We start from the raw sequence: 72089 nt of genomic DNA, 5'->3' as shown, positions 1-72089 counted from the left end.
TAGTTATTAAGTCATTGCCATTACAATAATTGCATAATAATTGGTCTGGGTAATAAGTATACTGAGGTTCACAATTTAATGTATTGACTGTTTGAAAAATGGTACAGTATATCCTTTTTTCAGGATTCTAACAGTAATTATTAAAGAATTTGCATGACAATAGTTATTATATGGTTTAGTTTATCTTGCTAACAACTACAATGAAGTTTATATTTGAATTTAATCCAATCTTCCCTCGTACCTATACCGTAATATAAAAATCCATTTTATTTCCAATCAACACACCTACAAAAGAATCCATTATTTCTGATGCAACACGCAATGTTAAAAATATGACTTTTGCTCATTTGAATGATCTGTGTAATCCCTGCCTTATTAATTTAGAAAAACCTAATTACTTTTCCCTGCACCAATTCCTGTTTATTTTTGCATATAGCACAGTCAAATAGCAAGATGAAATTTATCATTATTCTTAAGTATGCTAATACAATTTTGAAAATCTATATGTTGCTAATATATAAATGTTCATTTCCGTCCATAGAATATAGAACAGTACAGCACAGTACATGTCCTTTGGCCACGATGTTGTTCCGACCTTTTATCCTACTCTAAGATCAAACTAACCAACATGCCCTTCATTTACTATCATTCATGTGCCTATCCAAGAGTCGCTTAGATGTCCCTGATGGATCTGAATCTACTACCACCACTGGCAGTGCATTCCACGCACCCACCACTATCTATAAAGAAACTATCTCTGACATCTCCCCACAACTTCCCCCATTCACCTTAAAATTATGCAATTTTGCGGGGAAAAGTCTTTCATTATCCACTCTATCTATGCCTCTCATCATCTCTACACAAAGCTATCAAGTAAACTCTCATTCTCTTTCACTGCAATGACCAAAGCCTCAGCTCCCTCAACCTTTCTTCATAAGACATGCCTCCAGTCCAGGCAACATCTTGATAAATCTCATCTACACCTTCACTAAAGCATCCGTATCCAATGTGTAATGAGGTGATCAGAACCGTACACAATATTCCAAGTGTAGTTTCACCAGGGATCCATAGAGGTGCAGCATAACCTCGTGGCTCTTAAACTCAATCTCCCTGCTGATGAAAGCCAACACACAATGCACCGTTTTAATAACCCTATCATCTTGGATGTCAGGTATGAGGGATCTATGGATGTGGACCCCACGATCCCACTGTTCCTCCACATTGTCAAGAATCCTGCATTTAATCTGAAAATATGCATTCAAATTTGAAATTCAAAAATGAATAACTTTGCATTTTCCCCGGTTGAACTCCATCTGCCACTTCTCAGCCCAGCTCTGCATCCTGTCAGTGTCCTATAGCAACCTACAAATGCCCTCCACACTGTCCACAAATTCACCAACCCTCGTGTCATTGGCAAACCTCCTAACTCACCCTTCCACTTCATCATTCAAGTCATTTGTAAAAATCACAAAGAGCAGAGGTCCCAGAACTAATCCCTTCAGAACACCATTGGTCACCGTGCTCCAAACTGAAAACTATCTCTATAATCTCACCCTGTCTTCTATGGGCCAGCAAATTTATTATCTAACCAGGCAGGTTTCCCTGTATCCCATGCCTCATTACTTTCTCAATGAGCCTACCATGGAGAACCTTATCAAACACCTTGCTAAAATCCATATACACCACATCCACTACTCTGTCCTCACCAATGTGCTTGTCACAACCTCAAATAATTCAATAAGGCTTGTGAGGCATAACCTGCCGCTCACAAAGCCATGCTGACCATCTCTAATCAATCTATACTTTTCCAAATAATCATAAATCCTGTCTCTCAGAATATTCTCCAATAATTTGCCCACAACTGTTATAAGACTGACTCATCGATGATTCCCAGGATTATCTCAATTGCCTTTCTTGAATAAGCGAATAACGTTTGCCACCCTCCAATCATCTGGTATGACTCCAGTGGACAGTGAGGATGCAAAGATCATTGCCAAAACACAGTAATCTCTTGCCTCCCTTCTCATAACAACCTAAGTTATATCCTTTCTGGACCAAGGGACTTATCTATCCCTATGACTTTTCAATATTTTCAGCACATTCTCAGAATAAACATCGACCTGTTCGACCATATCAGCCTGTTTCACGCTGTCCTCACAAAGAACAACGTCCCACTCACTCGTGAATACTGAAGCAAAGTACTCATTAAGGACCTCCCCTACCCCCTCTGACTCCTGGCACAAGCTTGCTTCACTATAAGGGGTATAAATGTGGAATTACGCCTCAGCAATGAATTAATGTAAAGATATTGCAGTGTACAATCACTCGAATACTTTGAATATTGAACTGTATTTTAACTGAGAAAACACAGTTGAATTGATTTGATTATATTTCACATCATGCTAATGTTTATTGTATTTTGAACCTCAATAAGAGTTTCATTTTTACATATATAAAACTTAAAATTCATCGCATGTTTATGTACAGAAAATAGAATTACCATCTGCTTGTTCCTTCCTTTTTCAATGACTGTTCATTTTGAATTTGTGGAAGTTGTACATTGTTGAAAGGAAGGGAAATTGTCTTCAGCTGAATATTCACATTGAATGACTGATGCATTTTTAAATCAAAGTACAATGATCACTCAGTTTTGTCAATTTGTCTTTCAAAGAATTGTCATGAGATTCCTGTTTATTTAAGAGTATCATTAATTTATTCTATTGTTATTGTAAAATATTGTTTAATTTCCAGTCCATTACACACAGAAACTACCTAATTAATTCCCATTCAAATTACAACAATAAACGGCTGATTAGTTTTCATTTGAGAAACTACATGAAACACAATATTGCAGTCCTGCCCGTCCTGAGTGGGAACATTATGAAAGGAGCTTGTGGATCTGTGGTAGTGTCTCTATTACTAGACCCGAGGGAAGGTTTCAAATCACACCTTCAACAGAAATATATCAAGAGCTATCTGGATGTTGATGAGAGAGTACCTGAGCACAGACTGAATTGCTATTCAATCCCACATTAGATCTGCTTTTATCGATTATATCAATAATCACAAAATCTGATACTTATCAGATTACCAGGTTACCAAGAAATATGTGTTGGAAAATTTGCTTTAGCCACTTTGCTTTTACAAAAGACTTTCATCTGTCCCTGTTTTCTCTAACTGAAAGAAATATGAAGAGGATTTTCACTTTTACGAAAAAAGGGGACATGTTTCCATCCATTGGTTTGCTTCTTGAGACGTGCTTTTAATTTATATACTTTTGTTCATGACCAATGTTTAGACATTCCTGTCAGAAGTAGGAAGTTAATAAGTAGATAGTGAAAGTGTGCATGACAGTGAACTTAAGATAAAGGGAACTTCCATAATTTTGTGATGATTGTACATTGATAAATAACTTTGGAGTAAAAAAAGTAAATCAGCATGTTCAAAGTAGTATTTTTGCTCATAACAAATTGAAAATTAAAAAATCCTTCTGCAGTGCACATGATTTGAAAACACATCAGTCACTAGTCAAAAAATATACCAGTCACAGAAAACATCGGTTCGAGACAAGGCCCTTATGAAGAGTATTCTATTCAACAGTAATTCGACCTTGAACATCTTCATGTCGTTCTTGCAAAGAACACTTATTATTCCTGAAGTTTTATTATTGTAAATATTTCGACATTTGGATCAGAACTAGGAAGATAATGAGAAACGATTCACATGAGTATTTTCGTGAGTGAAAGTCAAAACAAATTTACAGTGCCAAGTTTCACTATTTTGTCTGAATAAGCAGATAAAGATTTTTCATGTGCGAGCTCAAAATGTTTTCAACTACAGTTGTACTAAGTCAAAATACATTATTTTATTTTGCGATACTTCAAGGGGATTGGAAATCTATGTATACTGATGTTAGCGTCCTCGCTCATTTGGAATAAAGCATTGTTATTGGGTTTAGCGAAATATGACGTGTGCAATTACTGAAGTGAAATTTAAGAAATCAAGTGCATTTATTGGATGGAACTGCTCCCAAATGTTTACTGTGATTCTTCTTCTCAGAAACAATAAAATATTTACTCAGGTTTTTCTCTTGAGCAGTAATTAGATGACCAGGAAGACATTTGTGTGGTTGTGTGTGCCGTGTTCAGTGAGCATTTTTTTTTCAATTACAGTTATATTATATTAATCTAGGAAGGGATTAATCATCGTGTGTTAAAGATCTTAATTAAAGTCACATTTTCTTTTAAAAATTACAACAATTCCTTTGTGCAACAATAATTTGGAGATGTCAGTGTTGGACTAGGGTGCATCCAAGGAACAGGAGAATCGACGTTTCGGGCATAAGCCCTTCTTCGCTGTTCCATCAACACATTTTCAGCTCTGATCTCCAGCATCTGCAGTCCTCACTTTCTCCCTGTTGGACTCGGGTGGACAAAGTTAAAAATCACATGACACCAGGTTATAGTCCAACATGTTTATTTGGAAGGTCTAGCTTTCAAGGCTATGGCTCTGCATCTGGTTATCTGGTCTCTTAGGAGAGACACTACTAGAGATTCACAAGTGCCTTTCATTATCTTCCCAACGAGAAAGGGTGGGATTAGAATCCATTGGGATTACTCAAATGAAAACTAACCAGTGTTCATTCTGATAATTGGGCTGGGAATTAATTAGACTGTTTCTGTGTCATGGACTGAGAATGAACTAGTAATTCACTATAATAATGGTACTAAGCACATATGCTCTTACTTACAAATTAATATCAGGATAATTGGAAGAAAGATAAATTGATATATCATGAGCTTATTGTAAATTCATTAAAAAATACAACTGCTGAATAAGTTTAAAGCAGTTTTTCTTATAAAGAAAAAGATAATGAGAATGTTTAGCAGTCGGACGGAATCGGAAGAAAAGGTCATTAGGTCATTCACTGTGACTATTCAGCTGCAGACATCTTCTCTTCCTTCCACAAATATATAACTTGCAACAATTCCAAATGTATTCTGATTGATAAAGGAAAGAGCAAACACCTGTAAATTCTATTTTTTTGTTTACAAAAAATGTCACAAATTTAAATTTTTTTTAGCTTTAAAATATTTAAATCTTACTGTGATCAGAATTACAATAAATCTTTGTGTTGAAGAAAAATATAATCAAATCAAAATAAACATTGATATTCACAATAATTGGGAGAGTGAACACTGCAATATCTTTCCATCACTTGATGTACTGAGCCATAATTCCACTTTTCTATCCCTTTCTTGATTGATCAGTGGTTAGATATTAGCAATAACTAAATTATAAATATGCTGTCAGTGAACTGAAGGTAATTGAGAAACTTCCCATTGCTTTTTGTTCGAAATAAACAGTAATTATTGGTGAAATGTCATTAGATATCTCTTAATCGATGAGGCTGTGATTACTTTGATTGTTGAAATGAGTAGTATTCCAATATTTCCAATGAGCATTGGATGGAAAATCGATGCTTTTTGATGTAGACCTGATTTTTTTTATTGTAGTGTTGACAGTAAAAATCAATGGATGAAATTATCATGTGCATCACACCTTACTGAATATTTTCACGTTTTCTAACAGGTTTCTAATCCAATCTTCAGTTTAAAAAGGGTAATTTTGGCTCAGCACATCAGTAATAGCAAAAGCTTTCAACACATCTCCAAAGTTTTTAATTTTATAATTTTAAAAAATCAAAAAAATACCTCTGTAAATGTCATTGACTGTATCTTTAGATTATAGTCAAGTTCGTTCTCTACTTATTTTCTTCCTATTTCTGACACCAGTGGCTAAATATTGATTAGATTAAATGTCATATGAGCGAGATATTAGTTTTCTCTCAAAAATCTGTGCAGCACAGGAATGGGTCCTTTGGCCCATAACGTTATGCTGAACATAATGCAAAAGAAACTCATCCCTTTTGCCGACCCTTGATTCATATCCATCCAAATTATCTAAATGAACATTAAATAGCCTTAATGTATCTGTCTCCACCCCCAACCCTTGAAGTTCATTCCAGACACCTGCCACTCCCTGTGTAAAACATAATTGCCCCTCACATGCCCCTTGAACTCCCCCCACCCCCCAAACCTTAAATGCATGCCTCATAGTTTTGACGTTTCAACTCTGGGAAGAAACTTCTTGACTGACAATTCTACCTATGTATCTCATGATTGTATAGACTTCAATCAATTATTCCTCTCAGCCACCGCCACTCCACAAAAAAGCAGCATCTCCAAATCCAGGCAACATCCTGGTAAATGCCCTCTGTACCCTTTCTAAAGCCTCCATACCCTTCCTGTAATGTGGCAAACAGAAGTGAATACAATACTTTAAGTATGCCTTAGCCAAAGTCTTATGAAGTTGCAACATGATATCCTGACTCTTGTAACCAGTTCCCTAACCAATAAAGGCCAGCATGCCATTTGCCTTCCTTACCATCCTATCTACTTGCATGGACACTTTCAGGGACCCATGGTCTTGAATGCCAAGATCCCTTTGAACAACAAAGCTGTTCAGGATCCTGCCAATAACTATCTACTTTTCCTTAACATTTGAGCTCCCAAAGTGAGACACCTCACACTTGTATGGATTAAGCTTTACCTTTAATTTCTCTGGCCATAGCTGCAGTTTATCTTTTTTTCCTGCTGCATTCTTCGACAACCTTCTACATTTTTCGCAACTGCACTGAACTTTGAATCATCTGCAAGCTTATTAACTCACCCAATTAGATTTTAATTCATGTCACTTCTATATATTTGTATCATAACCAGAAGGTTTCCAGTACAGATCCCTGTGGAAAAAAGACAGAAAATGAGGGAAATGCAGAATTCTTGAATAGATGAAGTTTTTTCAATGACAAAACAATTCTGATGAATAATCTCTGAAGGTTTAATTTTTGTTTTAAATTAACCCAATGTTTTAATTCTCAGTTTACTGATCTTAATGAATATCCAGTACAAACTGCTTTGAATATATTGAATCATTTTACGTGTTGAGTTCTGACATTAATTATTATTTAATTGTCATTTCAATTCTCACACCATCATGAGATTCACAGTTTTGTTGAATCCATTATTTCTTAGTGCCCGTATCACAATGAAATATTAACATTCTTTTCAGGTCAACACACCTGTAATCAACCAAAGTTTTCTCACCCAACACTCATAGTAACTATCTCATTCTCTTTCATTTGAATTCTCATATTAATGGAACAATTATTAATTAGCCTTATAAATTAAGAGATGGCTAATTATTTTTCACTTCAATGTTTCAGTTTTTTCCGATATACTGCACAATTACATTGCAATAAGGATTTTCTTATCAACCTTAAATTTGGTTTCAGCCATTTAAAAACTAATTATTGCTAATGTCTAACTGGTAATCATTGTTTAAATGTAATATATCCAGCTGTCGATGTGGAACAATGGCTCAATACATCAACTGACAAACAATATTGCACTCTTCAATCTCTTAATCTGAACAAAATAATTTTCAGTGTGGAAGTTTAGTTAGAGTGAATTGGCTGTGAGCAAAAATACATTCCGAGGAAGGGTCACTGGACCCAAAGTATTAACACTGAATGCTTCCCACAGATGCTGCCAGACCTGCGGTGTTGTTTTCCAGCAATTACTGATTTTGTTTCTGAGTTCCAGCATCTACAGTTTTTTGCGTTCTTGTACTGATTGTATTTCACTTCAATGCTAACATTTCTATATTTCTGATTATTATAAAAGAGCTAACTATTTTTCACATTAAACATTATTTAAATTTCACGTGTTTCTTGTGTACACAAACCTGAATTATCAAATTTTTGATCAATTCTTTTACAATAAATCTTGAATTCTTAGAAATCACAATTTTGTGAAACTGAGGAAAGTTGTCTTTCGCTGTGTAGTCACGTTGAATGGCGAATGCTTTATTTCCAATTCATGTGCATTACAAAGCAGGTCAATGTTAATTTATGTATATGAGTAACTGCTTCAAACATATTGACTTATTTGATTATCTTGAGACTTATATTTATTTAAGATCATTGTCGCTTCATTCCATCATTATTAGAAATTAGGAATTCTTTTTATCCATTACACACTGGAAGTGTCTAATATAATCCTAGTCCAAATATCACGATAAATATCTGAGCAGTTTTCCCTGTAAGCAACCACAGTAAGTATGTGATTATAGTCCTGCCCTTCCCACATGGGAACATTTTGGAGGGCTCTGGTAATGTCTGTACTAATAGACCAGGAGGCAGGCGTTCAATTCCTACCTTAAACAGAGATGTGTCAAAGCACCTCAGAGTTGATTAGAAAATATCTAAGTGTCAATTGAATTACTTTTTAATCCAACATTTTCTCAACTTGTATCTGTTGTTGATTATAATGGTCACAATATCTTGAATTTATTTGCTTCAGGTCACTGATTAAAGTATGAATGTTATTAAGGTGAGGGGGAAAGTTTTAAAAGGGATCTGAGGGGCAACTCTTTTCACAATGCGTGTTTGGCATATTAAGATGAGCTGTGAGAGGAAAGGCAGCGGCTGGTACAATTACAACATCTAAAAGACATTTGGAGAGTTACATGGAGAGAAAACATCCAGAGGGATATGGGACAAACACAAGAAAATGGGACTAGTTTAGTTTCGGAAACCTGGCCGGAATGCCAAGTTGGGCTGAATGGCCTGTTTCCGTACTGTATCAGTCTAACTTTCTACAATTCAAACTTGACTGTGATAGGTAAAGGAAAGCAAACAACGGGTATTATTTCTATTTTGTGTCAGTGAAAAAGTGACATGAATTTTAATTAATTGTGTCACATGAAATAGTTCACTCTTATTGTGATTAGAAATACAATGAATGCGAGCACTAAAGTGAAATATAATTGAATTAATTCAACTGTGTTTCCATGGTTAAATAAAAATTGATATTCACAATGATTGAGATTTGTACACCGTAATATATTCACATCAGTTCACGTACTGAGCTATTATTGCACATTTATATCCCTTACTGAACTGAACAATAATTACATATTAGCAACACATAGATTTTTGAAAATATATCAGTGCACTTCAAAGAAGGAGATATTTAATGTTGCTATGTGACTGTGCAATGTGTAGACATGAACAGCAATCATTGCAGTGAAAAGTAATTACAGTTCTCTGAATTTAAAAGGCTGAGATTACTGTGATTATTCAAATGAGCAAAAGTCAGTTTTCAAAGCATGTTGGATGCAAAATCATTGGTTCCATTGTGGGATACTTGAGCTGAAATCAATAGTATTGTTACAATGGATTAAATGAAACAATGGATTAAATTAAAATATGGATCTGACTATACATGTTAGAAAGACAAACAAATTATTTTGTAATTATTATAAGGATAATGAATTCATAATAAATGTTGTAATCTGAACAAATAAGTTGACTCAACATTTTAAAAGCACTTTGCTCTGATGTTGATTAGACATCATTAAGCTCGGTAAACTGAAGACTAAAATCTAACAGCTGGATTGATGGATTGAGGACAATAAAGGAACCAATCAGTAATTATTGAAAAGAAATGACTTTTGCTCAAAATGCAGACAATACAGAAGGAATGTATTTCATTTAATTAGTTTACAGGTAGAAACGTATGTATTTAATTTACTTAATTTTATCCTGATCGATGTTCAAACATCTGTGTCTGAATTAGGAAGAAAATAAGGAGATAATGAAAGTTAATATCAGAGTGACCACAAGATACAGTCCATGACATTTGATAGAAAAAGGAATTTGCATAATTTTGTAATTATTGAACATTGATAAACAATTAACTCCTCAGGTACTGAAGCAGTCCAACCCCAAGAACAAGAAGATCTGGACAATATCCAGGTTTGGGCTGACAAGGGGCAAGTAACATACATTCCACACAAATGCAGGCTGTGACCATCACGTATAAGAAATGACCTAACCACCATCACTTGACATTCAATGCTGTTACCATCACTGAATTGGTCTCACCACACAAACACAGTGGCTACAAGAGCAATTCAACTCCTGGCTCCTGAAAGCCTGCCCAACAGCTACCAGGAACAAGTCAGGAGTGTGAAGGAATACTCCCCACTTGCCTGGATTAGTGCAGCCCTAACAACACTCAAGGAACACATGGCCACTTCCATCTCGATGGACAAAGGCAGCAGCTAGATGGAAATACAACTACCTTCAAGTTCCCCTCCAAGATACTAACCCACCCTGACTTGGGAATATATCGCCATTCCTTCACTGTCCATGGGTGAATGTCCTGGAAATCCCCACCCCAATGGTATTGTGGGTCGACCCACAGCAGGTAGACTGCAGCGGTTCAAGAAGACAGCTCAGCACCACTTTCTCAAGGGTAACTAGGGACGGGCAATAAATGCTGGGCCCAGCCAGTGACACCCACATCACATCAAATAAATATTAAAATAATGTCTGCAAGATCAAAACAGCTCCAACATTGCCCTCGTTGCAATCTCTGCCTCTTCTTTTTGACAAAGATAAAAGGTTACCTTGCTCAACTTTCTCCTCAGTACAGTATTCAACCCAGCCCTCTCTTATACCAACCAGCAGCATTTCCATCACCAGCAGCAACTCCACTTAAAATATTTTGTCAGTAACTTTTCATTAACTGGTTACTTCAATTACAATGCAATCTCTACAAACAGACCAAGTACCTTTTCGGCGACAACAAATTTTCTAACAACTTTTCTTGATCTCTCTCTGCCATTCTTTTTGGTTATATGAGGTAAGGAGGGATTGGATCACCACAGTGATGTAAGATATATGTAACACAGTGAGACAGGAAAGCTAGTATGGCTCACGTTGACTCTTAGACCCCACACAGTGGGACAACACATTCACTACATAATAAACACAACACAACATTTCAACCCGGCGTGACAGTAATAAAATGTGGATCGGTTGGACAGGCTGGATTTGTTTCAGCAGGAGTTTGGGAGAGTGAGGGGTGACATGACTGAAGTGTCTAAGATCCTGAATGGTTTGTTAAGGAGGATGTGGAAAGGATGTTTCCTCTTGTGGGTCATACGTGAACTCGAGAGAACTACATTAAAATTAGATTCATCCTTTCAGGACAGAGAAGAGGAGATTTATTTCCTCTCAGAGGGCTGTGCACCTTTGGAACTCCCTGCCCCAGAAGGTGGGCTCAATGAATATTTTTAAGACACAGGTTGATAGGTTCTTATTAAGGGAAGTTGGGGGAAGATGGAACACAAATCACTAATAGATCAGGCCTGGCCTTATTGAAGGATGGAGTGGACTTGAGGGGCTGAATGGTCACCTCCTGCTTCTTTCTCACATGTCACAGGACTAAGAGCTTTGTTGAAAATTCATTCACTGGATGTAGGTGCCACTGGCTATGGGCAGCATTTATTACCCAGAGGGCAGGTAAGAGTCAACCACATTGCTGTGGGTCAGGGGTCACATGTAGACTAGATCAGGTAAGGATGGCAGCTTCCTTCCCTAAAGGACATCAGTGACCGAGTTGGATGTTTCCTGACAATCGAGAATAATTTCATCAATAGACTCATAATTCTAGATGATTTTTGAATTCAAATTGCTGAAACTGACTGACCATGTGGCTGTCAGTGACTCCAACACAAGTGAATGGAAACATTGCTCAGAGCCTGGTTCTGGAACATTGAACACAACCAGGAAATGGAAAGTGAATAATTAGCTGAAAACAAGACCACTGCTCTGTTAGAGACAAAATCAATCAATGTTCAGTCACTGAACATTATTGACTCACAGAATATGCGAACCTATAGAATCACAGTAAAAGGGAAAAGTAAACAACATTCTTGGAAAAGACAGAATGAACCAACTGCTTGTATAAAAACAGCTCTGAACAAAGCGGCTGAATCCTCCACAAACTGACAAATAAGATTTGTAGACAGAGATTGGAATTCTTTCGAAAAAACACTTTCCTGCTGTTGGTGTGTGCTAGAAACCATTCTCAGAGTGATCTGCCACTTATTTCCTTTGAAGAGAATCTGTTTCCCCTCACAAAAGGAGGTGTGTTGCTCACTTACAGACAAGGAAACCTGATCAGGGGCTCGCAGGTTAATTAAGCTGTTAGTGACAGTCCACTGCACACAACAAGAGCTGAGACCACAACAGATTCTAGTGAAACCAACAATGCAATGAAAATGGTGAATTAGTCTTTATTATCATGCAGCCTCTCAATTAAAATAATCCCAGTCAACTTCTCAACATTTTAAAACTATTAATATCAATGAATATATATTTATTTCCATTCCTAATTTCCTCCAAAAATGTATCTGATTATTCTCTTCAAAATATATTTTAAGTGGTGTATTCCAAATCACAATTCTTAGTGCAAAACAACTTGCAAACTAAAATAGTTTTCAATAATGACACTGGAAACTTTGTTATGTAGTTTAACCATATTTCCAAATATTGTTTTGGTTCATTATTGCAGTGAAGCTAAAATTAAAGTCTATTTCTTTTCTCTGATATCCTTCCATTACTTTATTCCCTAATAACCATGCCCATGGTGTAATGGGTGACAAGCATTGAATAAAATTGAATTTTCATTGCAAGAACTTGTACAAATAATCACTTATTATTCAGTTCATTCATTGTCGTTGATTATCAGTTATTTTCATTGTATGATCACGTTAAATTCACTTAAATAATCACAGTAGAATTTTCACCTCTATAAATATGTAAAGTGAATGTCAAATTATTAATATTTCAAGTAAAACCAAATTCACATTTTGCTCTGTTTTATTCCAGGAATGACAGGATGTGTTGAATTATTATGGGAAACAGGAACAAGTGAAGGTGGTGGCTCTCAGACATGAGGCCTTAAAGCCAAAGGGCCAGGTGGTAGTTACAGTGGGGGGAGGTACCTCGTGCCCTGCTCTCCTCATCAGGCAGTGAGGATGGTGACACTGACTGGAACGGGTTAGATGACAAAGCACCAACGTATGGACAGAGGGACGACAATGGGTAGGATCACCCACCGCCCTGTAAGGCCCAGAAGGCCGTGGCTATGGCACCGCTGGGCATCAAAGCTCAACTTAGACAGACAGTAGGGAGCAACAAAGGGAACTGACAGAAACCAAACCTGATCCGTTCACCCACTGAATAGCAGATGTTGGTGAATGAAGACCCAGCCTGATAGAGAAATGGTAATAATGGACCTTATTGGGAAAATATGGATGAATTAGTAGAGGTACACAGTCTCACCGAAGATGATGTACGGACCCTCCCTCGGCCCAAGATGCCCTGAAGTGTACAGCAGAAACTGTACCTGCAATGAGAGGATGGGGTGCGAGCTGGTTCCCCCCAGAGTACAGCTGATCCATGGCGCCAGGCATTTACAGATATTACAAGGACACACTGGGGAGGGGACAGGCTGAATGGGCTAAAATAACCTTGGTGACTCAGAGAACTAAGGGTAATATCGAGGATCATACAGAGAGGAAGCCTGAGGTGTGTAAAGACCACAGGGGATTACCAAACCCCAACCTGTGATGATGAAATAGGTTTGATGTATTTAAAAGATGACATGGGACCCCATATAACTATAATTATAAACATGGGACTCTCAGTGGGAGATAATTCTAACCACATTCTGAATTGGGCCATGAGAGCTGAGGCAAACACAGAAACACAGGGGAATAGCTGCAGTACAGGGAGGGTAATCAGACCCACAATGTTACAAGGGAAGCAGGAAAAGGCACATAGACAAGGAACGTAGGCACAGAGTGGGAGATAGGTGTTCATATTGTGAGTGGCCTGTGTTCATGTAGGTATATGCATCGCCCATGAATATTCATTAACGTGCTGTTAAGGGGCTAACACTTGCATGATTCTAACACCAGAGCATCTTTGTCAGTTACCGATAGGGATTTACCCCTCACCCCCTCAATTACTAAAATGAGAGCAGTCGGAGAGGGAACCTAGGAAGCTGTTCATGTCTACACATTGCACAGTCACATAGAGAACCATCACAAGCCCTGGCAGAAGCGCGGACATTAACCAGGGGTGAGGGAGGCAAAATGCACACAGTCAGCATGCCTTTGGTATAGTTCATGACTGGGCTCGGTGAAGGTATATCACCCTGTCTGGGGGCCACATTGAGCATGAAGAACAGGTCAGAGAGTTAGTGGAAGCAGCTAACTTTCCCAGTGAAGCAGCAATAATGAAGATTAGAGCTCACAGGAAAGTAGAAACCCCACACCAACGGGGTAGTTGGTGAGCATTGGTGAGCATACTTACTGAAACAGTGCCGACATTTGAGGAGGATGCAGTGGCAGTAGCTACAGAAGCGAGAAAGGAAAGTTTAAAGACATTTCCAGAAACAGTCCCATAGCAGGAGAAACAGGAATGGGAAAAGGGTGGGGCAGTAATAGGACATAGGATGATCCAGCAGTGCCACTGTACAAGACAAACATTATTAAAAACATATCATGGGCTGGCCCATATTGAGCAGGATAAAATGCAATATCGGATGATCAACTACAGGGGTGTTCTGGAACAAGAAGGTTTTGTCGAAGGGGTGTAGTCTGTACACAGTGTGAGCCAGGGAAACAATCAGGATAAAATGGAGGCAGCAGCAGGGACCCAGGGGCCCATGGGAACAATTACAGATGGATTTTACATACACCCCCATCCCAATCCCAGGGAAGGAAATCCGGCTGGGTCTTAATAAACAGGTTTACTCAGTGGGCGGAAGCATTCCCCTGAAGATTCTGACCAAGGGACACATGTTCCAGGAAACGAAGTTAAGCAGCTCTGTGGCCTGTTTGGTACTGAGCAGAAATCCCATCTCACATCCCACCCCCAGAGCTCAGGGACAGTAGAAGGAATGAAGCAGACACTGAAAGCTAGTCTGACTAAGGTCCTGACAGAGACAGGCCGGGATGGGTTAGTGTACTCCCCACAATCCTAATGAAACTGACATCAACCCCAGCAAAGGGAACTGAGCAATCCCCCTTTGAATTTGGACTATGCAGCTGCCAGAGGGTATGGTAGTGGGAGGGCAGGAGATGTACAATGGCAAGGATAGGGTGAAACAATTTGTGAAAGAATTGACAAAGCAACTGCATGAGCTGAGAGGGGAAGTTGCAGACGGACAGAGAATCAGAGACTGGGAAAGGGAGCTCATAAACATCCGAGCTGACATCCTGAACCCAGGAGATCGGGTCAGGGGGGTAAATATTAGTGGAACGTATGAAAGAAACACATCCAAATGCTGGACTTGGCTGGGGGAGCCACAGAATTCAAGAGAGGGAACTCTTCCACCCTGCATTAGTCAGGAGCTCTGAATAAACATTGGTCGTGCTGCTCAGCACAGAACTCAAGGCTCCTCTTTGATATTTCTCCCAGTAACAGTTGTGCAGGGGTATGTTGGTGGCTGGAGGTCTGTGACCAGTGCCTCTGTTCCACAAGGGTCAGAGCTGGGACATCTGTTGTTTGTAATACATATAAATGATTAGCCTGAAAATGTAAAAAATTTAATTAGCAAGTTTGTAGATGGCACAAAGTGAAGAAGTTGTGAATCGTGAAGAATGTTGTCAAAGGAAACATCAAGGACGAGATCAGTTGGAAGGTTATGCGGAGAAATTGCAGATAGATTTTAATTCAGACAAGTGTGACGTGATGCATTTTGGGCGGCTCATTGTAAGAGGAATGTATACACTAAAAGGAAGTGCCCTGAGCAGCATTGATATACAGAGGGAGCTTCAGGTGCAAGTTCACAGCTCCCTGAATGTGGTGAAGGAGGTGGATGGCAGGCTTGCCTTCTTCTGTCAGGGGAGTGAATATAAAACTGTCATTAGGCCCACCTTTGGGGTATTGTGGGCTGTGTTGGGCACCGCATTATAAGGAGGATGTGGAGGCTTTGGAGAGGGTGGAAATGGGTTTACCAGGATGTTGCCTGGATTGGGAGAGGTTGGAAAATCTTGGATTGTTGTCTTTGGAAAGTCAGTGGCTGTGGAGTGATCCGAGAGGCACAGAGAGAGTGAATAATCTGAATCTTTTTCCAAGTGGAAATTACCAATTCCACAGGCCATAGATTTAAGGAGAGAGGGGGCAAGTTTAAAGGAAATGAAAACCGAAAGAACAGCAGATGTTGTAAACCAGAAAGAAAAACAGAAGTTTCTGAAAAAGCTCAGCAGTTCTAGCAGCATCTGTGAAGAGAAATTAGTTAACGTTTCTGAGGAAGGGGGACTGGACCCGAAACATTAACTGATTTTTCTTCCCAGATGTTGCATGACCTGCTGAGCATTTTCAACAGCATCTGTGCAAGTTAAAAGGGAGTTGTGTCAGACAAGTTTCTTCTGCAGGAGGTGGTCAGTGACGAGAATGTACTTGCCTGACAGATGATAAAAGCAGAAACAATCACAATGTTTAAGAGGCATTTGGACAGACAGATAAGCAGGCCTGGGTTGGCAGGGATATGGATCATATACAGGCAGATGGAATCAGTTTGGAATGGCATCATGATCCACACAGACATGGTGGGCTGACTATTCCGGTGCGGTACTGTTCTGTTTTCCAGGGAGGAGAATGTGTGGAGCGAGAGATAATATTTTGAGTATAATATGTCTCTTCTTTAGAACACACAGTAAGTTGATGCATTTTGAGAGAAGTAATGTAGAAAGGGAATATATATTTGAATGGGACAGACATAGAGAGCAGGACAGCAGGAATGCGGGACAATGTGTACAAATCCTTAAAGGAGAGAGAACATAAAGTGTTTTGAGTAAACGTATAGGATGCTGGGCTTCATTAATAGAGGGAATGATAACATACTCATGGAAAAGATGCTGACCATTGACAAAGTTCTAGTTAGGTCATAGTCAATCATTGCATCCAACTGTGGTCAACAGATTCCTGGTCAGGATGAGGAAGTTAAAATACCACAGAGGGGCCTGTTCCATACTTTGCTTCTCTTTCAGGATGCATTGGCAACTCAAGGGTTAAACATTCTCCTGCCAAAGGTCTTATTGCCGTATTGTAAGAGTACAAGGCCTGTACTCTTCCAATACAGACTGAACACCTCAGTAGGGGTGAGGCAGACCGTATCTTCGAAACAGAACCTCTTGGAGCCACACATTTGGATTCCACCATAACCCCAGATAGAGCAATTTGCCCTTTCCAGACAAGACTGAGAGCCCTGGGCACAACCCTGTTAAACTGCCTCCTGCTCCCATTGATTACCTCCCCTCCATATGAGCATAGGTAAGTGAATCCCCCATTTACTGAAGGAAGAACCCTTCTGCCTTAATCTTTTCCTATCAACACATAATCATGGACAATACGATAATCAGTTTCTGTAATCCATCACACATTACCACAGGACATTGGCATTCATCAAGCTTTGTAAGTTCATAATTACCTGCTTTAAACTATGTAATGGCAATCGCCCATGTGACTGATATGCTTTTGTCTAATTCTTATTAAATATACTGTCTCTGTGGGTAAGGCAGAGATTCATGAAGATGAGTCTGTACAAGTAGACACTAGGCTACTTTAGAGATGCTTTGAAATTCTTGCCAGCTGTCCGATAATAAAGCTACCGCTGTTGTACAAAAAACTTGTGTCGCCTGGATTTGTGGAACAAAACAGACATTTACAAGGAAGGATATGAGTGATCTTCAGGGTGTGGAGTACAGACTTACTGGAGTGGTTCACTGATGAGGAAAATGCAGTCACTGGATTGATTTGAAGAGATTGCTATTTTATGTTAAATATATTTTTGATAGAGCTGTATAAGTTTATAACAGACCTAGATATCGCAGACAAAAGTATTGGTATTTGATAGGTAATGGTACAAGACCAGATGTGAGGTTTTGAGACAGTGGGAGATGAGTAAGTATCTCTGCTGACTATATTGTCTGGAAATATGCAGAACATGCTGCCTATTATGGTGGTGCAAGCAGAGAAGATCAATAATTAATAAAAACAATTAGATCAGTTCTGTGGGAAATAAACTTGCAGAGTTTGGGGTACGTATGGGGAATGAGAATATGGGATTCTGCTACAGAGAGCCAGCTTGGATTTGATGGGCCTCTTTCTGTGCTATAATGCATTTTATTTGGACTTGCTTAACTTGTTCTGGTCACCGATTAAGTTGTCATTGAGGTAAATCTGCTCAGTGTTCCTACTCAGACCAATACAGGCTGTCCCTCTGCAGCAGGAGATAATGTTTACTGCTTTATACTGGGTTATTTTGGGAGGGGAGGGGGCTAACGGTGTGTATAACAGTCTGCTAGCATTTATCTAAAATGGCAAAACACTAGAGATCGACTCTGGAAATGTGAATGCCAGAAGGGAATTCTTTAACCATCCCACCTGGAAACTGGCCAAACCAGTCAGACTGGGGAGAAGCTGTTCACCTGCTGTGTGCGTGTGTGTATGTGTGTGTGTGAGGGGGAAGGGATTCACTCAGGGATCCATCCTGCTGGGACACCAGTCAATTTACTGATAGCCACAGTTGAAGGATTTTTTTTTTTTCGCTTTTTCACACCAAGTAATGAACAATGGTTTTGGCAGCTCATAAAGTTGTGCACATCTTAGCTTTGGAAATGTTCACAACATTGTTGAACATGTACAGATTCAGACTGGGTACAGATTTTTATTTTCCTTTATTCATTCACAGGATGAGGGTGTCGCTGGCCCGACAGCATTTACTGCCCATCCCTAATTGCCCAGAGGGCAAATAAGAGTCCACCACATTGCTGTGGGTCTGAGGTCACAATGTTGGCCAGACCAGGTAAGGTCTTCCTTCCTGAAAGGGCATTACTGAACCAGATGGGTTTTTCAGACAATCGATTAATCGTCATCATTGGACTCTAAATTCACAAGTTTTTTTTAAGATTGAATTCAAATCCCCCCCCAAAATCTACTGCAGTAGGCGTTGAACCCAGGTCTCCAGAACACTTTCTGGGGTTTTAGATTAACTGTCTCGCAACAATACCACTCGGCCAATCCTTCCCCACATCGCTGTCCATCTGAACAGAGTGAACAGTGATTTTCTGGTTCATCAGAACTGGGTAATCACACATATGTTTGCTCAATGATTGCAGGAGTTGGAGGTTGATTGGCTATTGACATCCATCTCCGAACTATGTATTCTGGGGTTTGTTTCTGGTGATGATTGGAAGCACCATCAGTCTTATTATTTATTGGGGATAAAAACAGTTTCAATTAGCTTTCTATCAAATGCATGGCAATCAAGTCGATCTCATAACTCTCAGGCAGATTAGTTTCTGTAGAAGGACTCTCTATCTCCCCAACCTCCTCCATCCTCACCTCCAACAGTACAATAATCTCAGAGTCTCTTTGTGACTATGAATGAGACAATCTGATCAGCTGCTTCTTTCCCAACTCCTATGTCAAGTTGGATCTTAGACTCCGCTTACTGCAGTTGTGATCCTGCACCATTGTACAGTGTTGCTCGTATTTCATGTCTTGGCCTATCAGTGTTCATGATACTGCATGTAGTATACAGGGCCAAGAGTGTAAGAGTTTAGCTCTGTCCTTCCACCAACAGCAATAGAATTGTATTCCAACAAACCTTACAGAATCACGGCCCAGCATATTTCCCAACTTACCTCTTACCATCAAACCAGAGTATCAATCCTCATTCAACTGAGAGAATTCAGGAGGGCATGTCAGTAACATCAGCATGAATACCTAAAAATGAGGTGTTAACCTGATGAAGTTAACAAAGAGGACTACTTGTGTGCCTAACAGCATAAGCAGCAAGTGATAGACAGAGTGAAGCAATCCGGGAAACAACAGAACAGATCTAAGATCTGCAGCCCAACCAAATCCAGTTGTGAATGAAGTCAGAGCACAGTTGGAGTTCTGAGGACAGTTCTCTTCAAGATATTAACCAAGAAGAATGTCAGACTGGATTAATTATCATAAAACTCAAGTCCGTTTGATATTCATAATTGACAATCAGTGTTCAATTCACCAAATGTAGCTGAAGGTAAAGGTAATCTTCAAGTGATTGTAACAGTGGAGACATCTGAATACTTGATCAGCAACTTAAAGCCTGTTGTGTTTAGATAGTAATAATTTTAAAGAGATTTTTAAAAAGTAAGGTGACTTGGGTGTAACGGAAGAAGTTGATTGGTGGGTAGCTGATAATGTTGTTTTAATCTGAAGTTAATTTAGGATTAGTTAACAAATAAACACATGGTAGGGAATCCAAGCCCCATGGAGTGCACATCCAGTTCCATGTGGAAAAACCAGGACACTTCTTGTGTGAGCGACAACCACAGGAATACGGAGGTGACATGGGAAATGTCAGGAACACTCGTTTGACTGCGGTTAAAGTACTGCACACACTTCTGATCCCCTTATTCCAGGGTTGATGTGATCACACCAGAGAGGGTGCAGAAGAGATTGATCAGAATATTTCTACAATTGGAAAATTTCTGCACTGAGGAAAGGTTGGATAGATTGGGGATGATTTCCGAGGAGGATGTGCTGAGATTTAATTGAAGTGATAAAATGCTGAGGAATCCAGATCGAGTGGATAGGAAGGAGCTATTCATTAACTGAGAGGTCAGAAACTGGAGGATTTAGATTGAAACTAATTCCCAGAAAGAAGGGGAGGAGAGAATTCATTTCACTCGCCGGTGTTATTGGAAGAGAACGAATGGGAAGGTTTATGGGGTAAAGGGAGAAGAATGGCATTCGGTGATGTGATCCGTTGGAGAGCATATCAGCCAATCAGCCTTCTTTCGTGCAGTAACAATTCAGTGAATATTTCATTCTGAGCCCTCGAAGGAAATATCAGGGCAGGGTTTATAAAAAGGTCAGATTGAATGAGGGTCTCGGTGAACACAAGTGAGACACAGGGACAGAGAGGTTTTGGGATGCATTAAATTATATTTTATACATTTGCATAGTCATCAACATTACAGCAGTTAAAAATGGGAGTGTAATTAGAGCAGCAAATAAATATTTAACATTTATGCAGCTAAAGGGGATATTGGGTAAAGATACCGTAGTTAGTGCTTATTTCATTCCAGACACACCAGCCAGTGAGCACATCCTTCCTGTATCTATCCTATCGAGCTCTTGAAGATTTTTGCTCCTTTGAAGTGTTTCATGTTTAGATACTCCAGAGAAGACAGCTTCAATCACCTCAATCTCTCCTGCCAGGGCAATGCTGCTGATAGAATTCAATTCACTGGTGCATGTTACTGGCTGCTTCATGGACTGGAACTGGAAATTGAGACTGAAAGGTTACTGTATAAAATATCTTCAATGGTATTGTCAGACATCAGTGGGTTTAGGAAAATGACCTTGGCTTACAGGCATTGAGTGTCAGAGCACTTCCTGTTGTGGGGCATCCTGTTTAGATTCAATCTCTTGATAACTATTAGAACTGACTTGCACTGGCTCCATCAAAGTGGTCAGAGCATTATGGCTGTCATCGAAGATGGTAACAAACTCTCCATGGGTTAAAAATCGTAAATGATAGAGTAGGTATGAGGTCTGATGACACTGTTGGAGCATTGATGTTGTTGTTAATCACATTAACTCGGCTGGAGTTGACTGAATTTATATTGTCTCTTTCTGAATCTCAGGATGTCTCTCTGGGCAGTAAGTCTCCACAAACAGCAACGTGACAGTGAGCAGAGATCATCTGTTTTGATTTAAATTGTGACTGTAGCACGGCTGCTTCACAGCATCAGGTACAAGGTTGGAGTCCAGCCTTGGTCAACAACCTGTGTGGAGTTTGCACATTCCCCTATGATCGTGTGGGCACCCTCCAGGTGCTCTGGTTTCCCCCTACAGTTCAAAGATTTGTGAGTTAGGTGGATCAGTTGTGTGAAATTGTCCACAATGTCCAGGATTATGCAGACTCAGTGGATCAGCCATGGGAAATGCAGTGTTACAAGGATGGAGTGCTCCAGGTGGGATGCTCTTTGGATGGTTGGTGGGGTTTGATGGGCCAATTCTCTCCTGCCACACTGTTGGGATTCTATTCTATGATTGAGAATAAAGCAGGGTGTCCTTGGAGAAGGAGCATGTGGTATGTATCAATGTTCTCGATGCCTTTAGATAGAGGTGGGTATCGCAGTGGATACAGTGCTTTATCTCCACTGCTGCCCCCTCACCTCGAACTCTAGTTTGATTTGGTCCCTTCCCACTCTGTCATTTGTAATGGTTTGCTTTGCCCGTAATGAGCTTTGTTTGTAAATATTCAATTGGTTATATGGGTGGCTTACTGCTGGTGATTATATATTAACAAAAACCCAAAATGGTGTAATGATGAATGTGGGAAGGTTGCTCAGCTGTGTGAGATAACACGTCTGGGTAGGAGAAATGGGGGGAAAAAGAACACTTCACAGCTCACAGAAGGAGAACTGAAAAGCAGTTAAATAAAACTAAAGGTTCAGACAGGGAGGGAATATTTCCCTGGAGTTTGAGTAACTGGAAAGTGATGGTGTCCAGGAATAGACAGTATTTTGTTTTACAGGGCGTTTGAAATTTTTAAAACCTGTTAGTTTCATTTCTTTTCTTTTAATTTTGTTTATTGTGGAATAAATAGCTACAATATTTTAAAACCAAATTTACAAACCTTGTGTTAAAGACAAATGTTAAATAAAATCCATCAAACCATCCCTCACTGAAAACTGTTGTGGAAGTGCAATCTCCTGGAGAATCCCTGCCCACTCCTTCCTACTGGGGCTCCATGGCTATATACATACCTGGGAGATAGCAGCAGGAGGCCATTCGACCTTTCAATCCTGCTCCACCATTCAATGGGAAACAGCTGACCATCCAGCTCAGTCTCCTGTTCCTGCTGTGTTCCAATCCCTTTTCATGGCTTTACCTCAAAGAACTATATCTAAGTCCTCCTTTGGCTTCACTGCGTTTTGTTCCAGTGGCGTTGTTGTGTTACTGTGTGGGTGTAGGCAGGGGTAATACGATAGTGCTGCCTCCTGGAGGATGCACTCAGCCTCCCTCATCATCCTGCAGTAACATCAACTGGGTTTCAGCAACTAGAGATAGAACCCATTTCCAGGATATGGGCATCACTGGCTCAGCCAGCATTTATTCCCCATCTCTCGCTCCCCTTTGAACCATTCACAGTCCATTTGGCACAGATAGACCGACAATGCTGTGAGGGGGAGTGTTGTAGGGTTTTGTCTGAGTGATTCTCCATCTTTGGTTCTTCAATTGCCGGGTAACTTAATCACAATCTGCACATGATTTTGAGATTTCAGTCTGCAAATCTTCACCATCTAGCACCCTGTATAAAGGAAGATGTACAGATTAGAAATTCAGAATAGACAATTCTAGTTTCTCTGGAATATCTTTTTCCCCTTCCTTCCCCCAAAGCTGTAACCCTCCAGCCCATTTACTCTCTCCCACCGTTCTGACTCTCCTACCCCCTAATGTACACCCTCCCCATTCTCAGAGTTGTTGATAAACAGATCCATGCCACCACTTCCCGTCCCTGGTTAGACTCTGCACCCTTTCTGGGTTCACTTCCTTTCCCTTCAGTTGCTGCAAGTCAATAATGTAACAGCAGACTGAAACAAAAGGAAACAGAAAGGGAGGTGGCAGATCCTGGACAGAAGAGGAACCTTCAGTCTGGGAAAATGGGTCACATCCTTTGTTTCTCATTGGTCGATTCCTGTGTTATGACAAGTCGGGGATGGAACTTGGTCCCATGTGGATTTGGTGACACTTTGACCCTCCAACACATCAATACTACAAGCAAATATGTTCCTCCTCCAGACAATCAGAGTGTGAAATGCTTTCCACTAGTTTCCACGTATGGAGTCAGCTATTACAAGGGGGCATAGCTTTAAATTAAGGGGGGGTAGATATAGGACTGATGTTAGGGGTAGGTTCTTCACTCAGCGAGTCGTAAGTTCATGGAATGCCCTGCCAGTAGCAGTAGTGGACTCTCCCTCTTTATGGGTATTTAAGCGGGCATTGGATAGGTATATGCAGGATAGTGGCTTAGTGTAGGTTAGGGGTGCTTTGATCGGCGCAACATCGAGGGCCGAAGGGCCTGTACTGCGCTGTAATGTTCTATGTTCTATGTTCTAGTTACCCCAAAGAACATGCTCCAAAACTCACCCACATTCTGGACTTGTGCAGTGCCAGGTTTCCCGACGTGTGGTCCCTACCTCGGAATTTGGGATTTGCAGTCCTCATGCAGCCACTGGAGCCCTGTCTCTGGAACGTGAATGAAAAGTGTGGGATGGAGGATGTTGTGGATCGGATTCCCATTCAGACACACGGGACATGTGGGCTGTCACTGGGATTTACTGAGACATCCGCTTAGACAACCTGATTTCTGAGGTAAGGATCATAGATTCAGCCAACTGGGGGATAAGGAGGTTAATAAGGCCCAGTAGGTTTTAAGCAGAGGTGGCTCAGTGGCGAGCACTGCTGCCTCACAGTGTCAGGGACCTTAGGCGACTGTGTGGAGTTTATACATTCTCCCCATGTTTGCATGGTTTTGTGCAGTTCTCCAGTTTCCTCACACAGTCCAAAGGTGTGCAGGTTAGATGGATTGCCCATGCTAAATTGCTGATAGTGTCCATGCACGTGCTGGTTAGACAATTAGCCATGGGAAATGCAATGTTACAGGGAACGAGTGGATCTGAATGGGATGCTCATCACAGAGTGGTGTGGACTCGATGGATGAATATCCTGTTTCTGCACTATAGGGACTCTATTCTATTCTCATGTGGAAGAATGTACCTATCTCAATGTGTTGTGAATCTGTGGAATTCCCTATTCAAAATGCGGTGGATGCCAGGACAGTGAGCCAATTTAATGAAGAGATACAGATGTTGAATTTGCAATGGGTTGAAGGGTGAGACAGAGCAGGCGGGAAAATCCAGCTGAGACCGAGGTGAGCTCAAGGTGGAGCTAGTTCGAAGGGCTGCATTGCCTCTCCTGTGCCCAGTGCTTATCTTCTTACGGTAATAACTGGAAAGCTGAATCCAAAAATCACCACCTTCACCAAAGGAGATTTTCGGAAAATGACAGATAGTCAGATAGATTAGCATTCCAATCTTAGATAAGTGAGGAAGCGTGAAGGAGATAATGATTTTGCAATTTTAAACTGAGGGGAGACAGTGATTTCTTGTTTTAGATTGTGTCGTACATTCGCAGTGTCCAGAATACTCTGTTGTGAATATCTATCCTGTACTTTATTACAAAGCCAAGGTCTCTGACAATGAAGCCCAAAACACCCAGGAAACATCGCCTCCCCTCATAATCTGATAAAAGAATTCTGAGAAGTCTGGTTGAACTTAGAACACAGATGGAAAGCTGGAAGATTAGATCCACTCCCAAGATCCAGTGCTTAAACAAAAGGAGACTACAATAGGATGAGGCAGGAGTTGGCTAATGGAGACTGGAAACAAAGACTTTATAGGGGGAAAGTTGACAGACAGTACGGGAATATCAAAGCAATTTTTCGAAGTGCTCAGCAAAAGGAGATATCAGTGAAAAGGAAGGACTGTAGGAATAATCTGCCGTGGGTGGCTCAGGAAATAAGGGAGTCTATCAAACTGAAATAGAATGCATACAGATTGGCAAAGACCAAGGAGATTAGAAAAACTTAATAGATCAAATGAAAGCGAGATGGGATTGGGGGAGAAAAGTGATGAGTAGCTATCCCCAGGGCCAGAATAGCAGTTTACACTGCTAGAGGGGAACCTATTGTGTGGGGAACATATGGCCTCTGTAATTGCTGAAGTACTTAACTGTTACCATAGAGATAATCCTGATCAAGTTCAAAATCACAGCACACCCCAAAAGCTTGTACTTCCAAATAATCCTGTTGGACTACAACCTGGTGTTGTGTGGTTTTTTACACTTTGTCCACCCCACTCCAACTCCGGCTCCTCCACATCAGAATCCTGATAGATACTCCACTGAAACTGAACCGCCTGTCAGGTACTTGAGGGAGCCACAGGGGCGTGGGGGAGGAACTGAAGTAGACTTTCTAACTGCCATTGCCATGGAGATAATACTGAGAAACAGTCTCTATCCAAAGTCCCAAAGAACAAAGGTATAAGAATGGGAGCTGTACATCCGACAGGCGGGGAGTTACCTGATGCTGCCTGGAGGTGTTTTGCATGTACACTATCCATGTTACTGCCATGTTTCATCAATAAAGACTCAAAGAAGACCTCTCAGAGTTCTGTGCCCAGTTATTCCTATCCAGCAGGGTTCAGGAATATGAGTACACAGCAGTTAGTCTTCACAGTGGAGGATATGAAGAACATGCCAGTAATTGATAAGGAGACTGAGGAAGGTGAGGACCTAGATAATAACCATTATCATGAAAGAGTTAGAGCTGGGCAAGTTAATGGAGCTAAAGGTAGACAAGTCTCATTGCCCTGATGGAATACATCCCAGGATACCAACAGAGTTTGGGGGAGAAATAGCAAATGCACTTAGAGTTATAGAATCCTACAGCAGAGACAGGCCCTTTGGCCCATGCCGACCAGAATGTCCATCCACACTAACCCCATTTCCCTGCACTTGGCCCATTTGCTTCTAACCCTTTCCTATCCATGTATTTGTCCAAATGTCTTTTCCCTGTTGAGTGTTCCTGCCTGAACCACTTCCACTGGCAGCTCCTTCCATATACACACCACCCTCTGTGTAAAACAGTTGCCCCTCAGCTTCCCTTTTATTCTTTCTCCTCTAACCTTAAACTGATCCAATCAAGCCGTCCAATCCTTGAGTTCCTGGGAAAAAGACTGAGTGCATTCACCTTATCCATGCCTCTCATGGTCTTATACACTTCTAGAAAAGAACCCCCTCTGTTTCCTCTGCTCTAAACATAAAATCCTCACGGATCCAACCTCTCCCTATAACTCAGGCCCCTGAGCCCTGGCAACATCCTTGTAAATTGTTCTGCACATTTTACAGTTTAATAACTGAAACCTACATTACATTCCTCAAATTTCCAGTATTTCCCCGCGGTGCTGGAACCGACGGGACAATGCCAATGGATTACAATCCATGATCGAGAATGAACTCCTTTACAACAATCCCGTTTTCATAGTGTTCCCCATGGTGCAGGTATCCTTGTGTCTTTCTGGTTGCATGGTTAATTAAAGACTTGTCCTTCTACAAACCAAAGATGTGGCTTAATTGTTCCTGGGAAATGTGCCATGATTTTTCAGACTTTCAGAAACAAATGAAATCTCTCTCCACACTCACCACGCTGACATGGACTTGGCTGTGTGAGTGGGAGCAGCAGTGAGTATATAAATCAGGAAGGCGGCTAAACCCGAGATTCTACAACTGTAGTATCTCCCACCCACCCTCCTCCTCCTCTAACCTCCTTAACTACACTGGCTTTTTTTTTTTAAGGTAAGGATTTTCTATTTCTTTACCAGTGACTGGTTAAAAATTTACTTTGTTTTTGTGTGTGAATATATATATTAATTCTTTAGGAAACGACTATTGCAGAAAGTATTCTAACTCAAACTTGTATAAAGTAACTATGTAATTAATTAACTAAGCAGAGATGGCTGGGCATGTGATGTGCTGTAGCTGTATGATGTGGGAGCTGGCTGATCCCATTGTGAATGGCAGTGACCGCATCTGCAGCAAGTGTTGGTTGCTGGAAGAACTCCGGATCAGAGTGGATGATCTGGAATCTGAGCTTCAAACACTGCGGCATATCCGGGAGGGGGAGAGTTACATGGACGCTTTGTTTCAGGAGGCAGTCACACCTGGGAGATTAAGTAATTCACATTCAGCTCGTGATCAGGCTCATCAGAGTGTGACTGTAAGTGAGGCAGGTAAGGGGAACCCGAGTTCAGGAGTGCAGGAGCCTCAGCCCTTGACCTTGTCCAACAGGTACGAGATTCTTGCTCCCTGATCGGATGAGGAAAAGGGCTCTGGACAGGATGAGCCAACTGACCAAAGCACCATGGTGCAGAAGGCCATTCAAGAGGGGGGAGTTAATAGACATGTAGTGGTTATAGGGGATTCTATAATTAGGGGGACAGATAGTATCCTTTGCAAGCCGGATCGGGAGTCTCACATGATGTGTTGCCTGCCCGGTGCCAGGGTGCGGGACATCTCTGACCGGCTTGGAAGGATATTGGAGCAGGAGGGGGAGGATACAGTTGTTGTGATCCACGTTGGTACTAACAACATAGGCAAGACTAGGGTGGAGGACCTGTTTGGGGGTTATGAGGCACTAGGCAGGAAATTGAAGCACAGGTCCTAAAGGGTCATAATCTCCGGATTACTGCCCGAGCCACGTGCCAGTTGGCATAGGGACAAGAAAATTAGGCAAGTAAACACGTGGCTAAGGGATTAGTGTGGGAAAGAGGGATTCCACTTCATGGGGCATTGGCATCAGTTTTGGAACAGGGGAGGATCTGTACCGTTGGGACGGTCTCCACCGGAACCGATCAGGCACCAATGTCCTAGCGAAGAGGATAAATAGGGTGGTCAGTAGGACTTTAAACTTCTGAGTTGGGGGGGAAGGGAAAGTGAAAGCGACAGGGAGTATGGCGTTAAATGGAAAGATAAGCAGCAGGATAGCATGTGTCCAGACGGATTTAAAATTGAGGCAGACTGGGACTGCAGAAAAAAGCAAGGATAACTTAGGACATCATATGACTTCCAATATCGCTAATGATAAGAAAGTTAGCATTAAGGCACTTTACCTGAATGCGCGTAGCATTCATAACAAAGCAGATGAACTAATGGCACAGATCATAGTGAATGATTATGATGTGGTAGGCATGACAGAGACTTGGTTACAGGGGGGTCAGGACTGGCAGTTAAACCTCCAAGGATTTTCAACCTATCAAAAAGACTGGGAGGTCGGCAGAGAGGGTGGGGTTGCCTTGTTAGTTAAAAACAATATTAAATCTATGGCACTGAATGACATAGCGTCAGATGATGTGGAGTCTGTGTGGGTGGAATTGAGGAACCGCAAAGGCAAAAAAACCATAATTGGAGTTGTGTACAGACCTCCTAACAGTGGTCAGGAGCAGGCACGCAACATGTACCGGGAAATAGAGGAGGCATGCCAGAAAGGCAAGGTCACGGTGATCATGGGAGACTTCAATATGCAGGTGGACTGGGTAAATAATGTTGCCAGTGGATCCAAAGAAAGGGAATTCAAGGAATGCTTACAGGATGGCTGTTTGGAACAGCTTGTCATGGAGCCCACAAGGGAGCAGGCTATTCTGGACCTAGTGCTTTGCAATGAACCAGACTTGATAAAAGATCTTAAAGTAAGGGAACCCTTAGGAAGCAGCGATCATAATATGGTAGAGTTCAGTCTGGAGTTTGAAAGAGAGAAGGCAAAATCGGATGTAATGGTGCTACAGTTAAATAAAGGTAATTATGAGGGCATGAGAGAGGAACTGACAAAAATAGACTGGAAGCAGAGGCTTGCAGGGAAGACAGTAGGGCAAAAATGGCAGGAGTTTGTGGGTATAATTAAGGACACTGTACAGAGGTTCATCCCCAAGAAAAGAAAGATTATCCAGGGAGGGATTAGACAGCCATGGCTGATAACGGAAGTCAGGAAATGTATTAAAGAAAAAGAGAGATCCTATAAAGTGGCCAAGAGCAGTGGGAAATCGGGCGATTGGGAAGGCTACAAGAACAAACAGAGGATAACAAAGAGTAATAAGAAAGGAGAGGATCAAATATGAAGGTAGGCTAGCCAGTAATATTAGAAACGACAATAAAAGTTTCTTTCAATACATAAGAAACAAACGACAGACAAAAGTAGACATTGGGCCACTTGAAACTGATGCTGGAAGCCTAGTGATGGGAGATAAGGAAATAGCAGGAGAACTTAACAAGTACTTTGCGTCAGTTTTCACAGTGGAAGACATGAGTAATATCCCAACAATTAAAGGGAGTCAGGGGGCTGAGTTGAGTATGGTTGTCATTACAAAAGAGATTGTGCTAGAAAAGTTAAAAAGTCTTAAAATTGATAAATCTCCTGGCCCCAATGGGATACATCCTAGAGTTCTGAGAGAGGTGGCTGAGGAAATAGCGGAGGCATTGGTTGAGATCTTTCAAGAGTCACTGGAGTCACGGAAAGTCCCGGATAATTGGAAGATCGTGGTTGTAACCCCATTGTTCAAGAAAGGATCAAGACAAAAGATGGAAAATTATAGGCCAATTAGCCTAACCTCAGTTGTTGGTAAAATTCTAGAATCCATCATTAAGGATGAGGTTTCTAAATTCTTAGAAGAGCAGAGTCTGATTAGAACAAGTCAACATGGATTTACTAAGGGGAGGTCATGTCTGACAAACCTGTTGGTATTCTTTGAAGAGGTGACAAGCAGGTTAGACCAGGGAAACCCAGTGGATGTGGTCTATCTAGACTTCCAAAAGGCCTTTGATAAGGTGCCACACAGGAGGCTGCTGATCAAGGTGAGGGCCCATGGTGTTCGAGGTGAGCTCCTGGTATGGATTGAGGATTGGCTGTCTGACAGAAGGCAGAGAGTTGGGATAAAAGGTTCTTTTTCAGAATGGCAGCCGGTGACGAGCGGTGTCCCGCAGGGTTCAGTGTTAGAGCCACAGCTGTTCGAACTATATATTAATGATCTAGATGAAGGGACTGGGGGCATTCTAGCGAAGTTTGCCAATGATACGAAGATAGGTGGACAGGCAGGTAGTACTGAGGAAGTGGGGAGGCTGCAGAAGGATCTAGACAGTTTGGGAGAGTGGTCCATGAAATGGCTGATGGAATTCAACGTGAACAATTGCAAGGTCTTGCACTTTGGCAAAAAGAATAAAAGCACAGACTATTTTCTAAATGGTGAGAAAATTCGTAAAGTCAAAGTACAAAGGGATCTGGGAGTGCTAGTCGAGGATTCTCTAAAGGTCAACATGCAAGTTGAGTCTGTGATTAAGAAAGCGAATGCGATGTTGTCACTTATCTCAAGAGGGTTGGAATATAAAAACACCATTGTGCTACTGAGACTATATAAAGATCTGGTTAGGCCTCATTTGGAGTACTGTGTCCAGGTTTAGTCCCCACACCTCAGGAAGGACATACTGGCACTGGAACGTTCCAGCGGAGATTCACACGGATGATCCCTGGAATGGTAGGTCTAACATATGAGGAATGGCTGAGGATCTTGGGATTGTATTCATTGGAGTTTAGAAGATTAAGGGGAGATCTAATAGAGACGTACAAGATAATACATGGCTTGGAAAGGGTGGACGCTCGGAAATTGTTTCCGTTAGGTGAGGAGACTAGGACCCGTGGACACAGCCTTAGAATTAGAGGGGTAAATTCAGAACAGAAATGTGGAGACATTTCTTTAGCTAGAGAGTTGTGGGCCTGTGGAATTCATTGCCGCAGAGTGCAGTGGAGGCCGGGACGCTAAATGTCTTCAAGGCAGAGATTGATAGATTCTTGTTGTCTCGGGGAATTAAGGGCTACGGGGAGAATGCGGGTAAGTGGAGTTGAAGTGCCCAGCAGCCATGATTGAATGGCGGAGTGGACTCGATGGGCTGAATGGCCTTACTTCCGCTCCTATATCTTATGATCTTATGGTCTCAGTACTTTTGCAGTCACACAGATTTGAAATATTCGCCCACAGACAGAATGCACACCTTTCCTTCCAGATGAAAAGGCCAATGATATTCAGATCGGCTCGGATCAAGTAACTATCAAATCCGAACATGAAGTTCAATTTGAATTTCTCATCCGCAAATCTACCCTTTCAGTACCATACAACAGAGCACACAAGTTACCACTGTTAATACAGGATGGAAATTCATAAGACAATTGTTGTATTAAACTGTAGTTTCCTTGTTGCCCCAAAGCTTTAAACCTCAGTCTCACAATTTCTCTCTTTTGTGAACTGAAATCCAAACCAATCCCCCCACTCCTTTCCTTCACACCCAGTTCTCTCACACTCTCTCTTCGAATTCAGTTTCCTAGCTCCTGATGAGAACCATCCTGCATACACTGCTTCCTGCACACTCTGGCCAAGACCCATCTGACTAAAATGAGACAAATTAGAATTCTAATTGCAGGCCCATCCTTGTCCCTTTCCATAACAACCCTGAATCTTCACAAAAGAGTTCTGATAACTTTCTGCAAAACGCTGCCCCACTGATAGTCTGATCACATGTCAGGGGAGCAAGAGAAGGGCCATTCCTCTGGGTCCTGCTCCCAGAGGGATGAAGCTGCTAATGACAGATTAATCCCTCACACCCATAGCCTCCTTCCCAGGCACTGACCTATGCTGCACACAGTCCCACAATTGGCCAGCACTGTGCTCGTGCACTTGTCTCCCCTCCTACAGCACGTGCTCCTGATCATACAGGAGTCCGGGTGATTGACAGCAGCTACTGCCCAATATATCAGAATCCCTACATTATGGAAACAGGCCCTTCAGCCAAACAAGTCCACACTGACCCTCCAAACAGTAACTTACACAGACCCATTCCCCCTAACTAATACTATGGGCAATTTAGAATTGCCAATTCACCTGGCCTGCACATCTTTGGATCGTGGGAGAAAACCGGAGCACACGAAGGAAACCCGCTCAGACACGGGCAGAATGCGCAAACTCCACACAGACAGTCGCCCGTGGCCGGAATCGAACCCGGGTACCTGGGGCTGTGAGGCAGCAGTGCTAACCACTGAGCCATCTCTATCGACCGGAGGGGGCGGGGCGGGAGGACTGGGATAACGAGATTGTAAACAATGAATGAATGTGGAGGATACTGGGGGATGGACAGGTCAGTGAGGGACAGGATCAGTGCAGCAGCAGGAGGGGATCCTGGACAAACTGAGCAATGGGTGAGTCTGACAGGAGAGAAACTACAGTCAGGTTCTGTTTGGAGGCTCAGGCAGGGACAGCTGGGAGACAGTATGGCCTGGTGGCTTGGGCAGGTTTACTAATCAGACTCTTCAAAGATGGTGTCACTCAACTCTGAGCCTTATCCTCCTCGTCCAGAGGTAAGGACACTTACACTATTTCCTGGTGGGCAAGGGATACGGAGACTGCCTTTCAAAAGGAACTCACCTGTGTTGGTGACATTAACAAGACTCAATACAGACTCACTAACAAAATGCTGGTGTACTTGAACTTCATCCAGAATATTAACACCTATAACTGGGCAACGCAGACCCCAATGTACAGAGTTAAATCCTGGATACTAATAACAGCTTTGTGCATGGGAAATCATATCACATGAATTTGACTCAGTTTTTTTGAAGAAGTAACAAAGAGGATTGCTGAGGTCAGAGAATGGACATGATCTACATGGACATGATCTACATGGACTTCAATAATGTGTTTGATAAGGTTCCTCATGGGAGACTGGTCAGCAAGGTTAGATCACATGGAGTACAGAACTGGCCCAAAGGTAGAAGGCAGAGGGTGCTTTTCAGGCTGGAGGCCTGTGACCAGTGGAGTCTCACAAGGATCGGTGCTGGATCCACTACTTACCGCCATTTATATCCATGATTTGGATGTGAACATAAGAGGTATTGTAAGTAAGTTTGCAGATGACACCAAAATGAGAGACAGTGAAAAAGATTCCCTCAGAGTACAAGAGGATCTGGATCAGATGGGAGATGTGCTGAGGTGTTCAGTTTAGAAAAATGCGAGCTGCTGCATTTTGGAAAAGCAAACTTTAGCAGGACTTATACAGTTAATAGTAAGTTCCTGGGGAGTGCTGCTGAACAAAGAGTCCTTGGAGTGCAGGTTCATAGTTCCTTGACAGTAGAGTAGCAAGTAGATAGGATCGTGAAGGCGGCTGTTGGTCTGCTTGTCTTTATTGGTCAAAGCATTGAGTATAGGGGTTGGGAGGTCATATTGCAGCTGTACAGGACATTGCAAAAGTTGCCGAATCAATATTCCATAGAATTCTGTTATCCTTCCTATCAGATGGATGTTCTTAAACTTTAAAGAGATCAGAAAAGTTGGGGAGAAGATTTGTAGCTCGGGTGCTCGTTGTTGTGGTTCTGTTCGCTGAGCTGGGAATTTATCTTGCAAACGTTTTGTCCCCTGTCTTGGTGACATCCTCAGTGCTTGGGAGCCTCCTGTGAAGCGCTTCTGTGTTGTTTCCTCCGGCATTTATGGTGGCCTGTCTCTGCTGCTTCCGGTTGTCAGTTCGAGCTGTCCGCTGTAGTGGCCGGTATATTGGGTGCAGGTCGATGTGTTTGTTGATCGAGTCTGTGGATGAGTGCCATGCCTCTAGGAATTCCCTGGCTGTTCTCTGTTTGGCTTGGCCTATAATGGTAGTGTTGTCCCAGTCGAATTTATGTTACTTGTCGTCTGCAGTATGGGTTGATAGTTCCTTGAAAGTGCGGTTGAAGGTAGACAGGTCGGTGAAGGTGGTGTTTAGTATGCTAGCTGTTATTGGGCAGTGCATTGAGAGTAGGGGTGGGACATCATGTTTCGGTTGTACAGTTTATTGGCTTGGCCACCTTTGGAATCCCCAGACTGCTTTCAATTCCAGTCTCCCTGTTACAGGAAAGATGTTGGGAAACTTGCAAGAGTTCAGAATGGTTTTACTCGGGTGTTGCCAGTATTGGAACATTTGAATCATAGCGAGAGGCTGAATAGGCTGAGTCTATTTCCCTGCAGCACTGGACACTTTAGGTGGCTTTATCGAACTTTATAAAATGATGAGGAGCAATGTTAGGGTGACTAGTCATGGTTTCTTTTTTCCCAGGGTTACGGAGACCAAACAAATGTGAATCTTTTTTCCAAGGTGGAAATGACAAATTCTAGAAGAGAGATGGCAAGTTTAAAGGATATTAAAACCGAAACAACTGAAGATGCTGTAAACCAGGAAGAGAAACAGGAGTTTCTGGCAAAACTCAGCAGGTCTAGCAGCATCTGTGAAAATAAATTAGAGTTAACATATGAGGGAGGGTGACCAGACCCAAAACTTTGATTTTTCTTCACAGATGTTGCATGACCTGCTGAGCATTTCCAACAACATCTGTGCAAGTTTAAAGGGAGTTGTTTGGAGTACATACCTGAGAGGAACTTTATAAAGTGCAAGTGAGACCACATCTGGAGTAATGACAGAAGGTTTGGTCCCTTTAAGGAAATACGTAATTCCATCAGAGGCATTTCACAGAAGATTGACTGGGATGAACCTGGTTCGCAGGGATTATTTTTTAAAAGACTGAAGAAGTTGGGACTCTACTCACTGGATTTGGGAAGAATGAGAGGGGATCTCATTGTAACATGTAGGATTCTTAAGGAGTTTGACAGGGTAAATACTGAGAGGATGTTTCCCATCATGAGGGAGTCTGGAACCAGATTCTGGGTCAGTCACGGAATCACGGGTTCTGTTTTGGATTCGTCAAGTTTAAGGCAACATCGACACGGGTCAGGGGTTTCAGTAGCAATGGAGCTGGGGTGAGGTGGAGACAAGCAACATTTTAAGAGATTGGAATTCCTGGCTGTTTGTGATTGTGTAGATGCCTGATCAAAAGGTCACCTTGGGGTCAGATATGAGAGCAATATTGTGAAGAGTGTGGTTCTGCCTCAGACAGTTCTCGGGGAGAGGGAGGAGCTTAGCAGTAAGGGAAATGTATTTGTAATAGCCACTGAAGGCAATGGATTGAACCATTGCAATGTTCCATTGCAGGAAATTGCAGCCAATTGCGTAGTGGGTCCGTGATGAGCAGTTTGATAACTGAGTAATGGAGAGGGATGATGGGGAGGGAGATCTGGGCAGTGTCAGTGTACATGTGAAACCTAACAAAATTTTGGACAATGTCACCTCCTGGCAGTATGTAGGTGAGAAACAGGAGGGACCAAGGAGAGATCCTCAAGGGACACCAAATACAAGGAATTCAGAAAGGAAAGGGAGAGTCGGGATGGAGTAGGTTTTTCCAACAATGGTGGGGTCAAATATTAGTTTGTAGCAGAATGGGAGAGAAGGACATAACCAGAAAAGAGAGACAGGTAGAACAAGGAACAATATCTGTGAATTGGGGAGGGGGGGTGATGAGGAGGAGGAGCAGCCCAACTCCAAAAGCACTATTCCTCCATCAGTGACATCACCCAACTCCACCCTAGTCTCAGCCCATTTACTGAAATACTCGTCCATCCCTGTGTTATCTCCAGACTTCATGATCCAAACACAGTCCTGGCCAGCCTCCCACATTCAACTTCCATGCAATCTCAAGAGTATCTAAAACCCTACTTCTTAAGTGCTCACTTGTACCAAAACTTGTTGATCCATCAAAAGGCTCCTATTAACAAGCAATTTAAAATTCTCACCCTTGATGTAATTCCTGGCTGTGAACATCCCTGTCTCCCTGAACCACACAACCTGTGAGACCCCGACAACTCATTTTCTTTCAGACTCTCAACGATGAGTTTATTCATTGCTTCACCTGTCTGGCTCTTTCTACTGTTCCCAAGGCAACATGGTCTGGAATTCCCATCCTAACCCCCTCAAACCTGCTTTCCTCCTTTCAGGTATTCCTGAAAACCTGCTTATTTGGCAATTCTTTTGATCACCTGACCTAAAATCCCCAGCTGTGGCCTTATGTCTGAAGTTCTCAATAGTATTTCTGTGGAATTATAAACATGATAAATAAAAACAAACTGCTGTTGATTTGCACACAATGTCAACTCTTCACTGTCGCTGAGTGAATAATCTATAACAGCTCTTACCCAACCACATTGTGGGAGCACCTTCACCACACAAATTGCAGCTATACGATAAAGTCAAACATCACCTTCTCCACAGGCAATGGGGCTTTGGCACTGATCACTGGTATCTGTGGAGGGAGAAACACACAGTTGATATTTCAGGGAGTGCAAAATTGCATTAGAGGGATGGAAAATGGTGCAGAATTTGGATTTTGAAATTTGTGCTTTACAATGTGCACTAAGTTCTGTAAAACCTCACATCCCATACCATGAAAGTTTCCTTCTCTTCCTGGTCAATATGTCTTTCCTTTCCCCTGCCCTTCACCTTCACACATTTCCAATGCCTTGGTCATAACAACAGTGTGCTGTCCATGATGTTTATCACGTGGTTGAGTATTGTCCCGCCCCTCATTCACTCCGATTCGTTGAAGGACCACCGTTCCCCCACTCTTATTGGTCCTGTGCTGACATCAATAATCCGAGGCCCATTGTGGACTGGAGCATGCTCAGTGCTTCCTGCTTTTGCTGCTGTTAATCAGGTATAAGAGAGAGAGAGGACTCAGCCCTGTTTCTCCTGATGTCAGACAATAACAACAACTACCTGCATTGTATGGAGCCTTTCACATTGACAAATCTCCTAAAATGCTTCACGAATGATGGAAACGTTGATTAAAGAGAACGATTTTTAGATACATCTTTAAGGCGGAGAGGGGGAGTTAGGGAAGATATTCCAAAGGTTTGTGTTCTCGGCAGCTCCAATCGTGGAGTGATGTAGGTGGGGAACAGCTTACAATGGAGACAGTTAGTGGCTCACCATAGGTTAACAACCTCATGTCGTAGCCCCCCTACCCCACACACCAGGCCTTGTTCTCACAGCCTGCCATTACACACTACCTATGGTTAGCCACTAACAGTCTCCATTAACAGCTAGTCACCCTCCCCTATCCAGATGGTTATCCTTTATCCAACTGTTCTTCTCACTCTATCCCCACCTATCCTTTACTCCTTTTATCATCCCCCCCAACACTTTCTTCTGCATATAAACTGACTTTATTTTCCTCAGTAACATCTGTTCTGTGGAAGCGACAGCAGATCTTCAACCAACTCTGATTTCTCTTCACAGATGCTGCCAGACCTGCTGAGCTTTTCCAGAACCTCCTGGTTGTTGTTTCTGATTTATATCTCCCGCAGTTCTTCAGGTTTTAATTTACTGGGAGTTTGTAATTCAGGTCCTACAGCCTCTGTCCCAGTCTCTGCTGTCTCTCCCAACCCCAAATAGTGACATTGCACCTGCACAGCTCATGGACAGGTGTTGTCTTGCTGGCCACACGCCTCATTCAATCCCATTGGCTGCAGGACCACACAGATTCTCCTCCCATTGGTCTGGAGCTGCCGTCAATCAGCCAGGCCTCATTGTGATGAGAGTGGAGGGCTAATCCCTCTCTCTGCCCTGGGATGAGCTTCATCATTCACAGTGAATGGGGCAGTATCACAGAGCACAGGGCCTGGGGGCTATTCAGCCCATTGGGGCTGGACTCACTCCCCCTGGAGATGCTGCAAATCTGTCCCAAGTCCCCTCCCATTTGCCCATAGCCCCCCGAAATCTTTCCTTAAAAAGTAAAATTATAAGTCTGTTTCAGAATATCTGTTGAATCTCTGTCGTTCAGACTGTTCCAGATGTTCAGAACCTACTGAGTAAAATAGTGTTCACATTTACACCTTGTATTATTTGCCAATTACAAGAAAGTAGTTACTAAAAATTGTGACAGTGTTAACAATTCCTCTCTCTCTCTGCAAATTCAAGACCTTGGAACCAAATCTGCACCCGATCGAAATCACTGCTTCACCTTCTCAGCTCCAAGGATAATTATCTGTGCTTCAGCTAGCTCTCCACAAAATAGAGGAATGCATCTTAATTTATTAAGATCAAAGAAACCATAGGTAGTGTGTAATGGCAGGTCCAATTCGCCCGTACCAAAGAGGAATCCTAAACTGATGGATTCCCATTTACCATCTATTGGCCTGTATCCATCAAAACCCTTCCTATTGGAAGCCTTTTAAATGTTGTGATTTTATCAGCCTCCACTACTTCATCTGGTAGTCCCTCCCATACACACACCACACTCAGCTTGAAAACGTTGCCACTTAGATCCCTTTTAAATCTTTGCCCTCTCAATTTAAACCCAGGTGCTCTAGTTTTGGACCCACCTAACCTGAGGAAATAGGACCCCGGCTGCTCACCTTATCCACACCCCTCGTGATTTTATAAATCTCCATGAAGTCACCTCTCAGTCTTTGACTCTCCAGAGAAAATAACCCCAGCCTATTCAGCCTCTCCCTGTAGCCCAAATCCTCCAATCCTGGCAACGTTTTTGGAAATCTTGTCCAAACTTTTTCAAGTTTCACAACATCCTTCCCAGAACAGAGTAATTCAAACTGAAAAAAGAATTCCAGAAGTGGCTTAATCAATGTCCTGTCCAGCCACAATATGGCATCCCAGCTTCTGTATTCAATGCATTGACCAATAACGGAGAGTGTTAATGGAGTCCCATTTGCCAGCGGTTCACCCTTATTCCCTCTAAATCCTTCCTCTTCATGTACCCAATCAGATGCCTTTTAAATGCTGCAATTGTACTAGCCTCCACCCCTTCCTCTGGCAGATCATTCCATACTTGCAATGCCCTCAACATGAACAAGATGCCCGTTAGATCCCTTTTAAATCTTTTCCCTCTCACCTTAAGCCTGTCCCCACTGAACTTGGGAGAAAGTCCCTGACTGCTCATCTTATCCATGCCCTTCATAATTTTATAAGACCACCTCTCAGCCTCCAAATCTCCAGGGAAAATAGTCCCAGCCTATTCAGCCTTTCCCAATAGCTCAAACCATCCAACCCTGGCAAAATCCTTGCAAATGTTGTCTGAACCCTTTCAAGTTTCTCAACATTATTCCAAGCACAGGGAGATTGGAACTGAAAACAGAATTCCAGAAGGGCCTTAATCAGTGCCCTGTCCAGCCACAATATGACGTCACAACAGGCGCATTCAATGCATTGACCAATAACGGGGAGTGTACCAAATGCTGCATTCACTCCCCTACCTGTGACTCTACTTTCAAGGAACTATGAACCTGCACTCCAAGGTCTCTGTTCAGCAATGTTCCCCAGGACTTTACCATTAATTGTATAAGTCCTGCCCTTATTTGCCTTTCCAAAATACAACAGCTCACATTTATCTAAATTGAACTCCGTCTGACATTCCTTGCTCCAATCGCTCATCTGATCAAGATCCTGTTTGTATTCTGAACTAACCTTCTTCACTGTCCACTACACCTCCAATTTTGGTGTCTTCTATAAACCTACTGACCATACCTCATATATTCACATCCAAGTCATTTATTTAAGGGCCCAATATCCATTCTTGCAGCACACTGCTGCTCACAGGCCTCCAGTCCGCAAAGCAACTCTCCATCATCATCCTCTGTCTCCTACCTTCAAGGCAGTTTTGTAATGGCTTGCTCTCCCTGCATTCCATGTTATCTAACCCTGCGAACCAGTCTGCTTTGTGGAACCTTGCTGAATGTCCATATAAACAACGTTCACAGCCTGGTTTAATCATTTTTCTTTGTCACTTCAAAACACTCACTCAAGTTAGTGAGACACAATTGTGCATGTACAAAGCCACATTGACTCTCCCTGTCATTCCTTAACTTTCCAAATAGATGGATATCCTGTCCCTCAGAATCCCTTCCAACAACTTGCCTGCCACTGACTTCAGGCTCACTGTTTTCTTGTTCCATGGCCTCTCCTTACCACCTTTTTAAAATAATGGCACCTCATCTGTCGCTATCAACAATACAAATACCTCAGGAGAGGCCCAACAATCAGTTCCCTTGATTTCCAGAAAGTTCCAGGATACACCTGATCAGGTTCCAGGGCACACCTGATCAGGTTCCAGGGCTTTATCCACCTTGATGCGATTTAAGACATCCAGTCTCACCTCCTTTGTAACATGGACACTTTTCAAGTTATCACTGTTTATTTCTCCAAACTCTTGAGCTTCCATATACTTCTCCAGTAAAAATGACTTGAAATATTTGCATATCGTTCGCACCCCCTGTGGTTCCATAGACAGCCTTGTTGACCTTTAAGGGGTCCTATTCCCTGGTCCAGTTAATCTTTTGTCTGTGATATATTTGTTTAATCTCTTTGGATCCTATTCCAGGACATCCCAGAAAGGCCTACTTCAAGGACCCTAATTTTCCTCTGACTTGATCAACAATGCCCTCCAACACATACCCTCCACTTCCCGCACCTCTGCCTTTACCCCACCCCTCCAGCCACAATAAAGAATAAAACCCTGCGGTCTTCACCTTCCACCCCACTAATCTCCAGATACAGCACATTAACCTCTGTTATTTCTGCTACCTAAAGTCAGACCCCACCAGCAGAGACATATTTCCCTCCCCCAACCCTGTCTATGTTCCGCAGAGACCATTCCCTCTGCACCTCCCATGTTTGGTCCACACCCTCCCATCAACGCATGCTCCACACTCTTGACCCTCCCTTGCCGCCATGGGAAATGTAAAACGTGCGGCCACACCTCCCTCTGACCTCTGTCCAAGACCACAAAAGGATCTTTTCACATGAGGCAGAGATTTGCCTGCACATCCCAAAACCTCATATACTGCATCTGGACACTATGGGAAATTTAACATGGTTCATCCAACTAATCTACACATCTTTGGACTGTGGGAGGAAACTGGAACACCCGAAGGAAACCCTCACAAACACTGGGGAGAATGTGCCAACGTGAACACAGGCAATCACCCGAGGCTGGAATCAAACCCAGGTCCTTGGTGCTGAGGAAGCAGCGCTAACCACTGAGCCGCAATACTGAGGGATCTTTGGTGCTTATGTGCTGGCCCACTGATACCTCACTCACTCACCCTGCCTCATTTCCTAAGAGGCAGTGATGACGGAGTGAAATTATCGCTAGACAGTTAATCCAGAGACCCAGATAACGTTCTGGGGTCCTGGGTTTGAATCCCATCACGGCAGATTTTGGAACGTGAATTCAATAAATATCTGGAAAAAAATAATCTAGTGACGACAAGGAATCCATTGTCAATTGTTGGAAAAACCAATGTGGTTCACTCACGACCTTTAGGGAAGGAAAATGCCATCCTTACCTGGTCTGGTCTGCAAGTGACTCCAGATCTATAGCAACGTGGTTGACTCTTAACTGCCCTCTGGGTAAACACAGCAATAAATGCTGGCCGAGCCAGTGACAGCCTCATCCTGTGAACGAATAAAGAAAACAGGTCAGGTTTTGTTCCTTCTCTAGTAGGTACATCCTACAAACTGAATCTGAAATGTTCTCGTACACACTGAACAAATACCTTTCCATCCAAGCCCTTAACACTACAGCACTCATAGGCCATGTTGGTAAAGTTAAAACCACTTATCATTGCATCCATATTATTCTTACAGATAATGGAGGTCTCCTGGTAAAATTGTGTCTCAATTCTCTGCTGACTATTGGGAGAGAGTCTATAATACAATCCCAGTAAGATGGTCATCCTTTTCTTATTTCTCAGTACCACACAAATAACTTGCCTGGAGGTACTCCCAGGAATATCCTCCCGAAGCCCAGCCATAATGTTATCCCTAATCAAAAACACCCCTCTCCCTGCTCTGTTGCCCCCTTTCTATCCTTGCTATAGCATCTATATCCTGGAACATAAAGCTGCTGGTCCTATCCATCCGTGAGTGATGCCTCTGTAATTGCTGTAATATCCCAGGGCCATGTTCAAAACCATACCCTGAGCCCACCTGCCTGACCTGTCAGGTCTCTTGCGATGAAATAAATGCAGTGCAACTTGTCCGTCACACCTCATTCTGTGACTTGCTCTTGCCTGCCTTGACAGTCTGACTGGTGAACAGTACCAGCCTCAGACTCACCTCTTTTCTCACTATCCCTTTAGGATTACCCCGACTCCCTCACTGGTTTAATGCCTCCCCAGTAGCACTAGCAAATCTCCCTGCTCGTCAGGACCCCATGCTTTCCCCTTCCTATGCCATTGGTACCAATGTACAATGTCCTCCCACTGGTTAGTTTCCCTTTTGAGAATATTCTGCTCCCTTTGTGAGACATCCTTGACACTGGCACCAGGGCAGCACCACCCCATTCTGATGTCTCACTGTCAGCTGCAGAAATGGGGGACTGTGTCCCTGACTAGAGAGTCTCCTATCACCATCGATTGTGTGGAACTGGATATACCTCACATTATGTTAGAAGCCAGTCTCAGTACCAAGTAACTTGGCTGCCAGTGCTACATTCCCCTGAAAGTCTATTACCACCTACATTTTTCAAAACAGTATACTTGTCTGAGATGGGGATAGCCACAGGAGACTCCTGCAGTACCTGCCTACCCCTCCTAGCTTTCCTGGAGATAACCCACCTACCTGACTGTATCTGCAGTATCCAGCAATCCTGAGACTGCCACCTATCACCCCCCCGGCTCCTGTCAATTCCTCACTGTCTTTAATCACTCCTCCACCAATCCATGCGATCCAACAGGATTTACAATCACACTTGCTGCAGACATAATCATCAGGATCATTGAAACTCTCCCTAATCTCCCACACCCGACAGGAACAGCACACCACTCTACAACAGGCCATCTCTCCGCCTTAACAATCTACAGACCAAGACAAAGGCAGAGTTTTACTGCTCGAAAAATACTGCCCGAGAATAACCTAATGCTTATGGTTCATATCTTAAACATTTAATCAAGAGACCGTAAGACATTTAAAAGAAATCCTCACCTGACTCAGTATTGTAGATTTAATAAAATAAAACCGACTAAGATTGATATTTGAAGAGACTGAAACTCACTGAGCTGATCCCCGGCTCTGAGTACTTCCAAGGGTGAGGTCTCTCTGAGGGCAGCTGTGAAATGTCTCTGTTTCTCTTCTCTGCCCACTCCATTTCCAGAGAGGTTTTTAACTTCACAGCCAGTCAGCTCAGAGAGGTCACTGCTTGGTTTTATTCCCTGGGGGTTGCCTTTGCTGCCCAGACCAGTATTTATTGGCCACCTTTACTTGTCTTGGAGAAAGTGGTGGTTACCCACCTCCCTGAAATGCTGCAGTCCATGTACACCACAGTGATATTTGGACAACAATCCCTCTCTGGCCCCACAACCCTCCCCGTCTCTGTAATCCCCCTCCGGCTTCAGAAATTACATGACCGTGGCATAAGATTTTTATTTGGATTCATTTTTGTTTAATTAACCCCCCCCCCCCCCCCAAAATGAAAAGTGAAATATTTCGCCCCCAAACAAATTTCTGTTGATTGACCTTTTGGAGAGGCTGACACATGGACGTTGCAGTATTTTATCTCACATTGTACACGTAGAATGATGGAACTTTCTTTTAATCATTGCTAAAAAGGGAGGCAATGGCTTAATGGTATTCCTGCCAGATGAGTTACATGTGCAGTGTTCCGAGGATTAGGGTTAGAATCCCAATATGGCGGATGGCAGCATCGGAATTCAATACAATCTAGAATGAAAAGGCGAATGATGACCATGAAACTATTGTCGATTGTTAGAAAACCCATCTGGTTCACTAATGTCCTGTAGGGAAGGAAACGGTCATCCTCACCTGGTCTGGCCTACATGTGACTCCAGACCCACAGCAATGTGGGTAACTCTCAACTGCCCTCAGGAAAAATACTTTAAAAACTATTAACAAATACTCTGCAGGTATCACTTAAAAACTGACTGTTCCCATTGGGACTGTGAATTTCTGAACGGCCTGAACTAAAACGGAGTTTCAGCTTCACCTTCTCCCTGTCTCACATCAGTCTGTTTACACCCAACTCCAGAACACTCTCATTGAGCCAAGCAGCCCTCACAGTACAGCCCTGTCATTTTCATTGTCTGCTCACACCTACACTGCCCTCAGCCTCCTGTACTGTTCCAATGCATCTCAATGGGAGCTCAGGGACAGCATCTCATCTTTCAATTCAGCCCTTTGTAACCCCAGAGTCAACATGGACCTCAGCAGTTTCTGGATGAATGGACAGTTGTCAGAAGCTGGAACATTCCACCTGAAAAGGTACTGAATTTGAGTCCAAAAGGACTTTTAATGGGAAGTTTGCAGGTAATTGAAAATATGAAGTTTACAGGTTAACATCATGAAGTGGGTGATTGGGTCTAAATCTTGAGAGTTCTGAGAAAGAGACGAGGTGTAATTTGGATAAATCTGTGCTCCCTCTCAGGCCAATATCTCCTTCCTCAGCTGCAGGGCCCAGAACAGCACACACCCAAAGGGTGATCAAACCACGAATTTGTACATCTTTCTGCTTAACAAAAATATTGGAGATATTTTCCCACAAACAGATCAGACAAACCTTTCTCCTTCCACAGTTAAGTGCCAATGATATTCAGATCCTGATGACTCCATTGACTGTAAAAACTTGCTTTTGAGATCCCAGCCTCAATTATTCTGGTTTAATATCCTATGAAATGAATTCACAAAACAAAACTCACAGTCAGTGCAGGAAGAATATAAAGACATACCAAGAAAAAAGTATGTGCTTGATGTGTAAATGCTTTTCATCAAGTTGCACAGCCCCCACCCCCCCACCCCCACCCACACCCCCCCACCCCCACCCCCACCCCCCCACCCCCACCCCCACCCCCACCCCCCCACCCCATCACCCCCACCCCATGAAGGGGACATGCACATGTGCCTCACTGTACCTTGCCCCTAATAAAGATGGCGGCCATATCCCAGGACTTATCATCGCCTGAGGGCCGCAGCCATTTTCCCATCTGCTGCAAACGCAGGATTAAGAGTTTCTAATTCAGACTTACGAACCGCACAGAGTGTAACTAAAACTTCCCAGTCTAAAGTGACTCATTATCTCCCTGCCTCCGAGGCCACTCTCCCCTTCCCTGTTTGCGTCTCCCACATTCACCAAAGGCCGAGTCACGTGGCACTGCACAGGCAGAGTTACTGGTGATGTGTCATCCCACTGGCCGCGCCCCTTATTCACTCCCATTGTTTGGATGACCAGCTGGTTCCACTTGTCCCACCACCTTTTCTTATTGGTCTGAAGCTTCCACCAATCAGCTGGACCCCATTGTGAGGTCAGTGGTGGGATCCTCCCCCTGTCTGAATCAAACCCAGAAGGTGTATGGATGGTGTCAATCAGGAACAACAAGCAGAAGGTGCTGGGAAAGCTCAGCAGGTCTGGCAGCATCTGGGAACAGAAATTTGTCCAGTGGCCCTTCCTCAGAACCGATGGGAGCTGGGAAAATTAGAATCCTGACAGTGTGGAAACAGGCCATTCGGCCCAAAAGGTCCACAGCGTCCCTCCGAAGGGTATCCCACCCAGACCCATTCCCCTACCCTATTACTGTATATTTATCATGAATAATGCACCTAACCTATACATCCCTGAGCATTATGGGAAATTTAGCTTGGCCAATTCAACTAATCTGCAGATCTTTGTACTGCAGAGATGGGGGTTAAAGAGTAAATAATAGGCAGGGACAGAACCCAAAGAGAGACCAGAACATTTGGAAAGACAAAGGAGTGGATTACGTTCTGGCTGGGAGGGTGCATAGCTGTTAATGGAGGGGACAGGAACCTGTGTCTGGCAGAATTTCAGTGGAGGTGGCGGAAATGGCGACTGATGATCTACGTTCTGCTGCAAAAACAGACCCCGACCTTCCAGCTGCCTGCCACTTTAACACACGAGCCTGTTACCTGGTCAACATCTCTGTCTCATGCTTACTGCAGTGTTCCAGTAAGGCCAGAACATACCAAATGGCCCCATATTTCAAGGACTGCAATGTCCCCTCCCATGTGGTCAATACAATCCACTATATCTCCTCCACTTCCTGCACCTCTGCCTTTGAAACCCACACCTCCAACTTCAACAAGGATAGAACACACCCCTAAGTCCTTACGTTCCACCCAGATACAACACATCATCCTCTGTCATTTCCACCAGCTACAATCAGACCGCACCACCAGATTCTTAAGGGGTTTGACAGAATAAATTCTGATGTGTCTGAAGGCAAGTACTGAGGGGGGAGTTTGAAAGCAGATTCTGAGTCAGTCACAGAATCAAGGGTTCTGTTTCGGATTCGTCAAGTTTAAGGCAACACAGATGCGGGTAAGGGGTTTCAGTAGCAATTGAGCTGGGGTGAGGAGGAGACAAGCAACGTTTGAGAGATTAGAATTCCTGGTGTTTGAGATTGTGGATGTCTGATCAGAAAGTCAGCTTCACGTCAGATATAACTGCAATACTGTGAAGAGTGTAGTTCTGCTGCATAGTTCCCAGCGAGAGGGAGACGCTCAGCAGTTAGGGAAAGGAATTTGTGAGGCAATGGGTTTACCCACTACAATGTTTCATTGGAGGAAACGGCACCTAATCGAGTAGTGGGAATGTGGTAAGCAGTTTGATATCTGAGTAACAGTGGAGTAATGGAGAGGGATGATGGGGAGGGAGAGCTGGGCATCATCAGTGTACATGTGAAACCTAACACAGTGCTTTTGTACAATGTCACCTCCTGGCAGTATGTACGTGAGATACGGAAGGGACCAAGGACACCAAATGCAAGGAATTCAGAAAGGAAAGGGAGAGTGGAGATGGAGCAGGATTTTGGGAGAGAAGGACATAACCAGAAAAGACAGAACAGGAACAATGTCTGTGAATCGGTGAGGGGGACTGATGAGGAGGGGGAGGAAAGAGAGTTGGAAAGTCTACAGTTTAGTGAAATTAGTGTAAAGGGTGAAAGTGAGCTCTGATAAGGCTGGACAAGAGACTGGAGGAAGATGTAAGTTTAGGACAAAACCGGGAACACCACGTGAGGCAGTTTGGCTCGGCGGGCTAGTGGGAGGGAGGGAAGCTACAGATCGGATTATCTCAGTCTTAGTGACAGAGAAACTCCATGCGCTCAAAACTCTTGTTGTTGGAGAGAAGGATGGAGGAGACAGGATGATGGACAGTGTTTTACAAAGAAACAAAACCTGGGTAAGTAATATTTCAAGCGAGTGAACAAACCCAATGTATTTAACTTTTATCCATAATATTAAAACAAACGACTGAAGTCCTGGTTCGAATCCCATCTTGAATTCAGATTCCACCATCTGCCAAGAAAAAAATAACTGGAATTAGGAATCTCCTGATCTCCATGAAACCATTGTCAATGGCGAAAAAAATCCTGCCAACCTGACAGTGACCCAGCCAGCTACTCACTGTATTAATCACTGCAAAGTTTCAACAAAGGAATGAAACTGGATGGACCACTCGGCATTTAAGGAGGCATTAGGAAATACAACCTTAGAATCAGCCCTCTCGATGGTGCAATGTCCTCCTCACTAACATCTGGATTTTGGGGCCAAAATGTGCAGAGCTGTCTCACAGACCAATCAAGGAACAGCCTGACATACTCACACTCATGAAATCAACCCTTACAGACAATGACCAGACACCACCATCACCATCCCATGCTATTGAGATTGTGGTGATGGAAAAGCACAACAGGTGAGGCAGCATCCGAGGAGAAGGAGAATCGATGTTTCGAGCCTAAGCTCTTCATCACCCTGACCTGCTGTGCTTTTCCAGCACCAGACTCTTGTCTCTAATCTCCAACATCTGCAGTCTTCACTTTCTCCTGAAATCTCTGGATATGTCCCGTCCCACTGGCAGGACAGACCCGTCAGAGGTGGTGACATAGCAGTGTACAGACAGGGAGGATTTCCCCTGGGAGTACTCAGCATTGCCTCCAGAGACCAGGAAGTCTCATGGCTCCTGCTGATTACCACGTCCCGTCCTCCCTCGGCTGATGAATCACTTCTCCTTCATGTTGAACAAGATTTGGAGGAAGCACTGAGGCAATAAAATGGTGTCAAACGTACTCTGGGTACAGGATTTCAATGTCCACAATCAAGACTAGCTCTGCAACAGATTTACTGACTGAGCTGGCCAGGTCCTAAAGGATATAGCTGCTCAACTGAGTCTGCAGCGGGTGGTGAGGGAACCAACAAGTGTGTAAAACATACGTGATCTCATTGTTATGAATTGATTAGCTGCAGATACATCTGGCCATGACAGTATCGGTACGAGCGACCATCACACATTCCTTTTGGAGACACAAGTCTTGGCTTAAAGTTGAAAAGAACCTCCATTGCGTTGAGTGACACTTTCACCGTTCTAATTGGGACAGACTTTGAAGAGATGTAGGATCTCAGACTGGATATATCTGAGGCACTGTGGGACATCAACAGCAGCAGAACTGTACTCCAGCACAATCTGTAATCTCATGGGTTTGTAAATCCTGATCTCACCCATCACAATGGACAGGAAAGGAGGGCATGCCATGAGCAGCACCAGGCAGACTTAAAAATGATGTTCCAACCTGGTGAAGCTATCAAACATGACCATCTGCATTTCAAACAGCATCAGCAGCAAGCAACAGAGCTAAGTGATCCTACATCCAATGGAACCGATTGGAGCTCTGCAATTCTGCCACACCCAGTTGTGAACAGTGATGTACAATTAAACAACTCACTGGAGGAAGTATCACAGATATCCCCACCCTTACTGATGGAGGGGTCTCACACACCCATGCACCAGATAAGACAACAGCATTTGCTGCAATCTTCAGCCAGAAGTGCAAAGTGGGATGATCCATCTTAGCCTTCTCCAGTGGTTTCCAACATCACAGATGCGAGTTTTAAGCCAGTTCGATTCAGTTTGAATAACATCAAGAAACGGTTAAGTAGTGCAAAGTCTTTGGGCTCTGCCAACATTCTGGCAATAAAACTGATGGCTTGTGCTCCAGAACTTGCCACCCACCAAGCCAAGTACCGCTCCAGCACTGGCATCTACCGACAATGTGGAACATTGCCCAGGGATGTTCAACACAAAAACACAGAGCAATCCAACCCAGCCAATTTCCCTCTTTCAGTCTCCACACTCGATCAGCAGTAAAAAGTGATGGAAGATGTCATCAACAGGGCTACGAAGCAGCAGCTGCTCAGCAACAGCCAGCTGAGTGACACTCATTTTAGACTCCACCAGGGCCAGTCAGTTCCCGATTGTGTTACCGCCCTGATTCACAACCTGACAACCAGCTGAATCCCAGAGGCGAGGTGAGGGTGACAGCCCAGTCCCAATCCAAGACCACTAGTTCTAGCTGATTCCACCCTTGTCTCAGCTCATATACTCTCATCCATCTTGTGTTATCTCCAGACTTCATTATCCAAACATACTCCTGGCCGGCTTCCCACATTCAACCTCCCTGTAATCTCAAGAAAAACTAAATCTCCGCTGCCCAAGTACTCCCTCTACCAAAACTTGTTGATTCATCAAAAGGCTGCTATTCATAATCAACAACAGAGCCACAGACATGTACAGCATCGAAACAGACCCTTCAATCCAACCTGCCCATGCCGACCAGATATCCCAACCCAATCTAGTCTCACCTGCCAGCATCCAGCCCACATCCCTCAATTTAAAATTCTCACTCTTGATTTAATTCCTGATTGTGATCATCCTTAGCTCGCTGCATCGCACACCCTTTGAGACCTCGACAACCCATTCTGTTCAAGACTCCAAATGACCTGTTAATTCATTACTTCACCTGTGTGGCTGCTTTTACAGTTGCCAAACCAACAAGGTCTGAAATTCGCAGCTAAAACCACACAAGTCTGCATTCCCCCTTTAAGACATTTCTCAAAACCTGCTTATTTGGCATTGGTTTTGGTCACCTGACCTAATATCATCCTTCTCTGGCCTTATGTCTCAAGTTCCCAATAATATTTTTGTGAAATTATAAGCAGATTAATAAAACTACAAACTGTTCTTGATTTGGACATTATCTTCAAATCATCACTGTTGTTGTAATGAATACTCTGCAATGTCTCTTACCTAACCACATTGTGGGAGCACCTTCACCACAAAAACTGCAGCTGTACAAGAAAGTCAAACACCACCCTCTCCACAGACAACAGGGCTTTGGCATTAATCACTGGTTTCTGTGGAAGGAGAAACACAGTTGATGTTTCAGGGAGTGCAAAACGGATTCCAGGGAATGAAAATGGTGCAGAATTTGATAGTTAGAAATGGAAGGAAAATACACTTGCTAATTGGTAAAAAAGAATTCATGACTGTCAAAGATTTTCCAGAAAAAAATTAATAAGCAGCACATGGTCAGGGGCTGGGCGGCAGTAAAAAATCAACTTACAAAAATGTCTGTAAAAGTAATAGTAAAATACTAAACAGACCAAATATACACCCACTGTTCGAGACTGAGGAAGCTAGATATTGACAAAGTGGTCATGAGGGAGCCCAGAGATAAAGCAGAGCAGTATAAGCTGTTATGATCCCACAGTCATAGAGATGTATAGCACCGACACAGACCCTTCGGTCTAACTCATCCATGCCAACCAGGGATCTAAACCTAATCTATTCCCATTTGCCAGCACTTGGCCCATATCCCTGTAAATGATTCCTAATCAGATCATGTGTCTATTTAGATGCCTTTAACATGTTTTAATTGTACTAGCCTTCACCACTTCCTCTGGCAGCTCATCCCACCCACTGCCTGAAAGAGTTGTCCTTTAGGCCCCTTTGAAATTTTATCCGTTCACCCGAAATCAATGCCCTCTACATCTGGACACCACCACTCCAGGGAAAACACCTTGTTCATTTACCCTGTTCATGCCCCTCATGATTGTATAAACCTCCATAACATCACCACTCAGACTATCGCACTCCAGGGAAAACAGCCCCAGCCTTTTATGCCTCACCCTGCAGCTCAAACCCTCCAACCCTAACAACATCCTTTTAAGTCTTTTTTGAAATAACAAATAGAGCTCGTGATAATTCACTAAAATTCGTTGGATTGTGGGATGGTTTTGACAGACTGGAAGCTGCAAATGTGGTGCCACTATTTTTCAAAAAGGACCAGTTAGCTTAACTTCTGTAGGGGAGAAAATGCTTGAATCTTTCAAGGAAGTAGTGGTGAGATATCTGGGTAGAAATTGTGTCATTGAGCAGACAAAGCATGGATTTATGAAAGGCAGGTCAAGTTTAACGCATTTACTGAAATTATTTGAGGATACGACGAGTGCGTTGGACAAGGTGGACTCGGTGGATGTGGTGTACCTGGATTTCCAGAAGGCATTCGATAAGTTGCCACAGAAAAGGCTGCTGTATAAGGTAAAGATGCATGGCATTATGGGTAATTATCATTGATACAGTATCGGTTAACCAACAAAAAATAAAGAATGGGGATAAACGGGTGTTTGCATTAGTGTTGACACTACAACTGTTTGCAATTTACACAAATGTTTTGGAGTTGAGGACCAAGTGTACGGTGTCCGAGTTCACATTTGATACAAAGATGAGGTAGAGCAATGTGTGTTGAGGCCACTAAGTCTGCACAGGGATACAGATCAGTTACGTGAGTGGGTAAGGGTCTGGCAGATGGAGTTCAATGTTGGGAAATGTGAGGTCATCCATTTTGATCGGACTAACAGCAAACTGGATGATGACATGGTGAAAACGTGCACCACGCTGCTGTACAGAGGGAGCTGGGTGTCCTTGTGCATGAATCACAGGAAGTTGGTTTGCAGCTGCAGCAGGTAATTAAGGCAGTGAAGGGAATATTGTCCTTCACTGCTAGAGGGATGGTTACGCTGCAGCTGTACGGGGTGCTGGGGAGGCCACACCTGGAGTACTGTGTACAGGTTTGGTCTCCTTACTTCAGGAAGGATGTAATGGCACTGGAGGGAGTACAGAGGAGGGTCATTAGTTTGAGTCAGGAGTTGAGGGTTGGTGTATGTGGAGAGATTGAGAAAACTGGTTCTACAGTCATTGTAATTTAGAAGAATGGGAAGTTGGATAGGAAACAATAAAATTATGAAGGGAGTAGATAAGACAGAAGCAGGGAGGCTATTTCCACTGGGGGCAGGTCAAACTACAGAGCATAACCTCAAAATAAGGGGGAGCAGGTTTAGGACTGTGTTCAGGAGGAGCTTCTTCAGCTGAAGGGTTGTGAATCTGTGGAATTCCCTGCCGAGTGCAGCATTTGACGTTATCAACTTGAATGCCTTTAAGGCAAAAGGTAGATTTGTGAACAGGAAAATAATTAATGGTTATGGTGAGAGAGCAGGAATGTGGAGCTGAGGCCATGAAAAGCTCAGCCCTGATCTTATTGAATGGCAGAGCAGGCTGGAGGGGCCAGATGAAAGTTCTTGCCTTGTGCCATCAAAATTGGCCTTTGTCCAATTCAGAACCTTAACTTTTCGATCTGGTATATTATTTTCTGTAACTATTTAAAAACTAGTAGAATTATCAGAGACTCCCAACAGTGTGGAAGCAGGTCATTCAGCCCATCACAGTGATACTGACCTGGAGAGCCTCCTAACCTCCCACTGTAACATTGCATTTCCCAGGGCCAGCCAACCTGCACATCCCTGAACACTGGGCAATTCAGCCTGGATAATCCACCCAACCTGCACATCCCTGAACACTGTGGGCAATTCAGCCTGGATAATCCACCCAACCTGCACATCCCTGAACACTGTGGGCAATTCAGCCTGGATAATCCACCCAACCTGTAGATCCCTGAACACTGTGGGCAATTCAGCCTGGATAATCCACCCAACCTGCACATCTGTGGACTCTGGGAGGAAAACAGAGCACCCGGATGAAATCCATGCAGAAAACCCCAATAAGGTGATCATCCCTTTCTTATTTCCAGTTCCACCTAAATAACTTCACTGGGCGTGCTCCCAGGAATATCTTCCCTCAGCAAAAACATAACGCTATCCCGAATCAAAAATGCCACTCCCCTTCCTCTCTTGTCCCCCTTTCTATTCTCCCTATAGCATCTATACCCTGGAACATTAAGCTGCCAGTTCTATCCATGCCTGAGTGATGCCTCTGTAATTGCTATAATATCCCAGTGCCATGTTCAAAACCATATCCTGAGCTCATCTGCCTTCCCTGTCAGGCCTCTTCTATTGAAGTAAATGCAATTTAACTGCTCAGTCCGACTTTATTCTGTGCCTTGCCCTTGCCTGCCTTGACTATTTGACTTCTAAACTGTACCAGCCTCAGACGTATCTCTTTCCTCACCATCTTCTTGGGTTTACACCCAGTCCCTCACTGGTTTAATGCCTCCCGAGTATCACCAGCAAGTCTCCCTGCCTAGATATTAGCCACCTTCCAATTCAGGTACAATCCATCCTTCTTATGCAGGTCAACTCTACTCCAGAGGAGATCACAACGATCCAAAAAACGTGAATCCTTTTCCCCTGCACCAGCTCCTTAGCCACTCATTGAGCACCTCCTCCTCCTCCTCTGTAGCATGGACATTTTTCAAGATGTCACCATTTATTTCCCCACATTCTATATCTCCTATGTACTTCTTCACAGTAAACACTAATGCAAAATAATTGTCTCCGTATCTCGCCCATCGCCTGCAGCTCCACACAATGGTTGCCTTGCTGATCTTTGAGGGTCTCTATTTTCTCCCTAGTTAGCCTTTTGTTCCTCATGTATTTACAAAAGCCCTTTGGATTATCCTTAACCCTATTCGCCAAAGCTATCTCACGTCCCGTTTTTGCCTCCTGATTTCCCTCTTAATTATACTCCGACTGCCTTTATACTCAAAAATTCTTTGGATTGGAATAAATGCAAAATATAACATCCTGACAAAACAAACGAGGGCAGGACTTACACTCAATAAAAGTAGGGCCTTGAGTAGTGATATGGGAACAAAGAGACCGAGGGCTTCACGTCTTTGAAGTGTGTTACTTGTAGACAGGGTGTTTAAGAAGGTGCTTAGCACACTTACCTTCATTATTCAGACCTTTGAGTCCAGGAGTTGGGACGTTATGTTGAGGATGTACAGGACGTTGGGGAGGCCTCTTCTGGAATACTCTGTCCAGTTCTGGTTGTGCTGTTATAGGAGGGATATTATTAAATTGGAGCAGGTTCAGAAGAGATTTACCAGCATGTTGCCATGAATGGAGGGATTGTGTTCTAAGGAGAGGCTGGATAGGCTGGGAATTTTTTTCACTGGTGTGCACGAGGTTGAGGGGTGACTTTATTAGAGGTTTACAAAATCAGAAAAGTGTAGATAAGGTGAACAGCCGGGGTGGGGGGAAAGGGGGGTTCAAAACTGGGTTGCATTCATTTTGAGAAGAAATTAGAAACGATTTGAGAAAAGCCAATAGGGTTTTTAAAAAAAAAGTATACGCGTGAAATGAACTTCCAGAGGAAGTGGTAGCTGTGAATACAATTACAATATTTAAAAGACATTCAGATAAGTACATAAAGAGGAAATATTTGGATTGATGTGGACCAGAGGCAAGTACAATTAGTTCCGTTTGGAATTATGGTCGGCATGGACTGGGTGGACCACAGGGCCTGTTTCCTTGCTGTATAACATTATGACTCTAATCCTCACTAACTCTAAATTCCTCCATCCTCAACTCTCCCGATCACTGTCACTTCACCCAGCCTCACAACTCTTCCTTATTTATATAATTCCTCACCAGCCACAGAACACTCTCTATCTCATGTCCTCCAGTTTCTCAGATCTCTGCGATATGTGCCTTTCTTTAGTTCCAGCCTTGAGGATGCTCTCATTCACTTCGATTGGTTGGAGGACAAACTGGTACGACCTGGTCCTCCAGTACTGCCCTCTGCCCCCCATTGGCCTGTGCTGACATCAAACATCGGGGCCCATTGTGAGGTGAGTGGTGGGATCCTCCCTCTCTCTGCCCTGGGATGAGCTTCAACATTCACAGTCAATGGGGCAGTATCACCGAGCACAGGGGCTGGGGCTATTCAGCCCATTTGGGATGTACCCTCTCCCTCTGGAGATGCTGCAAATCTGTTTATGAATAACTGCTGAGTCTGTGTCCAGCTGCGATTCAGACTTCCAGATACTCAGAACTTACTGAATAAAAAAATGTTCACATATTCACATCATTTGCAAATTACCTGAAAATAGTTACTAAAATTGTGACATTGTTAACAATTCCCCTCTCTCTGCAGATTAGATATCCTAGAAACAAATTTGCACCTAGTCAAAATCACTGCTTAACCTTCTCAGCTCCAAGGACAATGATCTGTGCTTCTGCTAGCTCTCCACAAAAAAGGAACATATCTTATTTTCATTTATTAGTGTCATAGAGATGTACAGCACAGAAACAGACCTTTGGTCCAATTTATCCATACCAACTAGGAATCCTCAACAAATGGAGCCCCATTTGCCAGCTATTGGTCCGTATCATTGGAAACTCTTTCTATTCACGTACCCAATCGTATGCCTTTCAAATGTTGTAATTGTATCAGCCTCCACTACTTCATCTGGCAGCTCATTCCACACATACACCACACACAGCAAGAAAACTGCCCCTTAGATCAGTTTTTAATCTTTGCCCTCTCAACTTAGCCCATGTGATCTTATTTTGAACCCACCTAACTGGGGGGAAAAGACCCTGGCTGTTCACCTTATCCATGCTTTGCATGATTTTATAAATCTCCATGAAGTCACCTCTCAGTCTTTGACTCTCCAGGGAAATTAACCCTGGCCTATTCAGCCTCTCCCTGTAGCCCAAATCCTCCAACCCGAGCAAAGTCTTTGTAAATCTTGACTGAACTCTTGCAAGATTCACAACATCCTTTCCAGAACAGGGAATTTCGAACTTAAAACATAATTCCTGAAATGGCTTAATCAATGTCCTGTCCAACCACAATTTGACGTCCCAGCTTCTGTCGTCAATGCATTGACCAATAAATATAAGCATACCAAACACCACCTTCACTAGTCTGCCTACCTGCGACTCTACTTTCAAGGAACAATGAACCTGCACTCCATGGTCTCTTTGTTCAGCAACATTCCCAAGGACTTTACAAGTGTACAAGTCCTGCTCTGATTTGCCTTTCCAAAATCGAACAGCTTACATTTGTCTAAATTGAACCCAGTCTGCCACTCCTAGCTCCAATGGCCCATCTGGTCAAGATACTGTTGCATTCTGAACTAAACTTCTTCATTGTCCACTGCACCTCCAACTTCTGTAAACCCACTGACCATATCTCATATATTCACATCCAACTCATTTATTTAAGGACCTAATACCCATTCCTGCAGGACAATGCTGCTCACAGGCCTCCAGTCCGCAAAGCAACCCTCCATCACCACCCTCTGCCTCCTACCTTCAAGCCAGTTTTGTATCCAAATGGCTAGTTCTCCCAACATTTCATGTTATCTAACCTTGCTAACCAGTCTGCTTGGTGGAACATCGTTCAGTGTCCACATATACAACGTCCACAGTCCGCTTTCATCAATCATCTTTGTCACATCTTGAAAAAAACTCAATCAAGTTCGAGAGAGAGAATTTCCCACATACAAAGCCACGTTAACTATCCCTAATCAATCCTTGTCTTTCCAAATACATGTAAATCCTGTATCTCAGAATCCCTTCCAACAACTTACCTACCACTGACATTAGGTTGACTGTTCTCTTGTTCCCTGGCCTTTCCTTACCACCTTTTTTAAATAATGGCACCCATCTTCCAGCACCTCACCTGTCACAAACAATGATACAAATACCTCAGGGAGGGACACTGCCATCACCTTCCTAGCTTTCCACAAATTTCTGGGATACACCTGATCAGGTCCCAAGGATTTATCCACTTTGCTACTGTTTAAGACATCCAGTACTTCCTCCTTTGTAATATAGACACCTTTCAAGTTATCACTATTTATTTCTCCAAACTCTCTGGAATAGAATAGCATAGTATTTCTCCCACCTCCTGTTGTTCCACAGATGGCCTTGTTGATCTTTAAGGGGTCCTATTCTCTGTCTGGTTATTATTTTATCCTTAATGTGTTTGTAGAATCTCTTTGGATTCTCCTTAAACTATTTCCTAGAGATATTTCAAGACCCTTTTTTTCTCTCCTGATTACACTTGAGGATATTCCTGTAAAAACGTGATCCTGTACTCCCAATTCCTCCGCCTCTGCCATATCTGCTCCCAGGAGAAGCAATTCCACTCCAGGACATCCCAGAAAGGTTTCCTCTTTCAAGGACCGCATTTCCCTCTTAGTTGATCAACAATGCACTCCAACGCATTTCCTCCACTTCCTGTACCTCTGCCTTCCCCCCCACCCCCCAACCACAATAAGAATATAATCCCCCGGTCCTCACCTGCCACCCACTAATCTCCATTAACCTCTGCTATGTCTGCTACCTACAGTCAGACCCCACCACCAGGGATATATCTCCCTTGCCAGCCCTTTCTATCTTCCGCAGAAACCAAGGGATCTTTGGTGCTGATGTGCTGCCCCACGGATACCTCAGTCACTCACCCTACCAAATGGCCTAGTGAGATTATCACTAGATGTATAACCCAGACACCCAGCTAATGTTCTGGGGCCCAGGGTTTGGATCCCATCACGGCAGACAGTGGAATGTGAATTCAATAAAAATTTGGAATTAAGAATCTATTAAAGACCACGAATCCATTGTTGATTATTGCGAAAAAAAACCTTATCAGATTTGCTAATATCCTTCACGGAAGGAATCTGCCATCCTTACCTGGTCTGGCCTACATGTGACTCCAGACCCACAGCAATGTGGTTGACTCTTTACTGCCCTTTCGGCCCAGCCAGTGACACCCTCATGTGAATGAATAATAAAGAAGGTCAAGTCTTGTACACAACCATACTATTCTTACAGATAAGTGATCTCTTAGTAAATTTGCTTCTCACCTCCCTGCTGACTATTGGGGAAGGTGGGCGGGGGAAAATCAATCGTACCATCCCAATAAGGAGATCATCCCTTTCTTATTTCTCAGTTCCACCTGTATAACCTGCCTGGATGTACTCCCAGGAATACCCTCTTGAAGCCCAGTTGTAATGTTATCCCTAATCAAAAATCTCTCTCCCCCTGCTCTGTTGCCCCCTTTCTACCTTTGCTATAGCATCTATACAGTGGAACATTAAGCTGCTGGTCCTATCCATCATTAAGTCATGCCTCTGTAATTGCTATAATATCCCAGTGCGATGTTCAAACCCATACCCTGAGCTCCTCTGCCCGACCTATCGGGCCTCCTGCATTGAAATAAATGCAGTGTAACTGCTCATCCTGTGCCTTGCCTTTGTCTGCTTTGACTGTTTGAAGTCTGAACTGTACCAGCGTCAGACTGAGCTCTTCCCTCACTCTCTCTCTGGGTTTACCCACATTCCTTCACCGGTTTAATGCCTCCTCAACAGCACTAGTAACTGTTCCCTTCCAGTGCCAGTACAATCCATCCTTCTGATGGAGGTCAATTCTACCCCACAAGAGATTCCAATGATCCAATAATGTGAACCCTTCTATTCCTATGTCATTGATACCAATAAACAACAGCCTCCCCTCAAAATGGTTATTCTCCCCTTTAAGAATATTCTGCTCCCTCTTTGAGACATCCTTATACAAAAATTACACATTCGAATAATAAACCTTACACTCATCAGGTCATCATAAAAGGATTACATGACACATTGAAGGTTTGGGGAGACCTTTTGAGGCGATGATTCAAAGGAGAATTTTTAAGCAGCAAATGGGATTGATCTGGAACACAATATTCACACACACACAATGTGAATATCCAGATCCTGATATACCGAGTAATTCAATCAGAGTTTAGCAGAATATTTACTGAGATTACCATCTGAACGTCCACCTGTAATACAAGTTTATAAAATCTGTCACTATCAGTTCAAGTTAGAAACTCACACCATCCCCTCCTTGTGGCCCAGGATTACTGTACATATTACCCTTGAGGACATCAGCAGTCAACTCAGAGGGACATCTGTGGGTTTCTAGGAGATTCCAACTTGAGATCTTATGTGACTGAACACAGCAGTTCTTTGACACATTGGAGAAAATAATTCAAGTGTCAGTGAGATATGGGGAACAAGAATTACTTTCTTTTCTTTCATTCCGTGCTGCAGCTATGCCTCATCAATAAGACATGGGTGTGAAAGGCTAATACCTAACGATGGGCAAGTTGTCTTCATCCTGACCAATGGGTAGGAAGATCCTCTCAATCACTCCAAAGCGTATCCCTAAAAAGATAGCAACTCTGTCTACTTCCCACTGCCTAGTGCTCCCAGTAAATGTTTGGAAGAATGGGAAGGGGGGATATCTCCTAGAAAAGGCATAACTGTCAAGGTCTAAGAGGATTATGAAAAGAGAGAGATGCACAGGAGAAGGAGGCAACAAGTTGCCAGATGGGGTGTAACTGGGGAAAATGGGAAGTTGCTCATTTTGGAGGAGATAATAAAAGAACAAAGTACTATTTAAATGGTGGAAACTGTAGAAAGCTGCACCACAAAGGGACCAGGGTAATTGTTCAGGAAACACAGAAAGCTACCACACAGTTACAACAGGGAATCAGGAAGGGGAATCGAATGTTTTGTTTCAAAAGTTTTCAGTATTAGAGTTTGGAGTATATACCTGAGAGTACCTTGTGGAAGTGCTGGTGAGACCACCGTATCTGCAGGAATGAGAGCAGTTTTGGTCCCTTTAGATAAGGAAATGTGTCACTTTATTGGAGGCATTTCAGGGAAGATTCAATGAGATGATCCCTGGTTTGGAGGGATTATCGTTTAAATAAAGGCTGAAAAGGTTGGGACTCTACTCACTGGATTTTGGAGAAAGAGAGGTGATCTCATTGAGACAGATGGGATTCTTAATGGATTTGACAGGATAAATACTGAGAGGATGTGTCTGAGGGTAAATACTGAGAGGGGAGTCTGAAACCAGATTCTGAGTCACGGAATCAAGGGCTCTGTTTTGGATTCAAGTTTAAGGCGACACAGACGCAGGTAAGGGGTTTCAGTAGCAATGGAGCTGGGGTGAGGTGGAGAAAAGCAACATTTAAGAGATTGGAATTCCTGGTGTTTGTGATTGTATAGTTGTCTGATCAGAAGGTCACCTTGGGGTCAGATAGAACAGTGATATTGTGAAGAGTGTCGTTCTGCCTCAAGAGTTCCCAGTGAGAGGGAGGGGCTCAGCAGAAAGGAAAAGGTAAGGCAATGGGTTTAACCATGACAATGTTTCATTGGAGGAAATTACAGCTAATCGAGTAGTGGGAATGTGATAAGCAGTTTGATAACTGAGTACAAGTGGAGTAATGGAGAGGGATGATGGGGAGGAAGAGCTGGGCATAGTCAGTGGACATGTCAAACATAACACTGTTTTTGGATGATATCACCTCCTGGCACTATGGACGTGAGATACAGGAGAGACCAAGGATAGATCGTTGAGGGACACCAAATGCAAGGAATTCAGAAAGGAAAAGGAGAGTGGAGATGGAGCAGGATTTTCCAACAACCGTGAGGTCAAATATTAGTTTTTCACAGAATGGGAGAGAAGGACATAACCAAAAAATACCAACAGACCGAACAAGGAACAATATCTATAAATTGGCGAGGGGGAGTGATGAGGCGGCAGCGGAGGAAAGAGAGTTGGAAAGTGAGTTTAGCGAGATTAGGGTAAAGGGTCAAGGTGAGCTCTGATAAGGCTTGACAAGACACTGGAGAGAGATGTAGGTTGAAGACAAAAATCAGAAACACCACGTGAGGCAGTTGGGCTCAGTGGGCTAGTGGGAGGGAGAGAAGGAGCAGATCGGACTATCTCAGTCTTAGTGACAGAGAAACTCCATGTGCTCCTGACTCGTTGTTGGAGGGGAGGATGGAGAAGACAGGATGATGGACAGTGTTTTACAAAGAAACAAAACCAGGGTTTTATCCAGAATATTAAAACAAATGACTGAAGTCCTGGTTCGAATCCTATCTTGACAGATGGTGGAATCTGAATTCAAGAAATAAAAACGTATTCGGAATCTCCTGATCTCCATGAATCCATTGTCATTGGCGAAAAAAAATCCTGCCAACCTGACAGTGGCCCAGCCAGCTACTCACTGTATTAATCACTGCAAAGTCTCAACACAGGAATGAAACTGAATGGACCAGTTGGCAACTAACAATGCACCAGAAATTACAACCACAGAATCAGCCCTCTTGATGGTGCAACGTCCTCCTCACTAACATATGGTTTTTGATGCCAAAATGGGGAGAACTGTCTCAGACTAGTCAAGGAACAGCCTGACATAGTCATACTCATGGAATCATCCCTTACAAACAATGACCAGACACCACCATCACCATCCCTAGATATCGAGAGTGTGATGTTGGAAAAGCACAACAATCAGGCAGCATCCAAGAAGCAGGAGAAACGATGTTTCGAGCCTAGGCCCTTCATCACCCTGACCTGCTGTGCTTTTCCAGCACAAGACTCTTGTCTCTAATCTCCAGCACCTGCAGTCTTCACTTTCTCCTGAAATCTCTGGATATGTCCTGTCCCACTGGCAGGACAGACCAGGCAGAGGTGTGGCACAGTGGTGTACAGACAGGGAGGATTTGCCCTGGGAGTACACAGCACTGGCACCAGAGACGAGGAAGTCTCATGGCTCCTGCTGATTACCACGCCCCGTCCTCCCTTGGCTGATGAATTACTTATACTTCATGTTGAACAACATTTGGGGGAAGCACTGAGGCAATAAAATGGTGTCAAACGTACTCTGGGTACAGGATTTCAATGTCCACAATCGAGACTAGCTCTACAACAGAATTATGACTGAGCTGGTCAGGTCGTAAAGGATATAGCTGCTCAACTGAGTCTGCAGCGGGTGGTGAGGGAACCAACAAGTGTGTAAAACATACGTGATCTCATTGTTATGAACTGATTAGCTGCAGATACATCTGGCCATGACAGTATCGGTACGAGCGACCATCACACATTCCTTTTGGAGACACAAGTCTTGCCTTAAAGTTGAGAAAAACCTCCATTGTGTTGAGTGACACTTTCATCGTTCTAAATGGGACAGACTTTGAAGAGATGTAGGATCTCAAACTGGGTATCTCTGAGGCACTGTGGGACATCAACAGCAGCAGAACTGTACTCCAGCACAATCTGTAATCTCATGGGTTTGTAAATCCTGATCTCACCCATCACAATGGACAGGAAAGGAGGGCATGCCATGAGCAGCACCAGGCAGACTTAAAAATGACGTTCCAACCTGGTGAAATTATCAAACAGAACTACCTGCATATCAAACAGCATCAGCAGCAACCAGAGTTAAGTGATCCTACATCCAATGGAACAGATCGCAACTCTGCAGTTCTGCCACACCCAGTTGTGAACAGTGATGGACAATTAAACAACTCACTGGAGGAAGCATCACGGATATCCCCACCCTTACTGATGGAGGGGCCTCACACACCCATGCACCAGATAAGACAACAGCATTTGCTGCTATCTTCAGCCAGATGTGCAAAGTGGGATGATCCATCTTAGCCTTCTCCAGTGGTTTCCAACATCACAGATGTGAGTTTTAAGCCAGTTCGATTCAGTTTGAATAACATCAAGAAATGGTTAAGTCGTGCAAAGTCTACAGGCCCTGCAAATATTCTGGCAATAATACTGATGGTTTGTGCTCCAGAACTTGCCACCCACCAAGCCAAGTACCGCTCCAGCACTGGCATCTACCAACAATGTGAAACATTGCCCAGTGATGTTCAACACAAAAACACAGAGCAATCCAACCCAGCCAATTTCCCTCTATCAGTCCACACTCGATCAGCAGTAAAGTGATGGAAAATGTCATCAACAGGGCTACGAAGCAGCAGCTGCTCAGCAACAGCCAGCTGAGCGACACTCATTGTAGGCACCACCAGGGCCACTCAGCTCCCCATTGAGTTACCGCCCTGATTCACAATTTGGCAACCAGCTGAACCCTAGAGGTGAGGTGAGACAGCCCAGTCCCAATCCAAGACCACTAGTTCTAGCTGATTCCACCCTTGTCTCTGCTCATATACTTTCATCCACCTTGTGTTATCTCCAGACTTCATTTTCCAAACACACTCAGGGCCAGCTTCACACATTCAACCTCCCTGTAATCGCAAGAAAGTCTAAGTCTCTGTTTGTTGATTCATCAAAAGGCTCCTAATTATAATCAACAGCATACAGCCATAGAGATGTACAGCATAGAAACAGACCCTTCGGTCCAACCTGTCCATGCCGTCCAGATTCCCCAACCCAATTTAGTCTCACCTGCCAGCACCTGGTCAATATCCCTCAATTTAAAATTCTCACACTTGATTTAATGACTGGCTGTGATAATCCCTAGCTCCCTGCACCACACACACTTTGAGACCTCGACAACCTATTTTCTTCGAGACTGCCAACCATTTGTTAATTCATTACTTCACCTGTGTGGCAGTTTCTACAGTTGCTGAAGCAGCATGGTCTGAAATTCGCAGCCAAAACCTCACAGGTCTGCTTTCCACCTTTAAGACATCTCTCAAAATCTGCTTTTTGGCAATGCTTTTGGTCACCTGACCTAATATCTCCATCTCTGGCTTTATGTCTAAAGTTCTCAATAGTATTTTTGTGAAATTATAAGTAGGATAATAAAAATACAAACTGTTGTTGATTTGGACATTATCTTCAAATCATCATTGTTGCTGAATGAATAATCTATAATGCCACTTACCCAACCACATTGTAGGAGCACCTTCACCACACAAACTGCAGCTGTCCAAGAAAGTCAAACATCACCCACTCCACAAGCAACAGGGCTTTGGAAGGAGAAACACAGTTGATGTTTCAGGGAGTGCAAAATGGATTACAGGGAATGAAAATGGTGCAGAATTTGATAGTCAGAAATGAAAGGAAAATACACTTGCTTATTGGAAAAAATAATTCTTGACTATCAAAAATATTCAAGAAAAAAGTAATCTGATAATAGAGCAGTACATGGTCAGGGGCTGGGCCGCAGTGAAAAACTCTTTTGCAAAGGGTCTATAAAAGTAATAATACAGTAGCAAACAGACCAAAAATACACCCATGGTTCGAGACTGAGGAAGCTAGATATTGACAAAGTGGTCATGAGGGAGCCGAGAGGTGAATTGGCTGCTATGATCCCAAAGACTCTCTACTGGAGAAAGGCTACACATGCGCCTGGCTGCACCTTGCCCCCTACAAAGATGGCGGCGGTGCACGTGTCCAGTGAATCGTTGTCCCGAAAAAAGATGGCGGCGCTCACTCAGGCCTGCAGCCGCTAAGGCAATTCCCCGTTTCCTGCAAACACGGGACTGGGACGTTCAAATTTGTGTTTTCCGACGTGCACAATTTGTTTGTAAAACCTCTCCGCTCATAGCAATACAGTTTTTCTCCCATTTCCGTTTATTTCTTTCCTTACCGTATCCTTTCTCTCCATAACTTCCCGAGCATTCATTACTGCGACTCTGCTCCGCCCGCGAGGGTGATCACATGGTTTAGTTTAGCTCCGCCCTTCATTCACTTTGATTGGTTGGAGGACCAACCTCCGGCTAGGTCATCCAGCTCCGCCCACCGTCCTTTCATTGGTCCGGTGCTGACATCAATCTCCCGGGGTCGCTTTGTTACCTAGAGCATGCGCAGTGCGTCTTGCTTCAGCTGATATATTGGGTAATGTGATGGGAGATTCTGGATTAGTGGTGCTGGAAGAGCACAGCAGTTCAGGCAGCATTCCTGATGAAGGGCTTTTGCCCGAAACGTCGATTTCGAAGCTACTTGGATGCTTTATTCATGGAGGGAATTGCATTCCTACTCATGACTGTATAGCTATGATTGATGAATCAATGCCATCTGAATCAGTACATAAACACCCCATTTTCACATCTGAGATCTTTAGCACATTGTATCACGCTTTTCTTTGGAAATAAAAAAAAAACATGAAATGAAGCCTCAAGGAATCGGAGCAGGCGTTCATTCCCTTCAGCTTGTTCCTCCATTCTATAAGATCATGGCTAGGCCAACCCAGACCTCAACACCTCTTTTATGCTTGATCTGCATAGCCCTCAACTGCTCAATATTTCAAACATTGATCTGCCCTCTTTTAAAATAATTTGAGATAGAATCACAGATTCCCTACTATGTAGAAACAGGCCCTTCAGCCCAACAAGCTAGAACAACCATGTTACTCCGAAGAGTAACCCAACCATTGCCCTCCCACATTTAATTTTCACAAAAGTTTGGGTGAGAAAATTCTAGCCATTCACAGAGAAAAAATTCTTTACTTTTTCTAAAATGAATGTTCCCTTATGTAATGTCCCCTGGTTTGAGACTTCACTGGTGCTAGAAGATCTCGTCAACATCCACCCTGTCAAGCTCCTCAGAATCTTGTTTCCATAAGGTCACCTCTGCTTATCTATTCTTGATAGGTCAACCCTTTTGTCCTCGAAGCAGCTAAGAGAATCTTTTTTGAATGGTCTCCAATGTTGGTTTATCCTTTATTAAATATGGGAGCTATCATTGTTTACAGCACTGCAAGTGAGGACTCAGCAACAGCCAGTGGAGTTAACCAATCCACAGTCCATGCTAATACATTACCCCGATACCATGAGCTCCTAAATTGCGCAATTAACTTTTATGTAGCACCTTATCATTTGCATTTTTAAAATCCAAACACAGAACATCATTGGATTGCCCTTTATCAGCCCTGCTTGTTATCTCCTCAATGAACTGTTGCAAATTTATCAAATATAGTTTCTCTTTCACAAAACCCAGTCTATCATGTTTAATGATAAACTTTTTAAAATGTCCTGCAATTTCTTACTTTAATATTCGACTCTGTAGGTTCTTTCAGTAGATTTGCTAAGTATGATTCCCCTCTCTTAAATCCATGCAGACTCTGTCCAATCCTGTCACTGTTCAGTAAGAAACTTGATTGTACTCCAATATAGTTAGTAAATGTATCTGTATTTATTTTTAAAAATCGATTACTTATAAATGCTGAACCCATGCAATAATCAATGAATTTGTGACTCTGAATTTGGGTTATAATTTTTTTTTGTTAATTCCTTTTCGTACTGTGTTATGCAGACAGCACCAAGTGATCACTCTTAATTGTGAGTAGCTTTGAAAATAATATATTATAGAAATGACATCTCAAAATGCTGCCTCATTATTTTGCAAGGAGGATTTTGCATTCAATAATTTGCAGATAAAATTGAACAGCTTTTTGCTGCAATTTGGCCAGACTGAAGATTACACCAAAGTGGCAACTCTGCTCTCAAATTCTTACTTGACACTCCTCAAGGCGATACTGATAGGACTTCACTTTGCCATTCTTTTTCACCAGCTTTATTTCCAGGTTTAATCCTATAATCATTCTAGAGCTTGTAATTTTAGACAACTTCTCTTTTCAGTGCATATGTAAATATCATACTGAAATGTTGCACTGAATGGTACCAAATCTGAAATTAATCTCTAATCTGACAGTAACATGCTCTGACCCTTCTACATATGTATTGGCATAAGTCTACACCAGTTATTTTTCTGAAGCCTGTGGTTCCTGATGAAGGGCTTATGCCCGAAACATCAACTCTCCTGCTTCTCGCATGCTGCCTGACTTGCTGTGCTTTTCCAGCATGACATTTTTCGACTCTGATGTCCAGCTTCTTTGGTTGTCACTTTCTCCTTTGCGTAGATTAAACCAAGAATAATTTTTGTTGATCAAAGTGCAATAGGAACCAATTCATGACATTCAGATATCTCACATTTACCTTAACTATGTGAAGGCTAAGACATTACTAAATTATTGTCAGTAATTGAAACCGTGCTGACAAACTTGTGCAGTATCAGTGCCTCACCTTTACAGTGTTCCCAGATATCGCGTAACTGCAGTATTTTGTTTTTCACTCAGCTATATGTTGTTCTCACTTGTTTCTTTGTGAAAGATTACAAAACTAACTTGGATGAATGATTTCTTTAACCAATGTTGGGAAAGAAAAAAATGTCAGTATTTCAAGTGCTGATAAAGTAAAATAAACTGATAATCAGTAGAAAGGGTTTAAGATGGATATGGAGCAAATGCTGGCAAATGGGACTAGATTAATTTTGGATATCTGGTCAGCATGGGCAAGTTGGACTGAAGGGTCTGATTTTGTGTTGTACAACTGTGACTTCATTCTCTCAATTATTCAAGAAGTTGAATACTTCGAGGAGGAAATGGAGAATTTATGCAGAGAATGCACTTGAAATGATGATTGAGGTGTATTAAACTCACATTATTTCATGACATTTTCCTCTGGGTTCTTCAATGAACAAACTTGTTTTGTTATCTGAATAACTATGTATCAAGTGATTTGTTTCACACAAAATATTTTGTTAGGATCTAGTGAACTATTAAGAAGTGTTCATTTTTAAAATTTAGGCAGCTTGATTATTAAGCAAGAAAATGTTAGCGTTTTACTCCCACTGAATCATTGCTCTATAAAAGGTAACAAGCTTTTTATTTGTTCTGGGCACTGAATATATGGAAGTCAATGCTGACGGAAAAAATCCTCGTCGGTAATGTTCCCACATCTGTGGAGTAATTGCTTCTGGTCACTCTTCAGGCTTTTGAGGCTAGGAAAGAAATTAGTTGGCCAAAGTTAGCAACATCATTTGGATGGACTATGCTCATTGGGAAAACTTGCAGGATCTGTAGAAGGAACACGTGTTTCAGAGTGCATGCAATAAACCTGACCATTGTTTTTTTTTCACAGAGCTCGAGACCCTACTGGAGCAGCAATGAAGCTCATATTGTTTTTAAAATTTCCGAGCTTGCCAAATTATTGTTGGTAAATGCAGGTGACTTTATCAAAGCACATTTCACACTCCCCAGCTAGGATTTTGGTCCCAATCCCAAGTCAGTCCATCCATTCCTATGGATAACAGGTGTTTTAAATGTGAGCACTCCATTTAACTAATTGACGTGGTGACATCATCTTGGATTCTTAATTTCAAATTACTCAAATGTGATTTTTTGTTCCCCCTGAATTTGCCAAGCACTGGGAAGTTCTGGAATATTCCAAATATTTACAATAGATGCATTCACACTATTGAAGGCAACCTGGCAGATTTGAATACCATTCGGGTAGTCAACAACAATACATAAGAAACTTTATGAATTGCTTACTGGACACCAACACAAGCCAAGTACTATTGAAACCACAGATTGTCTCCCAAGGATTCCCAAAGCTAAACAGTGCATTCCAGATATCACCATCTGGTAGCAGTCTCCCAAAGTGCTCCCAGAATTTAGAAAGCAAACACACTGCCCTCCAAAGCTAAATCTGCTGTCACAGGCTTCACTCGTGTTGCATACAGTGACATTTATTGTCCAGTTCTTTAACGTGACATGATTTTACAAACAATTTGTAGAAGTGAATGGAAAGTGTGATGTTTGCTTGACCTATGGTTCTATGCATCAGACTGAACTGAACCTTAAGCAAGATGTGGGATCTTTCCCACAAACTTTGTTTAAAAGAGCAAAGATTATACTCTGAGATTTAAATGTTCAATCAAGTTTAATAAAAATTCTTCCAAAAATATTGAGAGTTTGAGTTCAGTTCCTTTAAAGAAACATGCTCTTGGCCTTCAATTTTGTGACATGTGATCATTCTTTGGTAAAGGTGGCTGTGTACAACACTGCAGGATGTTGCACTGAAGTGCCAAATTCGGTGGATGAGCTTTATTATTGGTGTAACTCGGCTAATTTTGAGATGGAATGTTACTTTGAGTTAAATCAAGTTTTTAAACTGAGGCGTGCTTCTGTAACTCAAGTGTGGACACCATGCTCATGTTTACAATACACTTTTGCAGATTAGTATTTTCCAATCTGTTTTATAAAAAAAGTTCAAAATAAAAAGCACAACGTCGGAGAACCGCAGGTCCAGCAGCATCTCTGAGGGGAATAAAACATTGTAAGTTCAAAGTCTCATGACTTTTGTCCGTTCAGATGAAGAGTCAATGAACTTGAAATGTAACATGTTTTTCAATTCACCAATGCCCTCAGAACTGCTGAGTTTCTCCAGCACTTTGTTTCTGGGGTTTAGATCTCCAGCACCTGCAGTTTATTGTTTTGTTACAGATCCTATGATTTGACTTGAGGAGCGAGAGGCAGCAACTGTGATCAATGAGGATATAACTCCCCAACCATGAAAAAAAACACAGTTCTTTATATTTTGCAAAACACTACTGTAAATAAGAAATGCAGTTAAGCTAAGTGCAAGATGGCATACCACCTGCCTTGTCTCAAACTTGCTATTCATCTTTGAGGACTAATCTGTCGGAATTGTGTTTGCTCGCTTCCTTTGAGATCACAGTCCACAAATGTCCCAGTTCCAATTCCTGGGCCAGGCCCAGTTACCACATTGCAGTGGGGTGGGGAGCTTTGTGTCAGCCTGAAGTTTTTGTTCAGAGCAACATTGCAGGTTGAAGCCGACTGTTTTGACTAATATTGCGTCATCAAACTTGGAGGAAATCCTTCTGAATGTATTGATTAACTGGACAGCCTGTTTACATGCAGTCCTGTTAGTAGTGCTGTAATATTCTAAGTTAAGAATCACACAACACCAGGTTATAGTCCACCAGGTTTATTTGGAAGCACACTACCTTTCGGAGCACTGCTCCGTCATCAGGTGATTGTGGAGGGCACAATTCTAAGGCACAGAATTTATGGCAAAAATTTACAGTGTTATATAACTGAAATTATCCATTGAAAAATACCTTGATTGTCTATTGAGTCTTTCATCTGTTTGAATGCCATGATAGTTTCACTTCTTTCATGTGTAAATCACAAAACCTGCTTTTAAAGGTTGCATCCCTGACACTGGCTCACCAAATCACTCATTGTATTAATCACTGCACAGTCTCAACAAAAGAATGAAACTGGATGGACCACATTACATCTACCAATGCACTGGAAAATACAACCACACAATCAGCCCTCGAGACCCTGCAACTTCTGCCTCACTGTGGGCCAACAACAGCAGCAGAACTGTACTCCAACCCAATCTGAAATCTCATGGCCTGGTATATCCCCCACTCAACCATTAACATCAAGCCAGGGGATCAACCCTAGTTCAATGGAGAGTTCCACAGGGCATGCCAGGAGCAATACCAGGCATACATAAAAATGTGATGCTTACCTGGTGAAGCTACCCAACCTGCACGGCAAACAGTGCAAGCAACACCAAATAGAACTATGGGATCCAACAACCAATTGTTCAGATCTGAGCTCTGCAGTTCTGCCACACCTAGTCAGGAATGGTGATGGACAATTAAACAACTCACTGCAGGAAGCATCACAGATATCCCCACCCTTACTGATGGAGGGTCTCACACATCCATGCAACAGACAAGGCAACAGCATTTGCAGCAATCTTCAGCCAGCAGTGCCAAGTGGATGAGCCTTCTACATTGGTCCCTGACATCACAGATGTGAATCAAATTGGTTGAAAACTTATTTCAAATCAGATCAAGAAATGGAGAAGTAGTGTAAAGGCTGTCAGCCCTACCATCATTGTGGCAATACTGATGGTTGTGCTCCAGAAATTGCTGCCCACCAAGACAAGTACTGCTCCAGCACTGGCACCTACTGACATTGTGGAACATTGCTCAGGCATGTTCAACACAAAAACGCAGGACAGAGCCAGCCCAGCCAATTTCCCTCCATCAGTCGACACTCGCTCAGCAGTGAAGTGATGGAAGGTGTCATCAACAGTGCTGTCACGCAGCTGCTCAGCAATAACCTTCTGTGACGCCCAGTTTGGGTTCTGCCAGGGCCACTCAGTTCCTGGTCTTGTTACAGACTTGATTCACAGACTGGTAAACAGCTGAATTCCAGAGGGGAGGTGAGGGTGACAGCCCAGTCCCACTCTAACACCACAATTTCGACTTCAGTGATATCACCTGACCTCACCACAGTCTCAGCTCATTTACTGAAACTCTCATTCATTTTGTTAACTCTAGATTTCATTATCTAAACCCACTCCTGGCCAACATCCCACAATCACCCTCCTTATATTGAAAATTGAGAATATTGACAACTCTACCGCCCAAGTGCTCACTTGTACCAGAACTTGCTGATCCATCAAAAGGCTCCCAATTATAAGCAACAGCAATTTATTTTCACACCCTTGACTTAATTCCTGGCTGTAATCATTCCTATCTCCATGCACCAGACACCCTTTCACATCTCAATAACTCATTTTAGTTTAGACTCCCAATGATGGGTTTATTTTTGAGTTCAGCTGTGTGACTGTTTCTATAGATTCCAAGGCAACATGGTCTGGAATTCCCACCCTCTAAGACCTGCTTTCTTCCTTTCAGTCATTCCTGAAAAATTGCTTATTTCACAAAGGTTTGGTCACTGGACATAATATTCTCCATCTGTGGCCTTATGTCAAAAGTTCTCAATATTTTTGTGAAATTAAAAATG

The 72089-nt window shown here is 42.8% G+C and overlaps 1 long non-coding RNA gene across 1 annotated transcript; it reads right to left on the bottom strand.

The window, feature by feature from the left end:
- Nucleotides 1-20951: 20951 nt before the first annotated feature.
- On the bottom strand, nucleotides 20952-50690 carry LOC140458544 (uncharacterized). Its single transcript, XR_011953512.1, has 7 exons — nucleotides 50631-50690; nucleotides 47760-47845; nucleotides 45093-45200; nucleotides 41866-41974; nucleotides 36700-36806; nucleotides 24146-24244; nucleotides 20952-23306 (listed from the first exon to the last, which is right to left on the bottom strand). It is a non-coding gene; the product is annotated as an uncharacterized lncRNA (long non-coding RNA).
- Between the last annotated feature and the right edge of the window lie 21399 nt (nucleotides 50691-72089).

The sequence above is a fragment of the Chiloscyllium punctatum genome, chromosome 33 (genome assembly GCF_047496795.1).
Source record: "Chiloscyllium punctatum isolate Juve2018m chromosome 33, sChiPun1.3, whole genome shotgun sequence".
Taxonomy (NCBI): domain Eukaryota; kingdom Metazoa; phylum Chordata; class Chondrichthyes; order Orectolobiformes; family Hemiscylliidae; genus Chiloscyllium; species Chiloscyllium punctatum.
This window is presented reverse-complemented; position numbering and strand designations above follow the sequence as displayed.